Source organism: Castanea sativa, chromosome 5, assembly GCF_040712315.1.
Source record: "Castanea sativa cultivar Marrone di Chiusa Pesio chromosome 5, ASM4071231v1".
NCBI classification, from domain to species: Eukaryota; Viridiplantae; Streptophyta; class Magnoliopsida; order Fagales; family Fagaceae; genus Castanea; species Castanea sativa.
In genome coordinates, this window is record NC_134017.1 from 63,995,151 (window position 1) to 64,066,945 (window position 71,795).

Sequence of the window (71,795 nt, forward strand, 5' to 3'; positions counted from 1 at the left end):
AACTTGGTTAAGTGCGATCCTCGGACCACAAACCTTGTGAAAATTGATGTCTTATCATTTGTTAAACAGAACCTTAGTTATGCCGGGTCCTCGGACCTCCCACTTTGGGAAAATTAACATTTGAAGTTACTGTTCTAAAGAATCAAACAGAAACTTGGTTAAGTGCGATCCTCGGACCACAAACCTTGTGGAAATTGATGTCTTATCATTTGTTAAACGAGAACCTTAGTTATGCGGGTCCTCGGACCTCCTACTTTGGGAAAATTAACATTTGAAGTTCTTGTTCTAAAGAATCAAACAGAAACTTGGTTAAGTGCAGTCCTCGGACCACAAACCTTGTGGAAATTGATGTCTTATCATTTGTTAAACAGAACCTTAGTTATGCCAGGTCCTCGGACCTCCTACTTTGGGAAAATTAACATTTGAAGTTACTGTTCTAAAGAATCAAACAGAAACTTGGTTAAGTGCAGTCCTCGGACCACAAACCTTGTGGAAATTGATGTCTTATCATTTGTTAAACAGAACCTTAGTTATGCCGGGTCCTCGGACCTCCTACTTTGGGAAAATTAACATTTGAAGTTACTGTTCTAAAGAATCAAACAGAAACTTGGTTAAGTGCAGTCCTTGGACCACAAACCTTGTGGAAATTGATGTCTTATCATTTGTTAAACAGAACTTTAGTTATGCCGGGTCCTCGGACCTCCTACTTTGGAAAAATTAACATTTGAAGTTACTGTTCTAAAGAATCAAACAGAAACTTGGTTAAGTGCAGTCCTCGGACCACAAACCTTGTGGAAATTGATGTCTTATCATTTGTTAAACAGAACCTTAGTTATGCCGGGTCCTCGAACCTCCTACTTTGGGAAAATTAACATTTACAGTTACAATTTTTAAGAATTAAACGAAAGATTGCTTGAGATTTGTCTTCGGACTACGACTTTGATTAAAGTTAACTTCTGATTGTGTCTGGATGTTAATACGTTACTGTTTATTAACTCGGATCTTAAGTTTTATATCTTAAGTGTTGAGTAAATTTGTGTAAGGAATGGTCCTCGGATCTTACATCTTACTAGATACTGTGATATGCATTACAAAGGTTTAATCATTATATGAGGTCCTTTCTTCTTTTTAATTGAGGCATTGTTCAAATGTATTAACCATGTCACCTTGTATTAAATCTTTAATAATATACGCATGATTATGTGGAAGTTATGATTGTGCAATCCTTGGAGTTAGATTTTTATACTCTGAGAAACTTTTGATATGACTTAATGGGAAACTTTTGTAATAAGTACAAAAAGAATAAAGTAAAAACAGATACAATCCAAGTGAAAAGTAAACGAAATCGTTCTTCATTAATCAGTTGAGTATGCAGTACATATATAATTCAAAAAATGGAAAAAGAGAAGCCCTAAGCTAAGTCCTAAGCTGTTGGAGGAGGATCTTGCTGAGAGGTACTAGTGCCCTCGGTCTTTCTCAACTCCAGCTCAAAAGGAGTCATAACCTGCTTTCCTTTATCCGCTGTCTTTGTTGGAAGGACGTTGGGTTCCACTGTCTGGCTCAAGTCCTTCTCTGCATCCACTCCTCCTTCCTTCTCTTTATTGGAACCAGAAGGTTCTGTAGGATCGAGGAATTTCTTTGTGGGACCCTTTGGAGGTAGAGCGGGGAAGAGTTGTCTCGGGGGTAGGAGTAGCGGCGGGAGCCTCTTCAATCTCCTGTATTTCTAGGGGAAGCCAAACGTTCTCGGACTTCCTCAAATCCGAAGATTGGGGAACTCCCGCTACGTTTAAAGCTTCCCCCATACTTTTTGACGGTATTCGCGGCATAAAGCCGCGAACTCCTCTGTCATTGCTCCTCGGTGGTTGCTACCCCTTCATCGAAACTTGCTGCTTGGCGGCTTGAAGAGAGAGTTGGAAGGAGCCGGCTTCTTCCTTCATCGGCGCCGATTGCTTCTTCGAATCCGAGCACTCCCTTTGAGCTTGGGAGAGCTCTTCATCTCTTTCACGAAGGAGCTTGCGCTGTCCTTCTATCTGGGTCTTCATAGTCTTCAAGTTTGACTCGACCCCATTTTTCTCTCTCCTCAGATCTGCTACCTCCGAGGTCAGCTTCTCGTTCTCGGCAAGGGCTGTACCCAAGGACTTCTCAGTCTCCACCCTGATTTCGAGCTCAGCTCTGGCTATTTTCCGAGTGTCTTCAATAAACTTTTCAGCTATAAAGACCTCCTGAATAGCCTGTAACAAAGTATGATGGAGTTAGGAATAATAAAAACAAACTTACTTATAAATATTGTTAAAAGGATAAACACTTACCAGCGCTAAGTCTCTTTTTAAGGAGAGGAATAGTTGTGGCTGGCCCATTTTTTCCAAGGTCTCCATGTCCTTGGGCAGCAGGAGAGGGCGTTCCAGGACCTCGGCCAGGTGGTGGGCATGGCCTTGTTGAACCGCCCTTATACTGGACTGACAGGAGATGGGAGCGCCGTCCAGCCTTAGATCGGGGGACCAGGTGGTTGGTGCTCGGCGCACTTCAGCCTCGTCCCTGATTTCCCCGATTTCAACCGAGCGGGCTCTACCCTTGCCCTTGTCCAGCTTCTGCTGCTGGGCCGGTGGGAGTTGTTGGCGTGGTTTCTTGGGGTCTTTATTAGTAGTCCCCTCATTATCCCCCTTTCTCTTCTTCTTGGGATCCTCGGCTGGCAGTTTTGGCTCAGCTGGAGGAGGAGGAGGTGGTAAGGATGGGGGAACTTGAGACGTCCCCCTCTTTTTCTCTGCAACCTTAGCAGCCCTATTGGTGAGGAGACCCTCCATTCTTCCCATGTCTTCTTCAAGTTCGTCCTTGGGAAGGGCAACCACAAACCCTGCAATTCCAGAGGCCTCGGTGGCTTCTTCCTCCTCGTCGGAAAGTACCACAAACTGGTTCCCGTGAGGTCTCTCGGTGTCTTCGAGATGGAATTGGTCTATTTCGTCGTCAAGTGTGTGTGAAGAAGACACCTGCTCTTCTGGAACGACAGTTGCTTGTGAGTGCACGGCGAGGGGGACTGCTGCTATCGGCCGGTTGTACAAAATGGTGTTAGGAGCGTCCGGGAGGTCACGGTCGTCCAAAAAGTGGGGCCGAGCTACGTTTATCCTCTTTCGTCTTCGGTCGCCCGCAATTATGGCGTCCTCTATCTCCTGGAAGTCTTTGGAAAGGGGGGTGTACCCTAGAATAAGGTGAGCAGCCCGGAGTTGTAGGTCTTCACTAACGAACACCTCGGAGCGAAGTACCCGATTTAGATCTGCGATGTTACAGTGACTCAGACGAGGACGCACGTGTTGCTTATCTGCAAAAAAGACATCAAAACAAACAAACTTGGTCAGATTTACATAGATGTTTAACAAATTTAAGCAAGTACGAATACGCATTTCTGTGTGTGTGTTAAGAGAAGTTGAGTTGTGGGGAGATTAATCCTACGGCGTCGCACCTGGATCCCCCCACTCAACTGGGCAGTGGAAGCCGTCGTGCCAGTTCCCGGACACGATCAAGTAGTCGTCCTTCATGCCTTTGTTTGATTTGGGCAGACAGGAGATTAGTCTAACGGTGCTGGACCGAGATTTAATATAATAACCTACCTTAGAAAGTTTATGGGACTCATATAGGAACACGACATCGTGCCATGTGAGGTTTAAACCCATCTGCTCGTTTAGAGCATCTACACTACCTAGAACTCTAAAAACGTTTGGGAGGCATTGATCGGGACACAACCGATGGTTGCGGAGGTACTCCCTAGTTACAGGTTTCATTGGTAGGGTCATCCCACCCTCTATAAAGGCTATCATAGGAATGATAACCTCTCCCTCTTTCCTAGAACCGGCCACGGCTGTTGCCGGGCAGTATTTTAACCCTACGTCGCTGGGAATATGGTATTTGGCTCTAAAGCCTTCCATCCCAGCGGCGGTATCAACTAGACACTTGAATTTTCCCATTACAGAGGAACGATAGACTAAACTCTAAAAGGGAGAGTGTTTGTAGTGATAGCCGATGACAAATATCGAGGAGAAAAGGTTAAGAATAGGAGCAAGAACTTACAAGGTTGAAGGTGTGCAAATCTCCACGGTTTTCTGCAAAGTAAGGTATGATGGCTGATGTCTTGATGGGATTACCCCCTGAGGAATTAAATGAAGGCGCAGGTTCCCGAAGCGTCACGACGTGCGAAAAGGCGGCCTCGAAATTATGTTTGTCCCGCCTAAAATTTCGTGGGGTAATGAGGGCCGTTGGATGTCCATCTCACCGTTGAACGTGAGGGTCAAAGTGTAACTGGCAGTAATAAATACGCGCGTTGTTCAAAATAAAACCGCCAAATGGCATTTTCTGGGACGCGAAACGATTTCCACACATGCCATTACTCGCAAAGTGAGTAGAGTAGGTTCTCGTCGGATCAAAACCCTATTTTTCTCCTCGGACGTTGAAAATTAGAGTTTTGAGGGGCTATTGTGTGGGGCAAAAAGATCCTGGTGGGAACGTGGGCCTTTTGGGCCGTGTTAAGGAAGGCCGACCTGACCCTGGGGTTAGGAATTGTTAGTGCTATGGGTCGGCCCATACGCCGAGGATCCGAGGATCCAGCCGAGGGTGAACTTACCCTCGGATGAACACCGAAGAACTCGGGATTTCATAGTGAAGATTAGGGGATGACACAGTTAAGGCCAATGGTTAAAAGGGGTGAACCCTAGAACGCCCTAGAAGCACCGGTGTTGAAGAAATGTCAAAGATAAAGGCTGCTACCTCCACATTAAAGACCCTGCATCTACCACCCTGGCCGCATTTATGGGGAAGTGACACCTGAACAGTGGAAGAGAAACTTCTGGTTACTATTCAAAGGCACTGAGAAAAGAAATATCTAGTCTAAGGGGGAGGTGAGGCAACACGTGTACAAAGCATTCAAAAGAGTAGTATTTAAAGAGCAATTTAAGACAGAAAAAAGGGGACGGACTTTTTGTAACCTAAAAAGAAAAGAAAGAAAGAGAGAGATAATAGAAGAACAACTCTTGGCTTATGTCCGAGGAGGCTGATTTACTATACTCCTTGTTATTTCCAAGCATTTGCAATCTTTAGTTTGTCATTTAATCCCCACACACACTTCTAACCTAGGTTTCAAGCCCACACTCTACAAATTTGTATTGTTTAAGGCTCATTGGGCCTGAGCCCATAACTGTTCTTGGGTCCAGGTGCAATTGTGCACTTACAGGTGATGTGGCATTTTTTATAATATTTTAATCCCTCCGTTAGCCACGTCAGCATTTTTTGTTAGTTGGGTGGCGGTAAGAACTAAAATAACACGCGTTAATTGGTTTAGGGACTAAAATTGGTAAAATGAAAATGTAGGGACCAAAATAAAAATAGGGCCAAAATGTAGGGATTAAAAGTGCATTTACGCCTTGAATAAACTACATAAAATTCAACTACCAATAAGATAAATAGGAACATAGGGCACAATCTTCCATAAGCAAAAGCTTTTTTGTTTACAATTTTATACTTTCAAAACTTGTTTTTCTCGGTGTTTTGGGAAATTTCTCTTGAGAACAACATTTTAGAGTTTTTTAGCATTCAAAACCTGTTTGGAAATATTTTAAGTTTGGGCAAATTACATCTTAGCCACATGTGATTTAGCCAAAATTTAAGTTGCTTACTTGTAGTTTAAAATTTGACACTTTACCCACCTAAGGTTGACTCAATTAGAGTTCTGTAATTCATTTCTATTAAAATAGGGCTAAATATGTAATTTTGCTCTACTTTTATATTTCTCTCCTCCAAAAAAAAAAAAAAAATCAATTTTATAGGGTTTTCAAGGCTAGGTTCTTCCCTGATTGCTTTATCATGGAAGCCAGATATTCTAGATCGGGATCTTATGTTTGGACTAATATCTTACATGGTTGGAATGTTCTTCTAAGGGGATGTAGATGGCGTATTGGGATGGCAAATCAGTGAGCATTTAGCAGGATTTTTGGTTACCAAGGAAAAATCCACCTCATGCTCTCTCCCCTTTGCTTGAGTCATTGGCTGACGCCAAAGTGGAAATTCTCATTGATGTTTCAACTAGGTAGTGGAATCACGGTTTAATTGATGGTATTTTTATTCCAAAGGAAGTGGAGCTCATAAAAAAACTTCCTCTATCAAGGGTGGAGACTGATGATAGCCTTTTTTGGCCTTACACGCAAAAGGGGGAGTACACATGCAAGTTGGGGACCTTTATTGAAGGAAGAAGCTGACCTCAATTTTATTGGAATTCCTTTGGACCGTGACAAAGAATTATGGAGAGGGATTTGGTCATTACATGTATCAAATATAGTTAAAAACTTTGTGGAGGGCTTGCTCCGAATCCATGCCTTCAAAAGCGAATTTGGTGCGTCGAACCATCATCAAATTCTCAGTTTGTGATTTGTGTAAATAGGAGCCAGAGACAGCGTTGCATCTCTAGTATGGTTGTGTCAAGAATTTGATGCGTCATCACAGAGTGGCCTAGAGGTGATGACAGAAGCTTACAGGTATTTCACCGATATTGCCTTTGACATGTTGTTAGCAACTTCAACACACACTTTAATGACCCGACTCTAAAGGCATTGGCATTAAAAGCTAGATATACGACTCAGGAAGCTAAATTTGAGTCCATAATGCAAAGTATTAAGGATGTCGAGATTAATGCACTTAGGAGGATTGACCCAGATGATGACGAACTTGAACGCTATATGCCATACACATATCTAATGAGTGAGGATTTGGACAAATGGACCCAGTCACATGACGGTGGAAGACGTTACAGGGCAATCACAACCAATATCAATCAATAATTAGACATTCTCCTACATTCTTTACCAAAAATAGAAATCTAAGTAAAACAAAACAAAACACACAATCCCAAATGCTATGATTCTGTAAAACCCAACCTAAAAAAAAAAAAAAATGTAAAGAGAGTTTTAGGAGCAAATAAACGCAGACAAACCCACATGAAAAAATCACACAATAAGAAAAACAATTGAAAAGGTACTTCAAAAGTGGATTTAGGAGAAGAAAATCACACCTAAGAGAACTGGAGAAGGTTGTGAGAGTGGAGGTGCGTGAGTGAAGACTGAGTGAGAGTGGAGAGGGTGAGTGAGAGAGGTGTGACAATGGAGAGGGTCTATGTGAGAGTGAGAGGGTGAGTGAGAGAGGCGTGAGAGTGGAGAGGTGTTAAAGACTTGGTTTAATATTGAAAAGGCTCAATATGAAATTAAGTCTTAGAGACTTAGTTTCCAGAAGGCTTCCACGTGGATCAACCATGTCACATACAAATCAATTCTTAAAGGGTTGAGATATAACTCGAGTCTCTAACACTCGAGTTTCAAGTGAATGTCACGTGGAAAAACGCCAACTTAGAACGTAGAAACCGAGTATATGAGGTTCAATTTATAAGCCCTAAATCGAGTTTTTTAAACTCGAGATGTTAGTTAAAAATATAGTTTTGTAACAATGCCTACTAACTATATAGTTGGGCAATTTGGGTTAATTGCCAATTTTGACATTCATAATATAGCTTGACATGCTTTATGTATTTCAGATTTTGTTGTTTGAATGGAGAATGTTCCACCAACTTTTATTTCTGTAGTCCAAGCTGAAATGAATTATGTTTTCCTTAAGAAAAAAAAATTGTGGTTTACACATTCTTCTTGTCGTTTTACTTCTGTCTTTTCAATTTCTTCTTGGCAGTGCTGTCTTTCTTCTTTTCTCAATCACTTTGATAGGTCCCTTAATAACGGATCCGGATCCTCTCCATTTCTATTTGAAATGGAGAGCATCCATTTTATGAACAGGATTTGTTTGAAATAAATCTAAGGTCTGAAGCATGCCACGTCAATTAAAATCTAACTGACTTAACTCAGCAAGTTCAACCGGGTTAGCTGTAAAGGTTATTGCCATTAATATAATTTTTTTTAAACTATTTCTCTCTGTCTCTCTTCCTCTTCCTCTCTTTCTCCCTCTTCCTTAAGGCAACCAACAACGACAACAACAATAACTCCACCACCATGCCGCCACCACGCCACCACACAACAACCCATTAAAAAAACTACCAAACAGAGCCACCGCCACTACCACGCCACCACCACCATACCGCAAACCCACGTCAGTCACCATCACCATCAATCACCCATCCCCACCACCACGGCAACCCTTCACCACCACCATGAACTTGACCCACAACACAACAGCAAACACAGTGAAACCCACCCGCCACAACCAACACGACAACCCCCACCTCAACCACCATCAATCACCTAGCATTACGGCAACCCCCTAACCACACCCACACCCACACCCACACCTACACTCATCAAACCCACAACCAAATTCGATTATATAAAATCACACCACACTGATCTCACCGCTGCAACAACCACGCTGCCCACCCCACCACCACGGCAACACATCCACCACCCACTAAACCACCACGGCAACAACCCAACCACCACCACTAAAACCCACCTCACTTCGATACCCAGCCAAAATTGAAACCCATTTAAAAAACTGATATTCACCCAAAGCTGAAACCCAGCCGATCTGATAGGGTTGTCTCCATGCTGATTTGAGAGAGAGAGGAAGGAAGTGCTTCAGGTTTGAAGAGAAGAGAGCATAATGATTTGAAGAGAAGGAAGAGAGAGAAAGATAAATGAAATAATGAGGAGACAGAGAGAAGAAAAATTAGAAAATAAAAATTATTTTATTATGACTTTAAATGTCCAGAATCCAGTTGCTAGGAACAATATTATACTTCTTTGATCATTCAGTTGCTTTGTTCTATGTTTAGCATCGAGATCCAAAGAGACGAGGTTTTTTATTTTTTAAAGTAAAGTGGTAACAAGTTGCAACGCAGTATTAACCTTTACAGCTAACCTCGGTTGAACTTGCTAATGTGGGTTTGCGGTATGGTGGCGGTGGCGTGGTAGTGGCGGTGGCATGGTTCTGGCATGGTGGTAGCAGTGTATTGTAGTGTCTATTTGGTAGTCTTTTTGTTGTGTGGTGGCGTGATTCTGGGGTGGTGGTGGCATGGTGGTGGAGTTGTTGTGGTTGTTGGTTGCTTTAAGGAGGAGGGAGAAAGAGAGGTAGAGGAAGAGAGGCAGAGAGAAATAATTTTTTTTTTTTTAAGAATATTTATATTAAATGGCACTAACCTTTACCGTTAACCCCGGTTGAACTTGCTAAGTTAAATCAGTTGAATTTTTATTGATGTGACATGCTTCAGACCTTAGATTTATTTCAAATAAATCCTGTCCATAAAATGGACCCTCTCCATTTCAAATAGAAATGGAGAGGATCCGGATCCCTTAATAACGTAGGAAAATCGAAAGGTGAGGTGGGTCAATATATCAGGGCCAGCACATGCAAATGATAGATTGGAGAGTCAGCAATCACAAAAATAAAAGTTTTGTTTTTTTTTGAGAAGGACAACACTTTGCGAGTAAAAGAACAACAATGGGCATGGACTTTATGATAGACCATGAAATTCAATTTTAAAAACCCCACGTGTCTACATCCCATTGGTTTAGACGTACGACATATGACGTTTCCCATTGGGTCTAGACGTAAAACATATGACGTTTTAAGTCTTTAAGGTCTGCTTAATTTGCCATAACGTATGTACTCTGTGTTCACTAACTCTCGTGGCCTCTTCATACTTGAACTTGATTTCTCAATCAAGCAGTTCTAGCCCCTTTGGTTGAGTTTGAAAAACCAATTCAAAACAACAGGGCCATCGCGGAAGAAAAGGTTTGTCAATTTTGTAATTGTTATATTAAATGAACAAATTCACAATTTGTTATTAATTTAAACTTTTGAAAATATTATTAATCTAATATAGTACTATTAAAGTAAGAAACTCTGAATTTAATTCTATGGCGATAATAGGAAATTAGCCATAACTTTCCAACTATATAATTAGTAGTTACGGTTTACAAACTATATTTTTTACTAACATCTCGAGTCTAAAAGACTCGATTTTTTGCCTATAAATCGAGTTTTTGAGGGTCGATTTTTATGGTCTGATCTATCTGATGTGGCATTTTTTCCACGTAGCGTCCACCTGAAAATCGAGTCTCTAAGACTCGATTTATAATGTTTCAAAATCCCCCTCGTTAGAATCTTATTAGAATCAGAGAAGAAAGAAAAAAACACACCCACAGCACAGCCACCACCATCACCACCTAAAATCCAACAATGCCAAACCCAAACAGACCGGGAAAAAAAAAAAAAAAACACCCACAACACAGCAGCCACTACCACCACCACCTAAAATCCAACAATACCAAACCTAAATAGACTGGATCCGCCACCAGAGAAGAAAGATAGAGAGGGAAAAAAAAAAAAAAAAAACTCACCCACGATCACCGATGGCCACCCACTCTGATCGCGATCTTCGACGACAATTTGAACCCGACCCATGACTAGCCACGAGCATCGACGGCCACCCACGCCCCACGCCGACTTGCAACCCACCCTCCCATGGTCCCCACGCCGACTTGAAACCCACCCTCCCACACACAATCCACGGCGATCTGGGTTTTTTTTTCCCCTCTTTTTCTGCGATCTGGGTTTTTTTTTTTTTTTTTTTTGGTCTTTCTTCTCTGATGAGATGAGAAGTTCTCTGATGACTTAACTTTTTTATTGGCTTATAAATCGAGTCTTAGAGACTTGATTTCCAGGTAGATGCCACGTGGAAAAAATACCACATCAGATGTGAGCAGACTATGAAAATCGACCCTCAAAGACTCGATTTTTGAGCGCCAAATTGAGTTTCTTAAACTCGAGATGCTAGTAAAAAATATAGTTTGTAAACAATAAGTACTAATTATATAGTTAGAAAGTTATGGGTAATTTCCTATTTTCGCCTAATTCTATGCTTTCTTCTTACATCCTATTTAAAATTGTCGGTCTTGGACTGGGCTCTCACTCAATTGTATTAAATTAAATAAAAAAAAATTCGCACTTGATTCACACACAATCATTAATTTTTCATGTCAGAACTTAATACTGTTTTTTCTGATTCTTCTGTGGACAAAATTGTTCTTTGCTCATAATTGTTCTCTGCCTTTTTCTATTCTTTTTTGCTTAAATGTGGATAACATACTTACAATTTCTCTTCTATTATAGAAAACAACATTTACGTGGATCAAGGTCGACCTTCAATGCCCTCGCTGCCGCAAGAAGATCAAGAAATTGCTTTGCAAAATCCCTCGTGAGTCTCTCTTTCTTAAGTTCAATTTTAGTGTATATATGAATGTGCAAGTTTGTGTTTTTATGTGGCTAAATAAAAAATAAATAAAAAATAAAAAAACTGAGTTATTACGTGTAGGTGATTTTTGTGAACAAAAGAAGTGCAAGACCAACAATACAAGGAGAAGGAAAACTTGGTGGTAATAAAAGTGGTATGTTGCAGTCCTGAAAAGATAAAGCAAAAGATAATTTGCAAGGGTGGTGATATTATTAAGAGCATTGAGATCAAAGAGACTGAGATGAAGACCAAGCCACCTGATGAGAAGGAGAAGCCACCAAAAGAAGATACTGAGCCGGTTTCAAAGCCTGCTGTTGAACCGGTTTGTGTGCCTGTACGGCCGGTTGGGTTTGGGATGTGTTGTACGGAATGCTATGAGGGTCATGATGGGGGGCCATGCCATTATGGTCATGGTAGGCCACCCCTATGTTATGATGGCTACTATGGAAGGCCCATTTATGATAGTTATGGTGGAGGATGGTATAGAAGGAGTTGTTATGCTTTTGTGAGTCGATGTGATTGTGATTCCTTCGGTGAAGAACCTTCCTCCGGATGCAGCAGCATGTGATTGGGAATTTGCATGCATGCATGATGATGATAATGGTGATCATATTCTAGTTGCCTACTTGCAAGTAAAAATATATGTTCTAGACTCTAGTTGCCTATGGCTATCTATGTCACATGGTCCGACTGGGTTTGAATTTTCTTTTGTTGGTTTGTAGGATGTATACAGGGGCCGGAGCTAGAAAATTTTTGTTTAGGGCCAAGTTGCAGCAAAAATATATTTATCAAGACAACTTCAGACACACATATATGTATACACATTTTTTTTATTTGATAAGTTATATATATATATACACACACACACTCAACAAAAAAAAAGGTATAGTATTTTCAAGCTTAGTTTGGATACAGCGTTTTCTACGTCCGCATCTAAGTTTTCTGCGTTTTCTGTTTTTTTTTTTTTTCTTCTTCTGCTGCTGCACGGGTCAGGGGGGACAAAGGCTACTGTTCATGTTACTGTGCATGAACAGTAGCCGCATTTTGCTGACTTTTCAGCACATTTGTGGGTCCCGTTTATTGTTCACGGGACCCACAAACTTCACTTTACAGAATTTTTTTGATTAAAAATGGGTCCCACGGTACTATTCACACATTTAAAAATTATTTTGCTACAGTGTTTTCAGTTTTCAACAATAAGCTCTATCCAAACGAACCCTCAATCAAAATTATATTTGATGGCGATTTTTATAAAATAAAATTCATTTTTATCATTTTTATTGTGAAATTTTTAAAAATTTTCATTTTCAATACAAATTATCAAATTTTATACTAAAGTAAGTAAAACAAATCTTTCAATTGAAATAATGAAATTTTAAAAAACTGATTCAAAACTTGGAGGAATAAGTTAAGCTCCGAACATATTTGAAGTTATTTTGCTCTAACCAATTATATGGTAATTAAAGAGACATTTCATGTGTAGTTTTAATGATAAATTTTTTTAAAATGAGTTAGTTGCTTGTTAATCGCCACATAACGAGTAAAAAAAGATAGATTCAAATGTTTAACAAATATAAGAGCATATTTTATTATAAAAAATAAAAAAATTGTGGAAAATAAAATTATATCTCTAAATTATTAGACCAATTTTTTTTTTTTAAGAGCATCATTTGATTAATTCAAATATTTGGGAGGGGAACTCTTATTTTTGTAGACTAAATTTTGAAAACATTAAAATAATTATATATATATAAATATTTCAAAATTCTATGGGGGCCATGGCCCCGCTCCCCCCCCCCCCCCCCTATTACATAGCTCCACCCCTAGATATATATGATATGGGTTTGGTTAATGAGTGTGCAAGGTTGGGGACAAATGGCTGTTCATTTTAGTGTTACATTACTTAGTTTAGGTTGATTATGAGTTAGGTTTTCCAGTGGGTTTGGCTTGACTTTAAGTTGGATTTTTAGTTGATTTTGGGTCAATTTTGTAGTGAATTATCATTTGTTGAAATGGGTTGCAGTGGTGGTGGTTGGGTGGTTCTTGGTTGGTAGTTGAGTGTTTCTCCTCCTCTTCTTTTATTCTTTTGCTAGATTGTTGTGTCCGTTGGAATGTTGTGTTTCTTTTGCAGGGTTGTTGTGTCCATTGAGTAAAGAGAGAATATGAACGGTGAGAGAGAAAAAAAATTGTTATACACGATTACTGTAGTAAATGTGTAAATATACACATTTTTACACTCATTAATGTGGGTAGTTTTTTTTTAAAATTTGTATAAATTTTGTCACTTTTTATATTATACCCGTTTTTACTTCCATTATTGTTGATGCTCTTAATAATATAGGAAAGTTGGAGGAATGTGAGGTAAGCCAACCAGGGCAGCACATGCAAATGATTATTGTAGAGTCAGCAATCACTAATAAAGGTAAAACCACACTTTGCAAATAAAATAACTATAGTGGCTTCATAAAAAATAACAATAATGGGTCTATAGTCCTCTAGACTTTTTTTTTTTTTTTAGAGATGTCCTCTAGACTTTATGATAGACCATAATATTCAATTAAAAAACCCCACGTGTCTACATCCCATTGGGCTAGACGTATGACATATGACGTCTCCCATTGGATCAAGACGTACGACATATGACGTTTTAAGTCTTCTCAAATCTTAACTTAAGGTGTTAAGTAAAATAAAAATAAAAAAAAGACTTCTTAATGTGTGGTTTGGCTAGATAAATATGTACTCTGTTCACTAACTCTCGTGGTCTCTTCATACTAGAAGTCTTGAACTTGATTTCTTAATCAAGCCTTGCTAACCCCTTCAGTAATTTTGGTTGAGTTTGAGATCTCAATTCACAGCTATAGAGCCATGGTGGAGGAAAAGGTTTGTAAAATTGTTAGATTAAGTGAATAAATTCACTATTTCTTAATATTTTAATATTTTTTTAAAATTATCAATATAGTGCGATATCAAAACAAGAAGTCCGTATTCAATCGCCTATGTGACTTTGTACACGATACAATTCATTTAAAATTTTCACGTGTTCGCAATTCATTCACGCATAATCATTAATTTTTCATGTCAGAACCTGATACTGTTTGTTCTGATTCTTCTGTCGACAAAATCTACAAGTTTCTCTTTTTGCTTATAATTGTTCTTTGACTTTTCTATTCTGTTTTTGCTTAAATATTGATGACATGCTTACAATTTCTCTACTATTATAGAAAACAACATTTATGTGGATCGGGGTCGACCTTCAATGCCATCGCTGCCGCAAGAAGATAAAGAAAGTGCTCTGTAAATTCCCCCGTGAGTCCCTCTTTCTTAAGTAAACGATAGTTATCTATATATATGTGTATGTTGTTATGTGGCTAAAAAAGAAAACTGAGTTGTTGTACATATATGTGTTGTGAACAAGAGAAATACGAGACCAGGTATACAACGAGAAGCAAAACTATGTGGTAATAAAAGTGGTATGTTGCTGTCCTGAAAAGGTAAAGCAAAAGATAATTTGCAAGGGTGGTGATACCATTAAGAGCATTGAGATCAGAGAGTTTGGGAAGGAGACCAAGCCACCTGAGAAGGAGAGGCCACCTGAGGAGGAGAAGAAGAAGAAGAAGAAGAAGAAGGAGGAGGAGGAGAAACATGTGACATTCGAATTCGATGTCCCGAAGAAGCCACCTGAGGAGGAGAACAAGGAGAAGAAGAAGAAGAAACATGTGACATTCGAATTCGATGTCCCGAAGAAGCCACCTGAGGAGGAGAACAAGGAGAAGAAGAAGAAGAAACATGTGACATTCGAATTCGATGTCCTGAAGAAGCCACCTGAGGAGGAGGAGAAAGACCTTGAAACGGTTTCAGAGCTTCCTCTTGGACCGGTTTGTGTGCCTGCAAGGCCGCGTGGATTTGGGACTTGTTGTACGGAATGCTATGAGGGTCGTGGTGGGGGGCCATGCATTTATGGTCATGGTACTAGGCCATGGCCACCATTAACACCAAGGCCTCGTGCTGAACCGGTTCCACTGCCAGTTCCGATACCTGTGCCGGCTTACCCGATTGGGTTTAGGACGTGTTGTACGGAATGCTATGAGGGTCGTGATGGGGGGCCATGCCATTATGGCCATGGTAGGCCACCCCCATGTTATGATGGCTACTACTATGGAAGGCCCATTTATGATAGTTATGGTGGCGGGCATAGGAGTTGTTATACTTATGTGAGTCGATGTGAAGAAACTTCCCCTGGATGCACCATCATGTAATTATTGGCTCTAATTGCCTACTTGGAAAAAAAAAAGCTCTAGTTGCCTTTGTCATCACATGGTCCAGTTGGGTTAAAATAAGAAGATTAATCAGGATGCATATATGGGTTGTTCAATAAATGTGGTTGGGGACAAGTGGTTGTTCATTTTAGTGTTGCTTTACTTGAGTTGTAATGATTCAAAAAAAATAAAATAAAATAAAAAACTTATATCAATCATTCCCTTTCCAATGTGTAATGCCTACTTTTGATTTCCTTTGTTAATTAATTTTAATGAGTTTGGTAAGGGTCATAGATGATTACTGTAGGGTCTTAGGCATTAGGCCGCCTAGGCCCCCTAACAACAAAAAAATGTTAGAGTAGGGGAAAAGGGTCCGTGTTAAAGTTTTCAAGAGAGAGTTTCATGCACATATATACTTAAATTATGTTAGAGTAGAATTCTATCTAATATCAAAATAAAAATTCAAATAGAAAAATATTAGAAATACTATAAATTTTATTATAAAATTTTCAAATTGATGGGATAATTAATGAATATAATTGGTGGATTTCATCAACCTAATAAATGTTTATTTGAATTACTTTTTTTAATTGGTAATACATTTTTGTAAACTTTTGTTGAGGTCCAAAATGTTATAAGTATTAAAAATCTAAAGCAAATGGGTCCTCAAAGATAAGAAGGCACAATCCTTAAGCCAAGACCCATGCAAAATGGATAAAAAGAAGCCCAAACCCTTGAATAGGTAAGTCCTAGGCCTTAGAAAAGGAAGAAAAAGCAAAGGAAGTTTGGCCCGGCCCTTTGTGAGAGAAGCTCCCAAGAAGCCCATAAAGAAACTGGACCAAGATACCTTGGAATTGCCAGAACTAGGGAGGGGATCCTAGGGAAGTGTAGGAAAGAATCAACTGGGATTTAGACAACTCAAGAAAGCAAGCTCATGGACACAAGGAACGAAGAAAGACATGTCCCATCAGCCGCCTATAACTTAGACAAAAAGCTTTGGAAATAGAAGGTGATTTAAGAATCAGCACCTGATGAAAAGAAGCCTGGTACCTTGGGATAAGTAGGAAGGTGAACCATGAAGGAAGATGGCTGGGAATCTTTCAGCTTGACAAGAAGGAATATACCTATTTGAAGAAAGAGGACAAAGGGCGAGGCAGCCAAAAAAGGTTTCTAAAAAGCCTCTCTAGAAGCCTTGAAAAAAGAAATTAAAGTCAGCCCCATTAAAACCCCCCAAAAGAGGAAGGTCAATTGGGGATTTTTTGAGGGGAAACCTGAAAAGAAGAATACAATGAAAAAATAAGGAAAAGATTAACCACCAATGTTGCTGACACAACATTGATTTTGGTACTCAAGGCAGCAAAGGAAGGGAATCAATGACATACCAAAAACTTTAGGAAGGTAGTATAAAAGGATGATCAAGTCATCAACAAATGGCATTTAGGAACAATTAATCAAAGCTAAAAAAAGCATTAGATAGACTCATTAAATCTCAGAAAAGTAAAGAAAAGAGGAAAACATTGTGATGGATCTTGTGATAAGTGCTTGAGGATACACATGGATTCAAGGGGATTCAAATCTCACAAGTCTTGGAAGCCTATAAAGAGTTATCTAAATCTGTGACTTTTGAACATATTTGAACCCCGAGGGATATCCTTGGGAGAAATAGGGTTCAATGCACTAAGAACTCAATATAATGACATATCACTCTATTTTCTGAGAATCCCTGATATCCTTACTTGCATTTTTTTTAATTAATTCTTTTACTGTTCTTCAACCACTTATTTTACAATATGTACATGTTTGCATGTATGAATGTATATGTGATGTAATCAGCCCAATGTAGCTACAGTGAACCAAGCCCAGTCCACCAATTAGCAAATATAAATTCTTTGAAGGCCTAGGATCCTCGTCACCACTTAGGCCTGGGTACTATCCAAAACAAAGAACGCATAGCCTTATATTGTAAAATTTATAGAATCGTTCATTCAAATACGCATTTATTATCTTCTTAAACTGTCACCAATTAGTCTCATTTATTACTATAGACACTCGATTTTGCACCCATGATTTAATCAAGGAAGATGATTGGAGTGACCATCTATGTACCCAAAAAAATCTTTCTTGCATTACATGCATCATTTTGTTCTTGCATCACATGCATCAATTTGTTCTTGTATTACATGCATTAATTCATTCATTGCATATTATGAAAATGATCTTGAGGTTCTAACGGTTGCGACGGTATGCCAGATTTCCAAATCAAACCGTCGGATCGAAAGATATCGCATGATCAAGTTTGCACGATCAACATGCATTGTATGGGGTGAAGCCCATCACGTGTGATTAATTGAAAATAATTTTGATTGATGGAGTATTTTTCTTAAATGAGATTTGTTGTGTGGGATTAAAACAAATAAGCTGATAATATTTAAAGACTATGGATAATTAGGCTTTTGGGATAATTATATTCAAAATAATTATTTTAAAAGTCATAATTATCACTTTGGAATGAGGTTTATCATAAAAATAACTCTGAAATTCGTCCATATACAGTCTTAGAGTTGGAAAACACCTCAAAAACGTGCTAATCAAGTAACAGATTTCAAATTCACTTTCTGAGGCACTTTTGACATAGTATAACGCAAAATTCGAACTAGGATATTTCTGGAAAAGTTGTAGAGAATTGAATTTCCTCTTAGCTGTAAACATTTCAGCTTAATCCAAATTTTGAGCAAAGAGATATGATCAAAATACGAAACTGGTTCCAATCTGAAAAATCAGCTTACTCTTATCCAAATCTCTTCCTTTTTTTCTTTTTTTTAAAGATTTTCCCCCATACGTTTTTTGCTTATTATTTTCAGCATTACAACCTCTATAAATAGAGGAGGCATCTTATAATTCAGCACACTTTTCACCCTCTAGAGAGACACTTTTTTTTTACACTCTGAGAAGCATACAATTTGAGGCACTTAAATTGCTGATCCTCTCTGAGATTTGCTGCTTAAATTAGGGTTTTTTGGTTTCAAAGATAACTGAATAAGTTTCTTTGAACCCTAAAAAATCCTCTCAAGAGCAAGGAGTGCTAATGCAAGAGGTTGTTTCCATCACCCTATCTTTTTTATGTTGATGAATGTTTTATCCATAACATGAATGGTGTTCGAGGGCCTTTTTTGGTTGCTCGGCCACGTGTGGTTCGTTGGAGGGATGACCTTACTAGGCCTGGGTTCTATTTGGGGAGTTGCGTCAGGAAATCAACATTGGGCCACTTAGTCCAAGGGCTACCGGCGTATTTTTAAGCCTACCAAACCATTAAAGCCAAAGTCTAAGAATCATGATAATGGTCGAATAAATATACAATATGCGTTTGATATGATATGATAGCTTTGATTAGTAGTTATAATAATAGTTGAAATAAAGTAGTATTTATTTAGATGTGAAGTAATCATGTACTAAATGGTGTAAATTTAAAGATATGGAAGCAAAGTCACTTATCTTTGTACGGTTTATAACTCCAACTGTGTAGCATTAGTGAGCTGATAAGATTCCAGTAGAATGCCAGTGGTAGAGGCTAGTTAAGCTTGTCCCTCTTATCATGCATTTAAATGAGTTTAAGCCTTGGTTAATAGTTGGAATAGTAGTTGGAATAAAGTAATATGTATTTAAATTTGAAGTAATCATGTACTCAATAATGTAAATTTAAAGATAAGGAAGCAAAGTCACTTATCTTTGTATGGTTTGTAGCCCAGCTGTACAGCTTCTGTGAGTCGATAATATCCCAGCAGAGTGACCCTAGCGGTAGAAAGACAGTTTGTCCTGATAACTTTAAGATTAAAGGGGAAAATGGGTGCAAATAGAGGGAGAAAAAGTATGTCTAGCTGTATGTAGGGGCTGGTTAAGCTTGTCACTCTTATTATGCACTTAAATAAGTTTTCTCCTTGACAATGCTCTTTTAGTTGTTGTGAAGTTATGAATAGTGTTGTTTGTCATGAGAAGGGCTTTTGTATGGAGTATTTGTGCCTTCTAAGAGAAGGACTTTATGTAAGATGGATTTGTGCATTTCATGAGAAGGGCTTTGATATGAGATCTTGGTGCCTTCTAGGAGAAGGGCTTTAGCATTAGAAGTTTATGCCTTCCATGAGAAGGGCTTTTAGTATGAGTGTTTGATATCTCTTGAGAAGTGTGGAGATGGTAAAAGATATATATGTATTTTGTTAGATGTAATATTCATAATATGTATGATATATGGAAGTATGAGAGCTATGGAAGTTAAAGATAGTAAAAGTATGAGATTATTACCATTAGAGAAATTGTAGAGATTGCTTTCCAAGAGGAAAGATTTTGTAAGATAAGACTATGAAGATGTGTTTAGGTATTTAGAGATAGGAGCAGTAAAATAGGTATACTTTCTGAATATGGAGAGTGAGAGAATGAGTATAAGAGGGGTAATAGTGTTGTGGCGTGTTTAGCAATGTTGCTGGGATTTACAACTGGATGATGTATGAAGGCTTATGAAGGGCATTTATGGGTTAAGGGCTGGAAAGCTTAGTTCCTAATTTAGAAACTAAAAACTCAGAAATTCATTAAAAGTTTAAGAAGATAATTGGAGGAAGAAAGAATAGAGAAGTTTTTGAGAGAGTTGTTCTTCTCCATTGGTGTCCTCTTGAGGTGTTGATGAAGGGGTCCCCTTTAGAGCTGAGTTTAAGGGGGTATTTAGCAAATAATCTGAGCCAAAATCTGTCCCAAATAGCAATGAATCTTTAGAAAATCCATCTTAAGATTTGGCCAAAAATGGTATGTTTAGCTTTAAGATGTTCTTGCTGTTTTGGGTAAAAGCTGCTAAGGAAAGAGCAGTAGAAAAGGAAGGTATTTTGACAAGAAAAAGATAGTTACTTTAGTTGGTTTTGGCTTTAGCCAAATGAGGAAAATCAATAATGCTCAAGCTGCTGTGTCAACTGTCACAGCTGTTCTGAAAAAGCTGTCCTAGCTGTCAGGAAACGCTGTGACAGCTATCATGAGACAGCTGTCATAGCTGTCATAAAACAGCTATTGCTTTGGGCAGAAGCAGATGAGGTCAGCTGGGTGAGTTTAGACTACTAGAACGGACATTTAGCATTTATTTTATGGATTTGGCTAAAAATGGTAAGATCTCTTTCAAGGATATCTTGCAATTTTGGGTATAGCAGCTGGCAGATAGGACTTCAGCATTAAATGGTTGGTGATATCACTTCCAGCCAGGTGTCAAGTGCTGAATACACTGCTAGGGTTCTGCTGAAAATGTTTCCTTTTTGGGGTGTTTGTGTTTTTGGTGCAAGGTTCCGTTACAACACATTTCTAGTAAGTAATAGGAGGATTGGTTGAAAGTTAATGAAGCTTTAGAGATTTAGTTAAGGTTTCATTGTGTTGTGACATAATCTTGGTGAACAAGAAGAGTATTTAATGCTCTGCTCTGGCAGCTGACAGAGAAATATATGATCTGATTATGGCAGACAGCAACTGGATATTAGAGATATCATGAATATTTTGCATATAGTTGGAGATTAAAGATAGCCAATCAGATTGGGCCATGTGTTTGAGTTTGATTGTAGCTAAAAGAAGTAATAAGATTTATGTAGAATAATATAATGAAGTTTCTAAATTTGTATAGTAACAATTGGGGATTGAATGAACAGTTATTTTCTCAGCAGTTAGATGGTTGGGGATATTGAGTATTTGTCACATGATGAATATTAAGTTTTAGGAAAAGAACAATGGGGAATTTTATCATCTAAAGTGTTATATGATAAAAGCTGCTAACCATATGTTACCCGCTACACACGGACTCGTCAGAGTTCAGGGAGTTGGAGAAGACACGCCAAGCAACATTTCTCTTTTATCAATTTTAAACCGTTGGAGCTTTACTGAACATACCTTTTGGCCCTCCAAACCGCGACTTCCAAAGTTTCCCCAAAGAGACTTATGAGTTTGGATCATAAGTCGAAAATGAGATGACGTACCTCAGGTTTTGTTGTCATTTTGTGTGAATATGGGCTCTTGTTGAAGAAGCTGCTTACCATGAGTGTAAGAGAGGTAATATGGGCCGTGAGTTTTGATTCATTGCTTAAGCTCGATCCATATGTTGATGTTGATGATGTCGTGGAGTTATGATCCCAATTGATGAAGAGGAAATGTGAACTATGAATCCGCCTCTTGAAGTAAGGATATCACGGGCCATGTGAGCCCAATCCATGTAGTTAAATGAGATATGAGCTAATTTTGGGCTTTAAAGAAATTTACCCAAAAAGTCAATAACATGTCGATTGGCATGGATTGCCAATGAAGTAATGCCATGTGAGCCGAAAAAGAGTCCTCAAAAAATCTTCATAATTGTTTTGTTTAAAGCGTGATTGTTTTTTATGTGATTGTCATAATCTCTTTTTTGGATGTCAATAATCTGCATGTGAACAATTCTTTTCCTTAAAATAGATCTACATCTTTATTAGATGTAAATCTGATTGTTTCTTAATATAAAAAAAAACAGATCTGCATCTTTCTTAGATGTAGATTTAAATTTTTTCAAATAAAAACTGATTTGTATTTTTCTTGGATACAGATCTGATTTTTCTTTAACACATGCAGATTTTTTAAATAAAGAAGAAGATTAAACATGATTATGCTTGTTTTATTTAAGTGCATGTAGCATAAATTTGAATTATGAGTGAAACTTTTTCTTAAAAAGAAAGTCCTTTTCATTCTTTTAAAACATAAAAAATAGATCTGATTTTTCTGTTATAAAAAAAAAAAAAAAAAAAATTCTATCATCATAAAGTAGATATGAGTTTTTACAAAAATCAAAACCATTTTTTTTATCTCTTAAAACAAATCTGAATTTTTTAAAGCAACCAAAAGACTTTGTTTTTATTAAATAAAAACATATCTTAATTTTTTCTTCAAAAACCATTTTTTTACACATACAAAAAAACAGATCTGATTTTTATAAGTCAAAATCAAAATTTTTTTTTAATCATTGAAACAGATCTGGATTTTTAAACAAAAAAAAAGGATACATTCATAAATGATCTGATCTTGTGTCGTTTAGTTTATTTCACATGTTCAACATATCATTCATGACATACATAAAATGGTACATTGGTTGTAAGTGCACAATTGCACCTGGACCCAAAGACGATCACGGGCTCAGGCCCAATGAGCCTTAAACAATGAAATTTGTAGAGTGTGGGCTTGAAATCTAGATTAGAAGTACTGAGAACTTGATAACAGGCTAAAAGTTACAAACACTTGTAAATAATAAATGATAATTGCAAATAGACCTCCTCGGATGTGAGCCGAGGACTACTTCTGCATTATTTCTCTTTCTTTCTTAAAGGTTACAATTCTTAATTTTCTTTCTTAGTTCCAGACCCCTTTTTTTTTTGGCGTTCATACCCCTTAAATACTTCTTTTCCTGATGCTTTATCCACGTGTTGCTCCAACCCACTCCCTCCTAGATATTTCCTTTCTTAGTGCCTTTGAATAGTGACCAGAAGTTTCAGTTCTACTGTTCAAGGGTCACTTCCCCATTAATGCGGCCAGAGAGGTAGGTGCAGAGTCTTTAATGTGGAGGTGGCAGCCTTTGCTTTTTGTATCTTTCTAACACCGGTGTACCTCGAAGGTTCAGGGTTTCCCCCCTTTGACCAACAGTCTTTCCGGAATATTGCCTTGACCTTCATGGTGAAGTTTTGAGTTCTCCTGGGTCTATCCGAGGAGAAACCTACCCTCGGATGTGTTCTCGGACCCTCTGCGTATGGACAGATTCGCAGTACTAACAGATTCTTAGCTTAAGAGCAGGTCGGCCCTCCTTGCTACAGCCCAAAGGCCCATATGCCCACCTGGGTTTTTTTACTCCCCACATTGGTCACAAGAGTTTAGAAGACCAAACTCTGTCTAGGCGGAATGGGTGCCTAACATCTTCCCATTCCGTAGCCTAGCCTTCGAATTAAGATTTTTGGTTAAGAAGATCTAGTTTTACCTTTGTTTTTATTTTGAGTAGATTGTAACTAGGACAAAAAACCATATATATTTGGTAGATTGTAACTAGGACCCAAAGCCATGTAAAGTTCAAATATGTAATTTTTATTCAATCAATGAAGAGAATAATTTAGTCATGTATTTTGTATTTTTTTTTTGTATTTAAAAATAAGTAGGAACTCCACACCACTTACTCAAAAAGAGAGGTGCCCTAAAAAGTACACCAAAAATCTCTCTTTTTTGATAGACAATTTCTAGGTCTCTCACAATTACTATATCAATTTGTTAGTTATTTGTAGTAATATTTGTTATACTTTTATCATTTTCATAAAACCAAAAAAATAAAAATAATAGTCATATTAAAAATTAAGAATAATAGATTTTATTTTTTAATCCTGAAGTAAAATACTAGTAAAATATTATTTTAAATGATTAAGAAAATACCAATTTAAAGCTATTACTTTAGGCCTCCAAATTTGTTAGACTACCCTAAATGGCTGCGCTCGCAAATTTCAAAGTATGCTAGTTGGTGCACATTCTTTGGCTGAAAGATATTAGCCACTAAACATAATAAATTTTGAGCAAGACTTAGGTACACTACTTAGGTGTTGTTTCTTAGATTCCCATTTTAAGATTCTGCCGTGTGAATTTTTTCTCATGGGAACCTAGTATATTTTTAAATTAAGTAGACACATGACTGAATCTTAAGAGGAGAATCTAAGGAACAACACCTAAAATACTCTATCTAAATTTTTTCCATAAATTTTATATACATCTCACACAATTGGTTGGATGTCAATCAATTTCTTTTCTCATTTATGGCGAAGGACAAACCTTTTCTTAAAAGAAAAAAAGAAAAAAAAAAGATATCATTTTAGCCAATTTAGTCTTTGAACTTCCTAAATGTGTCAAAATTGACACTTCTATTAATCTATAGTATAAATTGACTAGCGTTAACATGACACACACAAACAAAAATTACTAAACACAATTGCAACCAATTGAGAGATAGAATCTGTCGATTGAATTATTGCGTCACTGAACTTAGTGAGCCTGCCATTGATCTCACCATTCGACTATAGCAACAACTACAATTGTTCTAGCTATACACCACTAAAATATTATATTTTTTTAGAATAGTTGATGCTAATACTCTAAGGATGCATGGACAACCTAATTGCACCTTACCAAACTATCTACAATGTCTTATAGATTATTATTAGTTTCTATCAAATTTCAAGGAGAGAATTGAGAAAATATCTGAAATGTATCAATGATATTATTGATTCTAAACTGTTCTATACATACATACATGTAGGGACACGATTTTCAAACCAGGCCCAAAATGTAAGGGATCTTGGCCCAGTGAACTCAGTACAATAAATTTGTAGAGAGTGGGTCAAAGAGCTAGGCTTTAGTACATGGATAACAATTAATATGGTTTTGGATGATGAGCCAACAAGAATTGAACCTGGTTTATGCGAGAAAGTTTGTCCTCGGCACAGTCCGAGGAGCTCTGTTCTAGTGTGTATTGGATGACAATGGTTACAAGAGTGGTTAAGATTGCTACAGTGCTTTCTCTTCTCCTTTTTCCATCCCCTTTTCATGAAGGGCCTCTTCCATTATGCAGTTCCTTTTGGATAATCTTAATCCTACACTTGTTGATCTTTTAAGCCACCACTTGAGTGCTTGTCCCATCAGACACCCTTTCTAGCCTTCTGTGAGTTGTGGTTGCCGAGGTAGCACTATTCAAGGGTCTTTTCCACATAAATGCGGTCAAAAAGTTAGCTGTAGGGCATTCAATGCGGTGTAGCAACTTTCCCTTAGATATTTTTGAGTCCTTATCCCTCTTGTACGTTCATGATGATCGTCCCTATCATTAGAACTTCCTGGAAAGTCACTTTGATCATTAGGATCTATACGCGATTTGCGTTTAGCTTATCCGAGGAGATATTCCTCCTGGATTCGGACTACTCACAATCTTGGCCAAAACCCCACGCTCTCGGCCGAAGCCCAAAACCCTACAATAGCCCCTCAAAACTCCAGTTTTTTCCTCTCATCCAAGGAAAAAATTTGGGTTTTGAATTCTTAAGAGTTAATTCTGCTTTGATCCTTTAAGTTACACATGGGGGAGTGTCGTTTCACGCGCCCCATATTTGTACTGTAAATTGCTCCTTTCAGAGCTACCAATCTGAGGATTTGGTTATAATCTTGGGCCTGTCTTGACACTTAGTGAGAAACAAATAGATATCATGGAATGTTAATTCCCCAAAGTATGTGGTCCGAGGAGCCATGCATAACTAAGGTTCCGTTTGAACACTTTAAAAGTTGTCATGGAGTGTTAACTTTCTCACATTATTTGGTCCGAGGACCGAGGCATGATCGAGTTATAGTTTAAACACTTGAAGAGAGATGTCATGGAGTGTTAACTTTCCCACATTATTTGGTCCAAGGACCGAGACATGATTGAGTTATAGTTTAAACACTTTGAGGGTTGTTATGGAGTGTTAACTTCCCCACAGCATCTGGTCCAAGGACCGAGACATGATTGAGTTATAGTTTAAACACTTTGAAAGAGAGACGTCATGGAATGTTAACTTTCCCACACCATCTGATCCGAGGACCGAGGCATGATTGAATTATAGTTTAAACACTTTGAAAGTTGTCAAGGAGTGTTAACTTTCCCACATCATCTGGTTCAAGGACCGACGCATGATTGAGTTATAGTTTAAACACTTTGAAAGTTGTCAAGGAGCTAAACTTTCCCACATCATCTGGTCCGAGGACCGAGACATGATTGAGTTATAGTTTAAACACTTCCAAAGTTGCTAGTGTGTGTTAATTTCCCCAAAGCAGGAGGTTCGAGAACCCAGCATAGCTAAGGTTCTGTTTAACTACTTCTAAAGATGCCAGTGTGTGTTAATTTCCCCAAAGCAGGAGATCTGAGGACCCGGCATAGCTAAGGTTCTGTTTAACCACTTCTAAAGATGTCAATGTGTGTTAATTTTTCCAAAGCAGGAGGTCCGAGGACCCGGCATAGCTAAGGTTTTTTTTAACCACTTCTAAAGATGCTAGTGTGTGTTAATTTTCCCAAAGCAGGAGGTCCGAGGACCCGGCATAGCTAAGGTTCTGTTTAACCACTTCTAAAGATGCCAGTGTGTGTTAATTTTTCCAAAGCAGGAGGTCCGAGGACCCGGCATAGCTAAGGTTCTGTTTGATCACTTCGATAGATTAGAAGATATCAATCTATACCTTCAAGAACTAGCCCCGCCACAGAGCCCCTTTGAATTGCTTATGTGTTGCTGCCACTTCTTCTAATGGAAGTTCAGCGAACTCGGCCACCAAATTCGTGAGGACCTTGCCCTTAACAGAGGTACGAGGCATGTACTTGATGTCAGAAGCCCCATTCAGCAATCCTCCCCGTATAATCCGCACTTCATAGTATAGACTTGAGCGGAGCTAAGTTAGGACAATAACTATGTGTGCCTCATGTAGTGACTTGCTCACATAGTAAACTGGCCACCATAATGGCTTTCCTAGGGACTCTTACTGATGAGGGCCTGATCCTACCATATTTAGCTGTTGTACTCACTATCACACAAGCTCTTCCCACAGACGGCGCCAATTGTAGGGACACGATTTTCAAACCAAGTCCAAAATGTAAGGGATCTTGACCCAGTGAACCCAGTACAATAAATTTTTAGAGAGTGAGTCAAAGAGCTAGGCTTTAGTGCATGGATAATAGTTAATATGGTTTTGGATGATGAGCCAACAAGAATTGAACCCGGTTTATGCGAGAAAGTTTATCATCGACACAGTCCGAGGAGCTTTGTTCTAATGTATATTGGATGACAATGGTTACAGGAGTGGTTGAGATTGCTACAGTGCTTTCTCTTCTCTTTTTTCCATCCCCTTTTCATGAAGGGCCTCTTCCATTATGTAGTTCCTTTTGGATGATCTTAATCCTACACTTGTTGATCTTTTGAGCCACCACTTGAGTACTTGTCCCATCAGACACCCTTTCTGGCCTTCTGTGAGTTGTGGTTACCGAGGTAGCACTGTTCAGGGGACTTTTTTACATAAATGCGATCAGAAAGTTAGCTGTAGGGCATTCAATACGGTGTAGCAACTTTCCCTTAGATATTTTTGAGTCCTTATCCCTCTTGTACATTCATGATTCTCGTCCCTATCATTAGAACTTCCTGAAAGATCACTTTGATCATTAGGATCTATACGCGATCTGCGTTTAGGTTATCCGAGGAGATATTCCTCCTCGAATTCGGACTACTCACGATCTCGGCCAAAGCTCCACGCTCTTGGACGAACCCCAAGACCCCACAATACATATTTTATATATATATATATATGAACCAGAGTATAGAAACTAATAGCATCAGCATCAATGCTGATAAAAAATTTAGATTTTAGCACCAAGTAAAAACCACTTTATCTAATTTAACTCACTCTTTCACAATTCACCCATCCATTTTACAATTCACCCATCAAGGCTCTTATTTTTCACAACCCAGCTAAATACAATTTATTTATTAATTATTTTTTCTCTCTTTTTCAGTCTCTCTTTAAGCCACCAAACCTACGGCCTCTCTTCTTCTCTGTCTCTCTATCTTCTTCTTCTCCCCCTCTTCAACCCACAACCACCACTGCACCACCATCACAACCCTATATATATGAACCAGAGTATAGAAACTAATAGCATCAGCATCAATGCTGTTAAAAAATTTAGATTTTAGCACCAAGAAAAAACCACTTTATCTAATTTAACTCGCCATTTTACAATTCACCCATCCAGGCTCTTATTTTTCACAACCCAGCTAAATACAATTCATTTATTTATTATTTTTTCTCTCTTTTTCAGTCTCTCTTTAAGCCACCAAACCTACGGCCTCTCTTCTTCTCTGTCTCTCTATCTTCTTCTTCTCCCCCTCTTCAACCCATAACCACCACTGCACCACCATCACAACCCCCAAACTCATATTCATATTAAGCACAAACCCATATGAATATACACAGCCAAAATCTGATCAATCACAATCCACAACCAAAACCTAAAATCCGATCGAATCAAACACAACCAAAACTCAAAATCTGATTAGATCAAACACAACCCACAACCTAATTTCAACCCAAAATCCAATCCACAGCCAAAGCCAAAATTAACCACCACCACCGCCAAAATCCAAGAAACCTACAACCAAAATGGCAAAATCAATCATCGCCACCAAACCCACAACCAAACTCACAAAACTTAGCCAAAACCTAAATCAATTACCACCACCACCATAGCCAAAATCCACAAAACCCCACTCAAAATCAACTAGTACCACTAAACCCACAGAAGGAGAAATAGAGAGAGAGAGAGAGAGAGAGAGAGAGAGAGAGAGAGAAGAGTGGAGAGGTGAAGAAAGAAAAAAGAAAAGAGGAAAAGAAAGGATAAACATCAAAGAAGAAAGACAAGAGGTAAAGAAAGAAAAAAGAAAAGAGAGAGAGAGGAGCTCAGGAGACGTACCAGTACCGGCAAAAGAAAGAAAAAAGGAGCTCAGTAATTCTTGCTCATTAAGATCTAAACTAGGTAGCAAGATTGCTATCAGCATATCACAAATTAAAGCATCTGCACCTACTAATTAGAGCAACCACATCAGCTCGTTTATTTTACACATCCATTTTTACATTAAAAACCTACTTTTTCTATTTTACACATTCATTTTTACAAAACACTCACATCAGTTCATCTATTCTACCCCATCTTTTAATTAAATAATCAATTTTCTTAAATTTTTTATTATTTCTATTAACTACCAACGCGCGCGCACTCTCCCTCTCACTCTATGTACCCAAATTTTTTTTTTTATTTATGATTTCTCTCTCTCTCTCTCTCTCTCTCTCTCTCTCTCTCTCTCTCTCTCTCTCTCTCTCTCTATACCCATCTCTACCCATCCACAACCCAATCCACAGCTCCGATCCACAGCCTGATCCGCAGCTCCGATCCCCAGCTCCAATCCACAGCTCCGTCGATCCACAGCACCGATCCGCAGCTCCGCCGACCAAAGCACTAATCCCAGCTCCGATCCACAGCACCGATCCATAGCTCCGATCCACACTCCGATCCGTAGCTCCGCCAATCCACAGCACCGATCTGCAGCTTCGCCAATCCACAGCCCAATTCGCAACTCCGATCAGCAGCACCAATCCGCAACTCCGATCCCCAGCTCCGATCCACAAGCACCGATCTCCCTAGCTCCGATCAAATCCGAGATCTCCCTAGCTCCGATCAGGCAAGACCCAGCTCTGATCAAGCACCAATCTATCTCTTTGTTGTTTATCCGTGTGGGTTTGTTTGTGTGTGGGTGTGTTTGTGTATCTGTGTGTGTGTGTGTGTGTGTGTGTTTTTTTTTGGAGCAAGTGTATGTCTGAGTTTGTTACTCAGTATCTGTGTTAATTTCTCTGTGGATGTTACTGAGTTTGTTGAGTTCGTTGAGCACAGAGAAGAGAGAGGAAAAATGGAGCAAACAGGAAAGGAATAAAATAATCCATACACGAGCTACAATACCCGTGTATATTTACACGGGTACTGTAGCTCGTGTATAGATTTCCATATTTTTGGCTATTTATACACCCACTGATGTGGGTGTTTTTTTGCATAAAATGTGTAAAAGTTGTACTTTCTTTTATTTTAGAAGTTTTTAATTGAGCTGGTGTGGATGCTCTTAGGACCAAAAAGCAAACAATCAGGCCTAAGTAATGGATTTCTCTTTACAAAATGAGGTCAAATAAAGAATATTTGGTTTCATCTAAGAGCATCCACATCAGTTGGTGGATAATCATGTATAATACAAAAATTCCTCAATTTTACACATTTTGAGCAAAAAATCTCCTACATCAGTGGAGCTAAAACTATGTAAAATCTTACAAAACCATCCACGAGCTACAGTAACCGTGTAAATACACACGGCTACTGTAGCTCTTTTATACAATATTTTATCATTTTCACGTTCACTCCTTTTTTTTTTCCTCTCTGATCCGTGCTCAACAAACTCAATTCTCTCGTCTTTTTCTCAACACAGAATATACACAGAGATACACTTTGCTCCAAAAAAAAAACACAGACATACACAAACACAGATCGGTGCTTGACTGGTCGGAGCTTGTGGGTCTTGTCGTGGATCGGAGCTCGCGGATGCTGGATCGAAGCTCGCAGTTCGTGATCGGAGCTCGCAGATCGTGATCGGAGCTCGCGGATCGCCGATCGGAGCTCGCGGATCGAAGCTCGCGAATCGTGATCGGAGCTCGCGGATCGCAGATCGGAGCTCGCGAATCGTGATCGAAGCTCGAAAATCGTGATCGGAGCTCATAGATCGCGAATCGGAGGTCGCGGATTGCTGATCGTGGATCGGAGAGGGAGAGGTGATCTGAGCTCGTGATCAGAGAGGGAGTTGATCGAGAGGGAGAGGGAGAGGGAGAGGGAGAGTTGGAGAGATGGGTATAGAGAGAGAGAGCAAAAATCAGACATGAGTAGGGAGAGAGAGAGCGTGCTAATTATATCAGGTAGTTGGGAAAATAATAAAAAATTAAAGAAAATTGATTATTTATTTAAAAAGTGTGGTAGGATAGATGAACTGATGTATGTGTTTTGTAAAATTGGATGTGTAAAATAGAAAAAGTGAGTTTTTAGTGTAAAAGTGGATGTGTAAAATGAAAGAACTGATGTGGATTCTCTAAGGGCATTTTGGAAGTGAATTTCTTGATGTAAAGTTTGACGTGTTTACCAAAAAAAAAAAAAAGTTTGATGTGTGAAATGAAGATATATTTACGGTACGTTTGCATACAACTGAAAAACATTGTAGTAAAATAATTTTTTAATGCGTAAAAAACACTGTTCACGTCTAAAATCACTGTTCATTGGCTTAAAATCACTGTTTATAGCCAATAAACAGTAAAAGATGCGTCTTCCAGAAAGAAAAAAAAAAATACTAAAACGCAAACACACTACGTTTCGACCCAATCCAAACGTTACCTTAATGTCAATAAGTCATGGTAGACTAGTACATCTCAATTATTTTTTAACAAGAAAAATAACCATTACAAATCTTCTCAAAAAATAAAAATTAACTGTTACAATTACAAGTACTTCTATCATAACACGTCAGTGTTAATAAGCTGTGGTTCATTGTTTATCATTACAAACCATCTGGGTTGTATTGGTTATTTAATGATGATACATTCTTGTGCTCTCAAAGCTTAATAATGAATGTTTTCTCTTGCAAATAATGGGAAATTATTATGTACTTCCGGAGTACTATAAATGTGTACTCTCTCATCTCACATGAATGGTGGGTCTCACTAATTAAATTCATAGTAGGACCCACCATTCATGTGAGAGGGAGGACTACACATGTATAGTACTCCGGAAGTACCTAATAATTTTCCGCAAATAATTTGCACAAATAATTTGGATCAAATTATTGTATCAATATTTTTATTGTAATACATAATTACATCAAACTCATTATATCAATAGATTGTAAAATAATTTATATCAGATCATTACATTGATATTTTTGTTGCAATTTCATGTTTATCATTGCAATAGATTGTAAAATAATTCATTGCAATAAGCTATCAGTTCAAAATTTTCATTGCAATAGATTGAAAAAATAATTAGTATCAATTGAAAAAATAATTAGTATCAATTTATTGCAATGATTTCTTCATTTTAAATTATTGCAAAAAATTTTCCTAATTATTATTGTTGCAGCTAATTATTGTTAATTCAATAAATTAAGAATTTTAAGTTACTATTGTAACAACTTTCAACTTGTAGATGGGGGTGGTCCCTTTAACAACTGTAACGATTATTAAGATTCTCTAAATCAAATTGAAAGTTTCCTAAAACAAATAAAATAAAATCCCAACATGCATATGGTGTTGCACTTTATGTCTACGCTGATACTATTGCAATGTCTTCCTTTCTTATCTCATGGACTATGCGTGGTTGTGTAGGAAATTACTGAGTGTTTCCCTCTTGGTAAGCATTTGTCTTCTGCTTTCTACCACTGTAATAATTTTTTTCAATGAAAATGTTAAATTCATTAATTATTTTACAAATTTTTTTTACAAAATATTGATGTAGTAAGTGATTATTGATAAGTAAAATATAGTGTTATTGGTGGACCCATATGAAAACCAAGAAGAATTTTTCAAGTTGACAGGTTGTGAAAATGTTGAAGGAAAAATTTAAAGTCGTAAACTATTTTATAATATTTTTACAAATTGCTGATGCGGTAGGTAGTTATTGGTTAGTACAAATATTGTGTTACTGGTAGACCCAAATAAGAACCAATAAGAATTTTTCAAAATGACAATTTGTAAAATAATTTCGGTAAATACCGGCCAAAATTCAAGATTTAACCGGCATGAAGTTTGTACTTAAATTTTTTTTTTTTTATAAAACCAAAACAAATTTTCATTCTGTAAACCAAAAAACCTCAAAAGGAAAAATAAAATAAAATAAAATAAAATGAACAAAGGTACCTGTACAACTAAAAAAAATCATATTGAGAAATTTGAGACTCAAAGCTTAAGAAGATTCACTGCCACACTAGCACTGGTAGAAGACACAGAAGTTATAAATAAGGAGGAAGGAAACGTAAATGTAAAAATGAGATGAAGATGTGAGAAAATTCAAAAGTATGAAGTGTAAAAATCGATGAGACAGAAAACATGTGTAGTTAAGAATAAACAAGAAAAAATAATTAAAAATGAGAAATAAGTAATATATGTTTGAAGAAAAATAATATTGTAATAAAAAAATAATAAAAGGTTGCAAATTGTGTTGTATTTGGCAGTGTAATTAGTCAGAGAAATCAAGTCACTACTCAGCCGGTAATAGTTTTATTATAATTTTTTTTTTCAAATTTTAGTTCAATTTTTTTTTTAGTTTTTTCTTTTTGCTTGAAAGACCTCAATATATTATTAAGTTGCTCAAATTATGGACAAAAATTTAATTTTATTGGCATAAAAAAAAATTCAAGGTGATCCCAAATTTTTTTTTTAAAGGTAAATAAATATAAAATTTTAAATTATTATATATAAATTTTTTTTTTCAAGTCAAGGTAGCCCTGAGACCACCACTCTGGCCATAAGGTGACATCGCCACGGATAAGATTGCTCATAATTTAGCTTGACATGCTTTATGTATTTCGGATTTTGTTGTGCAAATGGAGGATCTTCTACCTCCATTTCTTTTTGTTGTCAAAATTGACATTGCTGGTTTTTCTTAATGAAATGAATTATATTTTCCCTAAAAAATTAGTACACATTTATGTCGTTTACATATTCTTCTTGTCGTTTTACTTCTTTCTTTTGAATTTCTTCTTGGCGATGCTGTCTTATTTCTTTTATCGATCACTTTGATAGTTTCCTTAATAACGCAGGAAAATCGAAAGGTGAGGTGGGTCAATATATCAGAGTCAGCAATCACAAAAATAAAAGTAAAACCACACTTTGCAAGTAAAAGAACACAATGGGTATAGACTTTATGATAGACCATGAAATTCAATTTTAAAAACCCCACGTGTCTACATCCCATTGGGCTAGATGTACGACATATGAGGTTTCTTATTGGGTACAACGTATGACGTTATAAGTCTTTTTAAGGTCTGCTTAATTTTCCATAATATATGTACTCTTTGTGTTCACTAACTCTCGTCGCCTCTTGATACTTGAACTTGATTTCTCAATCAAGCAGTGCTAGCCCCCTTCAGTAATTTTGGTTGAGTTTGAGATATCAATTCAAAGCTATAGAGCCATGGGGGAGGAAAAGGTTTGTTAATTTTGTAATTGTTATATCAAATGAACATATTCACCATTTTTTTTATAATTTGAGAAAATGATTAATTTAATATGATATCTGAGTTTAATTCTTTATATCCATCTTATCTTATTTAAAATTTTCACATGCGGGGCTGGGCTATGAATAAATTAACACACAATCATTAATTTTTCATGTCAGAACCTGATACTGTTTTTTCTGATTCTTCTGTCGACAAAATCACCAATAAGTTTCTCTTTTTGCTCATAATTGTTCTTTGGCTTTTCTATCCTCTTTTGCTTAAATGTGGATAACATACTTGCAATTACTCTGCTATTATATAGAAAACAACGTTTATGTGGATCAAGGTCGACCTTCAATGCCCTCGCTGCCGCAAGAAGATCAAGAAATTGCTTTGTAAAATCCCTCGTGAGTCTCTCTTTCTTAAGTTCAATTTTAGTGTATTTATATGAATCTGCAAGTTTGTGTTTTTATGTGGCTAAATAAAAAATAAATAGAAAAACAAAAACTGAGTTATGACGTGTTGGTAATTTTTGTGAACAAAAGAAGTACAAGACCAACAATACAAGGAGAAGGAAAACTTGGTGGTAATAAAAGTGGTATGTTGCAGTCCTGAAAAGATAAAGCAAAAGATAATTTGCAAGGGTGGTGATACCATTAAGAGCATTGAGATCATCAAAGAGACTGAGAAGAAGCCCCAGCCACCACCTAAGGAGGAGAACCCACCAGAAAAAACTGCTGAGAAGGAGGAGAAGCCAAAACAAACTGCTGAGCCTAAGGAGAACCCACCACCAAAAGAAGATGCTGAACCGGTTTCAAAGCCTCCTGTTGAACCAGTTTGTGAGCCGGTTGGATTTGGGACTTGTTGTACGGAATGTTCTAAGGGTCGTGGTGGGGGGCCATGCCTTTATGGTCTTGGTACTAGGCCACCACCAACACCAAAACCGGTTCCACTGCCGGTTGGATTTGGGACGTGTTGTACGGAATGTTCTGAGGGTCGTGGCGGGGGGCCATGCTTTTATGGTCTTGGTAGGCCACCAATAACACCAGTGCCGGTTCCTGTACCTGTACCGGCTTACCCAGTTGGGTTTGGGACGTGTTGTACTGAATGCTATGAGGGTCGTGATGGGGGGCCATGCCATTATGGTCATGGTAGTTATGGTGGCTACTATTATGGAAGGCCCATTTACGATAGTTATGGTGGTGGGTATAGGAGTTGCTATACTTATGTGAGTCGATGTGAAGAAACTTCCCCTGGATGCACCATCATGTAATTATTGGAATTTGCACACATGCATGATGATGATAATGGTGATCATGTTCTAGTTGGCTACTTGCAAGTAAAAAAGTATGTTCTAGACTCTAGTTGCCTATGGCTATATATGTCACATGGTCCGCGCGGGTTTCAATTTTCTTTTGTTGGTTTGTAGTATATATATGATATGAGTTTGGATGAGTGTGCATGGTTGGGGACAAATGATTGTTCATTTTAGTGTTATTTTACTTGAGTTGTAATGATTTTTAAATATTAAAAACCTTCTATTAATCATTTCCTCTCCAATGTGTACAGTCTACTGTTTTGATTTCCCGTTTTAACTAATTTTAATGACTTCTTTCTTGCATTGGGCCACCTAGGCCACTTAAGACCCATTAGTAGTGGAATTTCCCAAATGTGGGAAAAATATACTTTCCATCGCGTGCATGTCTTCTCCTTTTCACAGCATAATGATTGATGAGGTTAGCTCGAGATTTTTCATGGTTAACTTTCAGGTGACTAAAGTGGATTTTCCATACAACATGCTTTTGGGGAGACTCTAGTTGCACGCAGCAGGTGCGATTTTGTTTATCCTCCATTAGAAACTCAAGTTCTTATCTGAGAATTCATTGTTGACCACCAAAAATCAAGTTTATATCTGAGAATCAGTTGGAGTATATACTCGATGCAAGGTATACCTTCTCTCAAATATGAGGGCAAAAAATGATTTTATTTTATATATAAATATTCATTTTTAGAGATATAAAAAAATATATTACTTTCACATATTTCCTCTAATTTTAAGAAGATTCAAAATAATTGAGTAATACTAGAAATAAGACAAATTTAAAGAAAATATAAGATAAAGTACATAAAAGGAAAACTTGGTGGTAATCAAAGTGGTATAACTGGTTTGTTGCTGTCCTCAAAAGATTAAGCAAAAGATAATTGGCAAGGGTAGCTACTCTAATTTGAGATCCCACATCCCTCTTTCAACTCTTTGATTTGAGGTACTCCAAATCCAACTTTGAGAGTCCGAAAACACTAGTTTATTATTATCGTTTATTTTTTTAATAAAGAGTTTCAACCAATGATATTCACCTTTTGATGATAACTTTTTATCATCAAACTAAGACACTAATCAATTTTTAGTGTAAATGGGGATTGAATCCCAGAACTCTTATTCAACCATCAGAGACTTTATCAATTGATCTAAGTAAAATCCACCAATTTATTATTATCCTTAGATAACTATGAAATGTCTCTGCAGGAAAAATAGAAATATATATTATGGAAAACCGTACAAGGAAGTTAATGTACAAAAACATTTTATGCAAAGAGGCTGGGCTGGGCCTAGGCCCATATATTGTAATTTACCAAGAAATTTTTTTAAGAATACCATGCTCGGGTTTGACCATTAGTGGCCCTACCTGCCCTCGATCCAGGTTTATATATATATATATATAATATATATTTTCAATAAATAATTTAGGGGCCTGGATTTTCATAAATAAACTTTCAAGTTTCAACCATATGTTTTAAGGATTGTTTGAAATTATATCCTATGTTTTAAAATAAACTTTGAAATTTAAGGCTGTTACAAATTAAATATTATAATTGTACTAAACCATATAAATTCAAACTTTGGACATTTCAAATTTGAATTTTACTCTTTTAGGGGTTTAATTTGATAAAATTTAAAAGTATATGGTTCGATGTTAAATTATCAAAATTATAGTTTTTAATTTGAATTTACCTTGGTTGAAAATGTAACATACCTTTTTTAAAGTGTTCTCATGCATGTCTTTTTAAAAAAATATAAATAAGATAGGTTTTCTTTTAAGAGTAGATAAGATATAATTTAAATATATGGCATTGATCACTTTATAATCACTATAATGATTTTTCTTTATCTTTATTATTATTTGAAGAATTTAATTATTTGTTTATTGTAGCGAAATTTAAACCCAATTCTCTTATTTAATTACCAAAAAACTTAATTTATTAGTTTTTTTATAGGAAAACTTTATTAGTTGAGTTTATTGCACATAGATATCTAATTAGAGAACTTACTAAAATTTTAAATTTTTTTATGGTATACTAAAATTTTAGAATAAATAGTGTGTGGTCTTCAACTTTTATTACTTTCGCAATAATAATTAAATAATGAGATAACAAAACAAAAATGCAATGCATAAGATGTACAAAACAAAACCTATCACAATATCACTTATACAAATATAATAAAATAAAAATACTACCAAAGTCATATTTAGATTGGATCAGTCTAGAAGATGAGCCCACAGCTCTGACTAGTGAGTTTGTTAGGAGTTATGATTGCTTAAATGCTTTCAAGTTGCAAAAATCTGCAACCAGTTTTCTTTCTTCTTCTTTTTTTTTTTTTTTTTTCAGAAGAGATAAATAGAAGAGGCTATGGTTAATTAGGCTTAGCCAAACAATTTTGGACAATTCTGACTGCATGCACAAACATAAAATCAAGACGTTGGGTGAAACTGGTGATTGTACAATCTGAACCAGTACCTTGTGATGATGACAGATCTGGCCCAAACTTAAGCAATACTCTAAGAAGCTTGGGGGTTGGGGACACGTGTAGGGTTCCCATTAAGGGTGCATGGCCCATAATTGCACCGACCAAACTATGTACAGTGTCCTAGATGATGAGGATGATTATTATTATTATTATTATTATTATTATTATTATTATTATCGTTGATAATGTAGGAAAAATTGGAAGGTGAGCGCTGAGGTGGGTGAATCAGATCCAGGCATCCAGCACATGCAAAATGATAGATTGGAGAGTCAGCAATCACAAAATGAAAGTGTAAAACCACACCCTGCAAATAAAATAACGACAAGTTCTTTAGTCTTGATGGGGCATGAAATTCAATGGCAACCCCACGTGTCAGCATCCCATTGGGTTTAGACGTACGACATATGACGTTTTCACGTCTTCTCCTTCTTAAGATGTGGTTTGGCATAATATATGCACTCCTCCTTGTTAGCTCTCGTGGCCTCTTCATTATACTTGTACTTTGATTTCTCAATCAAGCAGTGTTGGCCCCTTCAATACTTTTGGGGTCTGAGTTTTGAGATCTGAATTCAAAGCTGTACACCCATGGGGGTGGATAAGGTTTGTCAATTCTGAAATCATTTTTCTTTTTGATTAATACCCATTTGATGATATATGATAACCTTTCCAATCTCTTCTATTTTTTTTTTTTTTTGTGTGGTGGGGATTTTGTGTCAAAAGTTACTCTTTTGTTTTTGGCTTCTACCACTTATTCTTTCGCAGAAACTCTTTGTTTATGTCAGAACCTGATACTGTTTTTTTCTGATTCTTCTGTCGGCAACACATCTCCAAGTTTCTCTTTTTTGCTCATAATTGTTCTTTGGCTTTTGTATTTTTTGGCTTAAATATGAATGATATATATACCAAAATTTCTTTGCTTTTTATAGAAGACAACATTGATGGTGATCAGGGTCGACCTTCAGTGCAGTCGCTGCTACAAGAAGATCAAGAGAGTGCTTTGTAGAATCCCTCGTGAGTCTCTCTTTTCTTAAGTTTTTTTTTTTTTTAGTGTATATATGATCGAATGAACAAGTTTGTGTTTTTTTTTTTATGTGACTAAAAAAGAAAACTGAGTTATTATGTACTGGTAATTTTTGTGAACAAGAGAAATACAAGACCAGGTGTACAATGAGAAGGAAAACTTTGTGATAATCAAAGTGGTATGTTGCTCTCCTGAAAAGATTAAGCAAAAGATAATTTGCAAGGGTGGTTGTGCCGTTAAGAGCATTGAGATCAAGGAGGTTGACAAGCCTAAAGAACCTGAGAAGCCAAAGGAAAAGCCGAAAGAACCTGAGAAGCCAAAGGACCCTGAAAAGCCGAAAGAACCTGAGAAGCCGAAAGAGCCTGAGGAAAAGCCCAAAGAACCTGAAAAACCAAAAGAGCCTGAGAAGCCCAAGAACCCTGAAAAACCAAAAGAGCCTGAGAAGCAAAAGGAGCCTGAAAAGCCTAAAGAAAAACCAAAAGAAAACCCACAACCACAACCACAATGTCCACCACCACAACCACGACCACAATGTCCGCCGCCATGTCCACCACAACTGGCTTACCCGGTTCCATTTGGGACTTGTTGCACTGAATGCTATGAGGGTCGTGGTGGGGGGCCATGCTATTCTGGTCATGGTAGGCCACCCCCATGTTATGATGGCTACTATGGAAGGCCCATTTATGATAGTTACGGTGGTGGTGGGGGGTATGGAAGTAGCTACGCGGGTCGATGCGATTACTTCAGTGAAGAAAATTCCTCTGGATGCTCCATCATGTAAAAAAAAAAAAAACAAATGGAATCTTCATAGCATCATGATGATGATCATGATCATGTTCTGATTGCCTATATCTCAATGGTTCCGGTTGGCTGGGTTTGAATTATAGGATTACAAACAAATGTTGATTATGTTGTATATTATTATTAATAATAAGGATATTATTATTATTATTATAAGGGTTCGTTTAATATCGGTGGGGACAATTTGTTGTTCATTTTTGTGTTACTTTGAGTTGTAACGATTTTTTCAAATGATAAAAAGCTTCTATTAATCATTTTCATCTTCCAATGTGTACTGCCGACTTTTGATTCCCCTGTTTTAATTGAAACTGTAATGAGTTCTTCGTGTTAGGGTCATTAATGGCTGCGTACGCAAATGTCAAAGTATGCTAGTTGGTGCACAATCTTTGGCCAAATAATATTAGCCACCGAACTTAATTAATTCTATATTACATTACCTTACGCAATTGGTTGGACCTCAATCAATTTCTTTGCTCGTTTGTGGTATGAAAGGAAATACCCTTTTTTTGTTTTTTTGTTTTATGTATATGCTAATAGCCAGTTTACCATTTGAACTTCCCAAATATGTCAAATTGATACTTATGTTAGTCTACCTTTTAAATTGACTAACGTTAACATGACACATACATGAACAAAATATTTCAAACACAATCACAACCGATTGAGAGAGAGAGAGAGAGAGAGAGAGAGAGAGTGGATTGCTTAATTGAATTGTTGCGTCATTGAACTTTGTGGTCTCTTCACTCGTCGTTGATCTTGCCATTCAAGTACAACAACATTTATAAATACGTCGTGGCCGGCTGTGAGAGAGTGGAAGGATTGGGGAAGATGGGTTTAATAGATTGTCGACAAGAGAGTTTTGCTATTTCGCTCATGCCATCACCAAAGTTGCTGTCGGCAACACTATTGGTGGGGTCATTGGCGATTCTCTTCCCAAAACCTTAACCTTTTATATATAGCTAATTATGTAAAATCCCTATTGTTTATTGTTCATTGTTTGCTTTGGATATCGTCATGCTTTGAAACCCAAGCCATTCAAAGAACTAGAAAAATAAAAAATTTAAGATTTTTGAGGTTAAACCGAGATCGAACCATAATTAAAAAATAATAATTGTTAATTCACTTATACATAAAATAAATATAAGAGTAGTGTCTTTAGAACACAACATAGGAACTTGCTTATATGGTTAGCGTGTCAAATAGAATTTGTTGCATGTATGGCTGTTTTTGAGTCCCCATATATGCATTTTAGTTTTTCCACAAAAAAAAAAGAAAGAAAAGAAAAGAAAAAAAAAAGGGTACTCCCCTGAACTGGTTGGTTTATAGCTCTAAAAATTCGACTTGACCTCTAGTCTCGATTAACCCGTTCAAATTGGCCAGTCCAGTTATAAAAACTATGGATATGGCTACTTCTTTTTATTCTAATTGCTTTTTTTTTCCCAATTTTGTGTTGCTTATTATTTTCTTTTCTTTCTTAAAGCACTAGTTAGTGGAATTTCATGTACCAAAAATTTGGGTTGCTGTAGTCGAACTACTGCCAATACCACAAATTGACAAATTTGCAGTGGGAACACAAAGTCTGGTGATGCAATGGTTCAATTGAGAGTTCCTCTCTCTCTCTCTCTCTGTTGCAATTGCGTTTAGAAATTTTTGTACATGTTCCACTGATTATAGTTCTTTATCATCAGACCAAGACAATAATTAGTTTTAGGTGTAGACGTGGATTGAACCCAAAATCTCTTATACAACCATCAGAGACTTTATCAGTTGAGCTAACTAAAACTTACAAATTGTAGACTAAGTTACATAAGGATAGAGCTTACTATAAACCGCACACTATATATTTAGATCAATATCATTATGGAACTCAAAAGCATAAGTTCTTTCTAATCACATACGTATAGTATTAGTTGTTGCCATTTGTGTGTGCCATTTTTTTTTAATAATTTTTTTATAAAGTTCTTAAATTTTTTATACCAAAGTACAATTGAAGTGTTTCTACCCTCTAATAAGAACATTTAAGTTGGTTCTTTGGCAAATTTGCCCTTTACATAAATCAATTTTTATTTTATGTCATTGAGATATATCACACCCACTCCCATGTGAAAGTGGTATGATGTATCTCAGTGATATTACCAAATTCCTTCTCCTGCATAAAAAACGAATGATATTTGATGTTTAGAAATAGGTTGGAAGAATGACTCCAAAAAATATTGGCCTAGCAGTACTTCCGGCTCTTCCTTAAAAGAGTGAGCTCGAGTTTGGACCACTTATTTACTCTCTATTGGATGAGCTTGACTTTATTCTACCCCCCCAAAAAAAAAAAAAATTTGACTCCATGAATCACACTCACAAGTCACAATCTAACTCTTAATCTTTATCTTTACACGAAATTACCTTTAGATATATATGCGAATTATAAAATTCACTTTCTTTGCAATGAAGGATGTGGATAAGAAAGAGATTATTGAAAGGTGAACTGTAAGCAACCATGTATGATAGATCACAAAGTTGAAATAAGTGTAACGAATTCTTTAGATCCCTTTTGAAAAGCCAAAAGAGAAAAGATGAAAAAGAAACTAATAAATCTATGTAAACAAAAGGGAAAGGGACTGGGCAAAGTGGACTGGTGTTGCTTCACCTAATAGAAAGCTTTTCTTTTTTTCTTTTATAAATTTTTTTTTTTTTTTAAGATAGTTGATGTTGCTCTTGCTAATTGTTCTTTATCATCGGACTAAAAATATTAATTGGTTTTTGGTGTATTTGGGATTAAACCTCAAATATCTTATTTAAAGACAAAAATATTTACCAGTTAAACTAATTGAAACTCGCACCTAACAAAAACTATCTATTTTGCTGTAAATAATTGTGCATTGTTGGTCAAGAATGTAATTGAACCAGAAAAAATATTTTATATATATGAGCCCCTAGTAACATTGTCCCTTTTTCCAACTTTTACATGACTTTAAACTTTAAAATGATTCATAAATCTTTTCTATAAAGCCACCAGAAAGCAAAGCACCGTTTAGCATTATATTTTTGTGCTATTTTCTTCCTTTAATGAAAAAGGTCTACAAGTTTTCTTTTGCATCACTTGTCATAGGAAACAAGAGGAGGGGGTTAAAGACGAACAGCTCTACCTCTACCAACCAGATTCACATATGCATAGAAAGATCGGAAACAGGGTAGTTGGCTAATTTAGTACCATTAAAATGAATCAAAATAGTGGGATTTGGAAGAAAGCAAAATCACTTTGGCTCTCTCTGAATGGACACAGTATCTCCTATGCCCACTCTATGGAGTTGGCTTATAAGAAATTTACAGCTTTTTGAATGATCAAATAGTTTCCTATTTACCGAGATGTACCTTTTTATTTCAACCCCTTTATAAACTTTTTTTTTTTATAATTAGATTTAAATGATAATAGAGCATTTCAAAATTTTGAAAAAGGCCCTTCTGGCTTCATTTCTAGCCAAACCGGGTTGTGGCAGGACAAAAAAGAGAGAATAATAATAATAATAATAATAATAATAATAATAATAATAGAGCATTTGGACAGTAGGACTGATGGTTACATAACAAGGTAATCTTTTTTTTGTTGACAAGGTAGTCTTGGCTCCACTATAATCAACGACAAAAAATATATCACAGCAGGAGGGCAATAATTTAAAATAAAGCAAATTGTACGAGGAAAATGCTAAAAATGTGGCATATTGCACCTTCTAGTCCTCTTCCATTAAGTTTCTGAGTTTGGCTGTTCATGTGCACCCATTTCTTTTTATTAGGTACCATATAATTTGGAATTGTAATGTGAATTTCATGATAATTCTCTTTACCATAACATGTTTAGACACCAATAGTTTTTTTTAATTTTTAGTATAGTATAGGCAAAATTCGATTACAAATTTCTTATTCAACAACAACAAATTTGATCAATGAAAACTCACTGCACCTGTTTTAAATTAAATACAAATTCAAAAGTATTTTTCATATGAAGAAATTTTATACTATTTTGATTATAAAAATCAATTTAATTATCAGATACATTTCCCTTCAAAAGGCGTATCACTCTAATAAGTCTCGTCCAGTTCATTTCATCATGCGGCCTACGAAAATACAATGAACCAGTGATTCAAGCAATGAGAATTATGCTGATTGAGGGGACCAATTCAGTGTCAGACCAACCCTCGGGCTTTTGGTTCATGAATTGTCAATGTTTTGTTTAGGCTACGAATGAATTGACAGTACAAGATAATATACAAATGAGTCTAGTCACTAAAATAGTACAATTTGATAAATTTCCGTTTAGTTCAAGTTAGCTTAATTGGTAATATGGTCTACTGATGAAAGACAATTATCATGGAGTAAACGTCATACATTAAAATTCTATCTTATCTTAAAAAAAAAAAAATTCATGACCTTTTTCTTTTGACAACTATAGAGATGACGAAGTATAATTGACTTACAATAACGGCGAAACTACAACGTTAGTCTCTTAAGTTTATTATGTGTGCATAATTGGTCCCTCAAGTTTTAAAATTGAGTTGTATTAGTCCTTTTACTAACTATTATTAGTGGTATTATTTATGTAGCTAACGAAACAATAACTTGACATTATTTTTTAATAATATGGCATTTTTTATATTAAAAATCACAAAATAAATTTCTCTAAACGTATGTACAAATATAAGATATAATCGGCGAAAAAAAAAGGTGGGAAAAGATAGTAGAAACGCCTCTTAAGTCTCAACATTCTCTGTTTGTTTCTTTGTAGCAAAAACACAAAAGAATCCACTTCTCTCTGCCTAACCTGCCTGCTTCTCTTCTCTCAGATTTGTCCTCTTTCATAGGATTGAGCAAGGGACCCGACCCACCCGAAAACCCAACCGACCTGACCCAATAAGTTTTGGGCAGGTCTGAAAAAATTCGAGTCGGGTTTCGAGCTTTATTTTTGGGTTCGAGTTAGCGTCGGGTCATATATATTTGTCACTTCTGAACCCAATTTTTTTTTTTGTTGAAAAAAACCCTACTCTCCGCCTCCCTCAACTACTCTCCCAAGTCCCAAGTCTCAATCTCACAAAACATCACAGTCAACTAACTCAACTCTTTGTTGTTCTATCTCTACGTGTGTAAGTCCCTAATGTTTCTTCCGCTCCATCACAGTCAACTCTTTCACATTCATTTGTTTGATTTTTCTTATTAATGGGTTTGTGGGTTTGTTTAGTTTAATGGGTATTTTTTGCTTATTGTTAAGTATTGATAGTGACAGTGTTGTATTGATTATGTGCTTGTGTTGTATGTGTGGCCCTTTTGAATGAATCCCCAAAAAATACAACTTTCTAGAGTTTCTGTTTAGCCTTTTGCATATGGGTCTCTTTTTTCTTTCTTGGTTAGCTAAGACGATTGGTCAAAAACAAAGATGATTGGATTTTGAGTACTAGGTTTTATGTTGTTTCACATTTTTTATGAGATTTAGAGTACTAGTTTTATGTTGTTTTAAAGGTTGTTGTAAGACTCTTTTTGGGTTTTGGTATGTGAAAATGTATTTTTGTTTTTGGTTTTGGATTAGGCATTTGAGAAGCACAGTGTGGAGAAAGACGTTGCAGAGCATATAAAGAAAGAGTTTGATAAAAAGCTTGGCTCCACTTGACATTGTATTGTCGCAGAAACTTTGGTAACTACACTTCCCAATCCATATTGCACAACCTTTCCTTTTTGGGTTTTTCTTGGGGTGGGTTTCAATTTAGATTTAATGGTATTTAATGGTTTATGGGTTTTTTTTGTTTTGTTTTGGAAATTGGAGTTTTTGTATTGGTTTTAGTTATTTATTTTTGGGCATTTTGTGTTGTGAGAGATGGTATGGGATAGATCTAGTTTTAAAGTTATTGATTGGATACTAGGAATGTGCTTAATGGTTTTATATTTAGGAGCCCAAATCTTCTGTCTCACTTTTTCTACTCCACTTTATACTCCACCAATAAAAACTTGCCACATGTTCTCCTAATTAATTAAATACTATCACTATTGACTTATTAATGCTACCTTTATTAATTAATAGTAGTATTTAATTAATTAGGGGAACACGTGGCATATTTTTATTGGTGGAGTATAGAGTGGAGCAGGAAAAGTGAGACAGAAGATTTTGACTCTATATTTAGTGGTTGAGTTTTAAGTTGGACTTTCATTTTTTGACTTATATGTGGGGCTCTGGGTAGATTGGTGTTATTTATTTACTTTATTTTTGTGGTTTTTAGTATTTAAGGCAAGAAGTTAATGCAGTTGCAGCTCTGTATCTTTGTGTTTCTCTATGTAATCAATAACTAAGGGTCATGCTGAGCTGACTGTTTGGACTTTGTTTGAGAACTTAAAAGAATGCTTAATAGTTGTAGTTTAGTGGTTCATTTAGGATAAACTATAGTTGAAGCCCGAAATCCATTTAATCTTCAGTTTGGAGCATTATGTCATATCTCTATGTTTTTCTTTTGTGAATCATTGTTTAGCTGATTGTTTGGACTTTGTTTGAGAACTTAAAAGAATGCTTAATAGTTGTAGTTCAGTGGTTCATTTAGGATAAACTATAGTTGAAGCCCGAAACCCAATTAATCTTCAGTTTGGAGCATTATGTCATATCTCTATGTTTTTCTTTTGTGAATGCATTGTTTAATAATTGATTTGTTTTGTGTAGTGCTAGGTCATGGATTCAATGGAGCCTACACAACTTGATGTTGCCACTACAAGACCAACTATGAGACCTCCTCGTCCACCATAGGTGATATCTTCTTCTAATCCTAATAAGAGAAAATCACCATCAACGGTTTGGGACCACTTTGAGAAGTTTATAGATGAGGAAGGTAGACCTAAAGCAAGATGTATATATTGTAGCAAGGAGTACATGGCTGACAGCAAAATTTATGGGACATCTAATTTTAAAAACCATACACCCAATTGTCCTGAATATCTTTTTAATGAATTGCATGATGGACAAGATCCATTATCCAAGAATGTAGAGGAGGGAAATCTAGTGCCTAGGACTTTTACAAATGTTGTGGATAGAAAAGTTCTTGCTGAGATGATCATATTGGATGAGCTTCCATTTAGGTTTGTAGAGAATCAAGGGTTCAGAAGGTTTTGTAATGTCTTCCAACCTAATTTTAATATCCCATCTCGCTTCACAGTAGCTAAAGATGTGAGTCGGATTTATTTTGAAGAGAAGGATAAGTTGAGAAATGCCTTGAGAGGCCGTCGGCTTTGCCTTACCACTGACACATGGACTTCAATACAAAATTTTAATTACATGTGTCTTACTTGTCATTTTATAGATGATGATTGGAAGCTACATAAAAGAATTTTGAATTTTTGTATTGTTGATAACCATAAGGGGAAAACCAATGGCAAAATGGTTGAATCTTGTTTAGAAGAGTGGAATATTGAGGGGATTTTCACCTTGACGGTAGATAATGCTTCCTCAAATGACGTAGTCATTAGTTACTTGAAAGAAGCTAATAATATGCGGAAAGGTACTGTTTTGGGGAATGAATTTGTTCACGTGAGGTGTTGTGCTCACATCCTGAATCTTATTGTAACCGATGGCTTAAAACATCATAATAAGTCAATTGATAGGGTGCGCATGCGGTTAGATATGTGAAAGCTTCTCCAAATAGGTTACAAACCTTCAAGAGGTGTGTGGAGAAAGTGAAAATAGAGTCAAAGGCTATTCTATGTTCGGATGTGGCCACTAGATGGAACTCCACTTATAAAATGTTGGAAAATGCTGAAAATTTTGAACATGCATTCAAGCGGATGGAATATGAAGATCTTGATTATATTCTACACTTTTGGGATGGGGACTATGATAGGAGACCTCCAAATGAGGATGATTAAGAGACTTGTAGAAAATTTGTTAAGTTTTTGAAACTTTTTTATAATACCACAAAGAGGTTTTCGGGTTCCTTGTATGTGACATCAAATACTTTCTTTGATAAGATATATATGATTAAAAAAAAGATAGACCTATTTTCTAGGAGTGAGGACCATTTTTTGTACTCAATGGCAAAAACGATGAAAGAGAAGTTTGACAAGTATTGGGAGAGCAGGGAGGATTCATCAAAGTTTGACAAGTATTGGCAAAAACTAGTCTTTCACATCTCTCTCTCTCTTTAAAAATATAAAGGTTTTTTTTTTAATTTTTTTTTTAGGGACTTAAAAATATAAAGGTTGAATTGGACATATAACAAGTCAACAAAAGTCATCTCATAATAAACAAAGTCATTCCATTCCATTGGTATTCGGAGATGGAGGAGGTGAGCGCAGTGGCAGGGAGGCATTCCATCTCATAATAAACAAAGTCGACATCAACAATAACAGCAACAACACTGTCCTTCTTGTTGGTCCCTTGGAATCTCCCTCTCTTGTTGGCCATTCTCGCCGGTGCTCTCTCCTAGTTCTTCAAGCTCTTCACCACCTGGTTTGTTTGAACAATCTCTCTCTCTCTCTAGAGTCTGATGGATTCTCTTATAATTTGCAATTGGTACCGAGTTGTGAATCAAATTGCATAAATTTATATTATAATTTTTTAATAAAAATGTCTCATTATTAAAAAAAATGTCAAGTCATTATTCCGTTAGTCACATAGTTAACACCACTAATGACAGTTAATAAAAAAAACTGATACAACTCAGTTTTAAATTTAAGAGACCAATTGCTTGAGAGACTAACATTATAGTTTCGCCTACAATAATTACAATAAAACCAACGTAGATTCATGTAAAAATAATGTTGCACAAATTACTTTATCATTTCAATCAATTATGAAAAAAATTGTGTAGTTTTTTTTATATGGGTCTAACATTGTTCAAGGATAAATGGATAATATTATCTATCCTTGAACAAGTGGCTCATCCAATTAGCAAATCAGCAAAGATTTGTGTAGAAAGTGATACTTATCAGTGAAGGCTTTCTCCTTCTCCTGGGCTTTTAGAGAGGCAAATCTAACTCGTTGGGCCTTGACTTTTGATTTTGTTGGACCCTCTATCCTTCATTCATGCCTGTGAGTCTGTGACTGTGAGGATAGTCTTCTGTTGTGCCCTTTGTCGTTGTTTCAATAAAGTTTATCATTCATTCACAAAATAAATAAATAAGTTTATCATTCAAGCACAAAAAATAATTTTAAAAAGAAATGATAATATTATCTGTGTCTCCAAAAGATATAAGTGTACGACCCATTAGCAAAAAAGCGTATTGGTGTACTAACTATGCCCAGGAAAAAGTGTCGGAAAATCTGGAAAAAAAAAAAACAAAAAAAAAAAGTAGAGAATGACCAAGTAAATTTGGAGAGACTTTTTATTCATAAGAAGTTATTGGAAAATTTAATCCCCTTTAAGAATAACTTTATTGTGTAAAACAAAACATCATCATTCGGCAAATATTGGAGCTTATGTTAAAACAATCCCTTCAACTATTAGTTTGCCGCTTACCCCAATTTCTAATGAACTAATCATGCTTATGACTCATATGTCATATCTACTAGGAATGGTAATGAGACAAGGAAAGATCAGGTTATGGATGTTTTATTTTTGCCTCCATCTCGTAAGGTCATTATTCTATTGGATGACAAACTACGAACTTTCTTAGTATCACTTTGGTAGATTTCCCCAATCACGCATAATCATTGTATAAGATTAAATAGAATTTTAATAATTTCTATCCTTCTAGGTATTATATTCTATCACAATGATATTTTTATTGAACTCATAAATTGAATATAAATCTTCATAACTATAACTTTACCATCCAGTATGAAACTATAGTTTGTGGTTGTATAAGGCTTGGGAAGATAATCTCCATAAAAATTGTCAAACCTTTTAAAATTTCCAATAGACTACTCTAAAATTAGCTAAGTAAGGGCATCTCCAACAACTTCTCCATATTTTTGTATCGTTTAAACAGTGAACAGTGACATTTAACTTTTACCTACCTACTTTTTCAAATACATCTTTCAATAAATTCTCTATCATTTCTCTATTTTGTTTAAATAGTATTTCTTGTTTCATTATGATGATGCCGAAAATCATCAGTTAGTTGCACAACCCTTACATACCGAAGCAACACCTACACAACACTGAAAAGAAGAACCTACGAAGAGTACTGATGTGGTACCGGCCAAATACTCTCTGACGGTCAAGTTAGAGAAATCTCTTGTTCACAACTCTAGAGTGCCAGAGCTAGGATTAATTGTGCGTACCTTGTTTTCTAAAGGTTTTGGCTTCTTTATAGTAGTGGGAAACTAACCTTGGTGCCTTGGGCAAGAGGAATATTTCCTTGTAGAGAAGATCCTCATAAATGTGTATAATCTAAGAGACCCTTTCCATATAGGGGTTCTATTGACTAGGGTTAATCATGGAACACAAGTTATTGTTATTTGAAATTTCCTTGGGGGCCAAGTAAGCCATGTCATTGCCACTTGGCTTATTTACCACCATCAACCTCAGTATCTATCCAGAGCATTATCCATCCACTGCAGGCGACCCGTCTTCTTTAGATCATCCGTCCATCTTCAAGCTTGTTGTACGGAATGTGTGCCGGTTGGATTTGGGACTTGTTGTACGGAATGTTCTGAGGGTCGTGGTGGAGAGCCATGCCTTTATGGTCTTGGTACTAGGCCACCACTAACACCAAAACCGGCTCCACTGCCGGTTGGATTTGGGACGTGTTGTATGGAATGTTCTGAGGGTCGTGGCGGGGGGCCAGGCCTTTATGGTCTTGGTAGGCTACCAATAACACCAGTGCCGGTTCCTGTACCTGTATCGGCTTACCCAGTTGGGTATGGGATGTGTTGTACGGAATGCTATGATGGTCGTGAGGGGGGGGCATGCCATTATGGTCATGGTAGGCCACCCCCATGTTATGATGGCTACTATTATGGAAGGCCCATTTATGATAATTATGGTGGCGGGTATAGGAGTTGTTATACTTATGTGAGTTGATGTGAAGAAACTTCCTGCACCATCATGTAATTGGGAATTTGCACACATGCATGATGATGATAATGGTGATCATAAAGTATGTTATAGACTCTAGTTGCCTATGGCTATATATGTCACATGGTCCGCGTGGGTTTGATTTTTCTTTTGTTGGTTTGTAGGATGAATATGATATGGGGTTAATGAGTGTGCATGGATGGGGACAAATGATTGTTCATTTTAGTGTTACTTTACTTGAGTTGTAATGATTTTTTAAATATTAAAAACTTTCTATTAATCATTCCCTCTCCAATGTGTACAGTCTACTGTTTTGATTTCCCATTTTAACTAATTTTAATGACTTCTTTCTTGCATTAGGCTACCTAGGCCGCTTAAGACCCATTAGTAGTGGAATTTCCCAAATATGGGAAAAATATACCTTGTATGACATGCATGTCTCCTCCTTCTCACAGCATAATGATTGAGGTTAGCTCGAGATTTTTCATGGTTAACTTTCAGGTGATTAAAGTGGATTTTCTGTACAACATGCTTTTAGGGAGACTCTAGTTGCACGCAACAAGTGTAGTTTAATTTACCCTCCACTGGAAACTCAAGTTCTTATTTGCGAATTCATTGGTGACCACTGAAAACTCAAGTTCATATTTGAGAATCAATTGGAGCATATACACAATGCAAGGTATACCTTCTCCCAAAATATGAGGTTAAAAAATGATTTTATTTTATAAATATTTATTTATTTTTAGAGATATAAAAAAAATATATTACTTTCACGTATTTCCTCTAATTTTAAGAAGATTCAAAATAATTGAGTAATACTATAAATAAGACAAATTTAAAGAAAATATAAGATAAAGTACATAAAAGGGAAACTTGGTGGTAATCAAAGTGGTATAACTGGTATGTTGCTGTCCTCAAAAGATTAAGCGGAAGATAATTTGCAAGGGTGGTTTAGTATTATCCTCAGATAGCTACTCTAATTTGAGATCCCTCATCCCTCTTTCAACTCTTTGATTTGAGGTACTCCAAATCCAACTTTGAGAATCTGAAGACATTAGTTTATTATTTTCTTCTTTTTTTAATAAAGAGTTTTAACCTATGACATTCACTATTGATGGTAACTTTTTATCATCAAACTAAGACACTAATCGGTTTTTTATGTAAACAGAGATTGAATCCCAGAACTCCTATTCAACCATCAGGGACTTTACCAATTGAGTTAATTGAAATCCACCAATTTATTATTATCCTTAGATAACTCTGAAATGTCTCTGCAGGAAAAATAGAAATATATATTATGGACAACAGTACAAGGAAGTTAATGTACAAAAACATTTATGCAAAGAGGCTGGGCTGGGCCTAGGCCCATACATTGTAATTTGCCAAGAAAAATTTTTAAGAATACCATGCTCGGGTTTGACCATTAGTGGCCCTACCTGCCCTCGATCCAGATTTTTACATATATATATAATTCAATAAATAATTTAGGGACCTGGATTTTCATAAATAAACTTTCAAGTTTCAACCATATGTTTTAAGGATTGTTTGAAATTATATCCTATGTTTTAAAATAAACTTTGAAATTTAAGGCTGTTACAAATTAAATATTATAATTGTACTAAATCATATAAATTCAAACTTTGGAAATTTCAAATTTGAATTTTACTCTTTTAGGCGTTTAAGTTGATAAAATTTAAAAGTATATGGTTCGATGTTAAATTAGCAAAATTATAATTTTTAATTTGAATCTACCTTAATTGAAAATGTAATATACTTTTTTTTTTAAGTGTTCTCGTTCATGTCTTTTAAAAATAATATAAATAAGATAGGCTTCTTTTAAGAGTAGATAAGATATAATTTAAATATATGGCATTCACTCTATAATCACTATAATAATTTTTCTTTATCTTTATTATTATATGAAGACTTTAATTGTTTGTTTATTGTAGCGAAATTTAAACTTAATTCTCTTATTTAATTACCAAAAAATTTATTAGTTTTTTATAGGAAAAATTTATTAGTTGAGTTTATTGCACACAGATATCTAATTAGAGAACTTACTAAAATTTAAAATTTTTTTATGGTATACTAAAATTTTAGAATAAATAGTGTGTGGTCTTCAACTTTTATTACTTTCCCAATAATAATTAAATAATGAGATAACAAAACAAAAATGCAATGAATAAGATGTACAAAACAAAACCTATAGTCATATTTAGATTGGATCAGTCTAGAAGATAAGCCCAGAACTCTGACTAGAATGGGCGGAGTTTGTTAGGAGTTATGATTGCTTATATGCTTTCAAGTTGCAAAAGCCTGCATCCAGTTTTCTATTTTTTTTTTCTTTTTTTTTTTCAGAAGAGATAAATAGAAGAGGCTATGGTTAGGCTTAGCCAAACAATTTTGGACAATTCTGACTGCATGCACAAACATAAAATCAAGAGGTTGGGTGAAACTGGTGATTGTACAATCTGAACCAGTACCTTGTGATGATGACAGATCTGGCCCAACCTTAAGCAATACTCTAAGAAGCTTGGGGGTTGGGGACACGTGTAGGGTTCCCATTAAGGGTGCATGGCCCATAATTGCACCGACCAAACTATGTACAGTGTCCTAGATGATGAGGATGATTATTATTATTATTATTATTATTTTCGTTGATAATGTAGGAAAAATTGGAAGGTGAGGTGCTTGAATCAGATCCAGGCATCCAGCACATGCAAAATGATAGATTGGAGAGTCAGCAATCACAAGATGAAACTGTAAAACCACACCCTGCAAATAAAATAACGACAAGTTCTTTAATCTTGATGGAGCAAGAAATTCAATGGAAACCCCACGTGTCAGCATCCCATTGGGTTTAGACGTACGACATATGACGTTTTCACTTTCATGTCTTCTCCTTCTCAAGATGTGGTTTGGCATAATATACGTACTACTCTTTGTTAGCTTTCTTGGCCTCTTCATTATACTTGTACTTTGATTTCTCAATCGAGCGGTGTTAGCCCCTTCAATACTTTTGGGGTCTGAGTTTTGAGATCTGAATTCAAAGCTGTACAGCCATGGGGGTGGATAAGGTTTGTCAATTCTGTAATCATTTTTCTTTTTGATTAATACCCATTTGATAATATATGATAACCTTTCCAATCTCTTCTATTTTTTTGTGTGGTGGGGATTTTGTGTCAAAAGTTACTCTTTTGTTTTTGGCTTCTGCCACTTATCCTTTCGCAGAACGTGATACTGTTTTTTTTTTTTTTTTCCTGATTCTTCTGTCGGCAACACATCTCCAAGTTTCTCTTTTTTGCTCATAATTGCTCTTTGGCTTTTGTATTTTTTGGCTTAAATATGGATGATATATATTACCCAAAATTTCTTTGCTTTTTATAGAAGACAACATTGATGGTGATCAAGGTTGACCTTCAGTGCTGTCGCTGCTACAAGAAGATCAAGAAAGTGCTTTGTGGAATCCCTCGTGAGTCTCTCTTTTCTTAAGTTCAATTTTTTTTTTTAGTGTATATATGATCGAATGAACAAGTTTGTGTTTTTTTTTTTTTTTATGTGACTAAAAAAGAAATCTGAGTTATTATGTATTGGTAAATTTTGTTAACAAGAGAAATACAAGACCAGGTGTACAACGAGAAGGAAAACTTTGTGATAATCAAAGTGGTATGTTGCTCTCCTGAAAAGATTAAGCAAAAGATAATTTGCGAGGGTGGTTGTGCCGTTAAGAGCATTGAGATCAAGGAGGTTGACAAGCCTAAAGAACCTGAGAAGCCGAAGGAAAAGCCAAAAGAATCTGAGAAGAAGAAGGAGGAGCCTAAAAAAGAGGAGGCGCCTAAAAAAGAGCCTAAGGTGGACACATCTTCAAAAGATGTGAAGTCCAACGGGAACGGAGGTCCGAGTGGACCTGGGAAGCCGACAGGGCCTCTGAAGGCCAAGGAACCTGAAAAACCACCGCCATGTCCACCACAACTGGCTTACCCGGTTCCATTTGGGACTTGTTGCACTGAATGCTATGTGGGTCGTGGTGGGGGCCCATGCTATTCTGGTCATGGTAGGCCACCCCCAGGCTGTGATGGCTACTATGGAAGGCCCATTTATGATAGTTACGGTGGTGGTGGGGGGTATGGAAGTAGCTACGCGAGTCGATGCGATTACTTCAGTGAAGAAAATTCCTCTGGATGCTCCATCATGTAAAAAAAAACAAATGGAATCTTCATAGCATCATGATGATGATGATGATGATGATGATGATGATCATGTTCTGATTGCCTATATCTCACATGGTTCCGGTTGGCTGGGTTTGAATTATAGGATTACAAACAAATGTTGTATATTATTATTAATAATAAGGATATTATTATTATATGGGTTCGTTTACTATCGGTGTGGACAATTTGTTGTTCATTTTTGTGTTCCTTTGAGTTGTAACGATTTTTTCAAATAATTAAAAGGTTCTATTAATCATTTTCATCTTCCAATGTGTACTGCCGACTTTTGATTCCCCTGTTTTAACTGAAACCGTAATGAGTTCTTCGTGTTAGGGTCATTAATGGCTGCGTACGCAAATGTCAAAGTATGCTAGTTGGTGCACAATCTTCTGGCCAAATAATATTAGCCACCGAACTTAATTAATTCTATATTACATTACCTTACGCAATTGGTTGGACCTCAATCAATTTCTTTGCTCGTTTGTGGTATGAAAGGAAATACCTTTTTTTTTTTGTTTTATGTATATGCCAATAGCCAGTTTACCATTTGAACTTCCCAAATATGTCAAATTGATACTTATGTTAGTCTACCTTTTAAATTGACTGACGTTAACATGACACATACATGAACAAAATAGTTCAAACACAATCACAGCCGATTGAGAGAGAGAGAGAGAGAGAGAGAGAGAGAGAGTGAGTGGATTTCTTAATTGAATTGTTGCGTCATTGAACTTTGTGGTCTCTTCACTTGTTGATCTTGCCATTCAAGTACAACAACATTTATGATTACGTCGTGGCCGGCTGTGAGAGAGTGGAAGGATTGGGGAAGATGGGTTTAGTAGTTGTCGACAAGAGAGTTTTGCTATTTCGCATGTCATCACCAAAGTTGCTGTCGGCAACACGTATTGGTGGTGCCATTGGCGATTCTCTTCCCAAAACCTTAACCTTTTATATATAGCTAATTATGTAAAATCCCTATTGTTTATTGTTCATTGTTTGCTTTGGATATTGTCATGGTGTGAAACCCAAACCATTCAAAGAACTAGAAAAATTAAGATTCAAGATTTTTGAGGTTAAACTGAGATCGAACCATAATTTTTTTTAAAAATAGTTAATTCACTTATACATAAAATAAATATAAGAGTAGTGTCTTTGGAACACAACTTAGGAACTTGCTTATATGGTTAGCGTGTCAAATAGAATTTGTTGCATGTGTGGCTTTGTTTGAGTCCCCACATATGCATTTTATCAAGGTTTTTCCAACCAACAAAAAAAAAAAAAAAAAAAAAAAAAAAAAACCGTACTCCCCTGAACTGGTTGGTTTATAGCTCTAAAAATTCGGCTTGACCTCTAGTCTCGGTTAACCCATTCAAATTGGCCGGTCCAATTATAAAAACTATGGATATTGTTGCTTCTTTTTATTCTAATTGCATTTTTTTCCCAATTTTGTGTTGCTTATTATTTTCTTTTCTTTCTTAAAGCACTAGGTAGTGGAATTTCATGTACCAAAAATTTGGGTTGTTGTAGTCAAACTACTGCCAATACCACAAATTGACAAATTTGCAGTGGGAACACAAAGTCTGGTGATGCAATGGTTCAATTAAGCTCTAAAAAATCAGCTTGACCTCTAGTCTCGGTTAACCCATTCAAATTGGCCGGTCCAATTATAAAAACTATGGATATTGTTGCTTCTTTTTATTCTAATTGCATTTTTTTCCCAATTTTGTGTTGCTTATTATTTTCTTTTCTTTCTTAAAGCACTAGGTAGTGGAATTTCATGTACCAAAAATTTGGGTTGTTGTAGTCAAACTACTGCCAATACCACAAATTGACAAATTTGCAGTGGGAACACAAAGTCTGGTGATGCAATGGTTCAATTAAGCTCTAAAAAATCAGGTTGACGTCTAGTCTCGGTTAACCCGTTCAAATTGGCCAGTCCAGTTATAAACTAGAAAGCACGGGTGTAGCTCCAAGGCCGCCACACCTGCACCCGCACCCGCACTCGCACCCGACACTTGGCAACACACTGATTCACACTTGATGCATTGATTCACGTTCGTTTTTTCTTTTTCTTCATTTTTCATTTTTTGCTGATTCGAGTCGAAACTGGCCAAAATTTGCTAAAATTGGCCAAAACTGGCTAATATACATGCTAAAAAAAAAAAACTTGAGTTGGTTTCTTATTTAGTTATTAAGCTATTATATATTTGTCAAATTATTTGTAGGTTAAACAACTTAAATTGAAATTACCGAATTATTTGTAGTTATTATTGCTCTTAAAATGGTATAAATTTACCATTATATGAAAATATATTTAATAATTTGTAAATAAAAATATATTTAATAATTTAGTAGTAAATGTATCCCATCGCATCCATAACCTATTTTTTCAAAAATTGCTAAGTCCTGCACCCGCACCTGAATTTGAATATGCACCCGTGCTTCATAGGTTATAAAAACTATGGATATTGTTGCTTCATTTTATTCTAATTGCATATTTATTTTCCAATTTTGTGTAGCTTATTATTTTCTTTTCTTTCTTAAAGCACTAGTTAGTGGAATTTCATGGACCAAAAATTTGGGTTGTGGTAGTCGAACTACCGCCAATACCACAAATGGATAGATTTTCAGTGGGAACACAAAGTCTGGTGATGCAATGGTTCGATTAAGAGTTCCTCTCTCTCTCTCTCTCTCTCTCTCTCTCTCTCTCTGTTGCAATCGTGTTTAGAAATTTTTGTTCATGTTTCACTCCTGATGATACCTCTTTATTATTAGATCAAAACATCAATCAATTTTTGGTGCAAACGTGGATTGAACCCCAGATCTCTTATACATCTATTAGAGATTTTATCAGTTGAGCTAATTAGAACCTACAAATTGTAGACCAACTTACAGAAGGATAGGGCTTACTATAAACTGCATACTATATATTTAGATCAATATCATCATGGCACTCAAAAGCATAAGTTCTTTCTTATCACATATGACGGGACTGACGAGCTCAACTTCCTCGAACGATGACAGCGTTACTGACGAGGTACTCCTCAAGACGAGCCTATTAGATGTCCACATCACTGACGAATGTATTCAAACCAATCAATACAGGCAATAATAACTCGAACAGTTACAAAAACAGCTATATGGACCGTTGAACCCCCATTGAAGACCACATTACTGAGCATAAGGCGTTACCAGAGGAGGCATTAAAACCTCAAATAACTCCCACAACGGCTAGAGGGTGTAAAAACATATATAAGGCCCTCACAAGTACTAGCACAAGGTACAAAAAACACACACTCAAAAAATATTTCTTATTGATTTGTTACACTGCTTTATTTCAGTTTCTTATCCTAACTTTGACATCGGAGGCACTGTGGTAGGCACCACACTTGTGACCATTCCAAGAGAATAACCAGTTAATAGGAGTTTGGCTTCATCTGGATGCATTCATTATAACTGACGAACCTGTGCTTCATCAGTTTGGCGCCATCTATGGGAACGACATTTTTGTTTAGATGGAGTCCAACCAGGATTCAACAACCTTAGCCCAGCAAGTCCAAGCTCTTGCGGCCACTGTTGAAGAGCTCACCAGGCAAAATCAAGAGATGAGGCAACAGCTTCAACAGGAGGAAAACCGGTCCAAAGCTGGCCAAGAGGATACGACAACCATGAAAGAAGCAACCGCCGAAGGCCCACTACTCTAGACGAACAAAACTCAGATCTCCTTTGAGAGATGAGGAAGGACATGGACGAGCTGAGGAATGCCATTAAGGAGAAGACGGCTCGAAGCCTAGATGGAATGGTCGGGGCAACAGACTCTCCATTCACTGCGACGGTCTTGAAACGCCTAGTGCCGGCGAAATTTCGGTTGCCTCAGCTTGAGCCGTTCGACGGGCTTAGGGACCCCCAGGATCACCTCAACACCTTCAAGACGACATTAGGCCTCCAACAGCCTCCTGACGAAATATTGTGTCGTTCCTTCCTTACTACCCTTAAAGGAGCTACAAAGGAGTGGTTCACAAAGTTGCCAACTTCGTCCATCAACAGTTTCGAACAGTTAAGTAGCACCTTTCTGCGCCATTTCGTCGGAGGACAACGTCCTAAGAGACCAGCGGACCACCTACTCACTATTAGACAAGGGGAGAAAGAAACCTTGCAATCGTATGTGAAACGCTTTACCCGAGAAACCCTGGAGGTAGACGATGTTGACGATAAAGTACAGTTGATGACCTTTAAAGCGAGGTTGAAATCTAGGGAATTTGTGGTTTCTCTTGCAAGGAATCCACCCAAGACGATGGTAGAAATGCTCCTGAAAGCACAAAAGTATATGAATGCTGAAGATGCGTTAGCAGCCATAGTGGACGAAGAAAAGCCAGGAAAAGAGAAAAGGAAGGAAGACGATCGCAGAGGGCAAAAAAAGGAATGTCCAGGTCGTCAAAATAGTGACAGAGATAAACAGAAGGACAAAAAAGCTCCTCGAACGATAAAACTCACCCCTCTAATTATGCCTATTGACAGAATTTTAGCACAGATTAAGGATGAACACTACCTCAAGTGACCAATACCATTGCATTCATCCCCTAATGTCCGAGACAGGAAGAAGTACTGTCGATTTCACAAGGATCATGCTCACTACACAGAAGACTGCCGAGATCTAAAAGAGCAGATAGAGGAGTTGATACGAAAAAGAAAACTGCAGAAATACGTGAAGAAAGGGGAATCTAGCAGATTCAGGGACGGTAACAAAATCCAGCGCGAGCTCACACCTAGAGACGAAGATAACACATCCCAACCTCCACAAAATGTGATTAGAGAAATAAAGACGATCACAGGGGGACCATTCACAGGAGGATCGTTCAGATCCCTCAGGAAAGCATGTCATAGGCAAGTGAACAGCATCCACATGATACCTCCATTTAAGCAAAGACGAACATACCAAGACATGTCCTTCAATGAGGAAGATGCAAGGGGAGTGAAGTAGCCTCATAACGATCCCTTAGTCATAATGCTCACAATAGAAGGATTCAACACCAAGAGGATCCTTGTAGATAATGGTAGCTTCACAGACATCATCTTCCTTCCCGCTTTTCAGCAGCTGAAGCTAGACCCAAGAAGGCTGCGTCCATTTGACTCCCATCTCGTCAGTTTTAGTGGAGACAGAGGATATCCCAAAGGCATAGTGACGCTGACAGTAACAATGGGGACCTACCCGAGGCAACTTACCCGTCAGTTAGACTTCTTGGTAGTAGATTGTCCATTGTCTTATAATGTGATCATTGGGAGACCCACGCTCAATCAATGGAAGTCAGCTATGTCCACCTACTGCCTAAAAGTAAAATTCTCAACAAAAAATGGTGTCAGCGAGGTGAAAGGAGACCAAATCCTGGCTGGAGAGTGTTACCAAGCTGTGTTGGTAGCAAAGGAGAATCATACCTAGACAATCGAAAAGAAGGAAGAACACGAAATAGAAACCTTGGAGACAGTGGAATTGGTCGAAGGAGAGGCAACAAAGACAACAAGAATAGGGACGACACCAAGTCTAGAAATGAGAGCAGGGCTCGTCCAGTTTCTTAAAGAAAACTTGGATGTCTTCGGGTAGAGTCATAAGGACATGTCAGGCATATCTCCAAAAGTCATTTAGCATAAGATGAATGTGGATCCGGAAAGAATACCCGTCCAGCAAAAACGATGTGTCTTCGCCCCAGAACAAAACAAAGTAATTACAGACGAAGTTAACAAACTATTGTCGGCAAGCTTTATCCGGGAAGTTTACTACCCTGAGTGGCTTGCCAATGTCGTCCTAGTGAAGAAAGCAAAGGGGAAATGGAGAATGTCGTGGACTTCACGGACCTGAACAAGGCCTGCCCAAAAGATAGTTTCCCACTACCAAGGATAGACCAGCTAGTGGATTCTACAGCCGGGCATAAGTTACTGATGTTCATGGATGCTTTCTTGGGATATAATCAGATAAAAATGGCTGAAGAAGACCAAGAGAAAGCTGCTTTCATCACAAGTCAAGGGCTTTATTGCTATAAGGTAATGCCCTTCAGATTAAAGAATGCAGAAGCAACCTACCAGAGGTTAGTGAACAAAATGTTTAGTAATCAGATTGGCAGGAACATGGAAATGTACATGGACGACATGCTCATCAAAAGCAGAGAAGAATTCGCTCATCTGGACGACTTGAAGGAGACGTTTGCCACCCTTAGGCAGTACCAGATGAAGTTGAATCCCAACAAGTGTGCCTTTGGCATGGCCTCAGGGAAATTCTTAGGATTCATGATGTCCCAAAGAGGAATAGAAGCAAACCCGGAGAAGGTGCATGCCATACTCAACATGACATCACCCAAGACCGTCAAAGAAGTCCAGAGGCTCACAAGAAGGATTGTTGCACTCAGTAGGTTCGTCTCTAAAGCGACGGACAAATGCTTGCCTTTCTTAAGATGTTGAAGCAAGCATTCGCCTGGATTGACGAGTGTGAAGCAGCGTGTCAGGAGCTCAAGCGTTACCTGAGTAGTCCACCCCTTTTGAGTCCATCCATGGAAAGGGAAAACTTGTATTTGTATCTGGCAGTATCAACCTCGGCCGTGAACACAGCCCTGATTCGAGAAGAAGACAAGAAGCAACTCCTAGTTTACTACGTCAGTCAAGCTTTCCAAAGTGCTGAAGCAAAGTACCCGAGGATTGAAAAGATTGCATTCGTATTAATAGTAGCTTCGCGAAAGCTAAGACCGTATTTTCAAGCAAACCCTATCCTCGTAATGATGGATCAACCTATCAAGAAATCCATGAACAAACCTGAAGCAGCAGAAAGAATGGTCCAGTAGGCAATCAAACTTAGCCAGTTTGACATTGAGTACCACCCTAGGACAGCTATTAAGACACAAGCCTTGGCTGACTTCATCGCCGAATTCACCATTCCAAACGAAAACGGCCTCATCGATGAAACAGAATGGTGGATGATACAGACCGATGGTTCGTCAGCTCAAAGGAGGGGGGGAGTAGGGGTCGTCATAACTATTCCTGAAGGAGAAATGCTTAGATACGGAGTTCAGTTGCAATTTCCGGCCACTAATAACGAGGCCGAGTACGAAGGAATATTGACAGGATTAAGACTCGGGAAAGCACTAAGAGCGAAGAACCTGCTGATCCAAAGTGATTCCAAGCTAGTAATAAGGCAAATTTAGGAGGAGTATGAAGTAAAGGAGGAAAGAATGCAAAAATACCTCCGGCTGATGAATCATCTGGCCCAAGAATTTGATAGAATAGAATTCATACAGATCCCCAAAAGCCAAAACATGGCAGTAGATGAAGTTGCGAAACTGGCATCGTCAGAAGAATGAGCAATCAGCCTAGGCTGGGAGATGGAGGTCCAGAAATGCCCGAGCATTGATGAAGTCTTCATGTTTGCGATCCAGGGAACAGGTAGCTGGATGACACCGATCATGTCCTTTCTCCAGGATGGGCATCTCCCCCAAGACATCGAGGAGGCTAGGAAGGTCAGGAAGAGAGCGGTAAGATTCACGATCCTAAACGACGCACTATACAAAAGAGGCTTTTCCATGCCCTACTTGAAGTGTGTTGATGAGGAAGAAGCCAAGTATATTCTAAAGGAGATCCATAAAGGAGTTTGCAGAGATCATGTAGGCCTCAGGTCACTGGTAAGTAAAATCATGAGAACAGGTTATTTCTGGCCCACAATGCAAGTAGATGCAAGGGAGCTCGTCAAGAAGTGCGACAAATGCCAAAGATTTGAGAATGTCCAATAGTTTCCAGCAAAGAAACTAACGACAATATCCTCTCCATAGCCCTTTGCACAGTGGGGAATCGACATCGTCGGTCCGTTGCCCCAAGGTAAAGGACAAGTAAAATTCTTACTGGTCGCCATCGATTACTTCACGAAGTGGTCGAAGTAGAAGCACTAGCAACTATCACTGAAGCCAGAATTCAGAACTTCGTGTGGAAGAACATTATTTACAGGTTCGGGATTCCACGGACGATAATATCAGATAATGGGCGGCAGTTCGACAGCCAAAGCTTCAAGGACTTCTGTTCAGGGCTAGGGATCAAGAACCAGTTCTCATCCCCTGGACATCCACAGGCAAACGGACAGATGGAAGTGACAAATCGAACATTACTTAAGATAATCAAGACCAAATTGGATGACACAAAGCGCGCCTGGCCGGAAGAATTTCCCAACGTCTTGTGGGCCTACAGGACAATGGCAAGAACCCCAACAAGAGAAACCCCCTTCAGACTCACCTATGGCACCGAGGCAGTAATCCTGGTTAAAGTGGGAATAACTAGCACCAAGCGGGAAATGTTCAGCGAGGAGAGTAATGACGATCAGCTACGAGTCAACCTGGATTTCCTAGATGAAGCGAGAGAGAAAGCCTCCGACAAGATGACGAAGTACTAGCAAAAGATGGCCAAGTACTACAACAAGAGGGTAAATCTCAGACAACTTGATATAGGAGACCTCGTCTTGCGCAAAGTCACTCCAGCAACCAAAGATCCTGCTCAAGGAAAGCTCGGCCCCACATAGGAAGGACCCTACCGGGTCGTCCATTACTCCAAACAAGGCAGCTATCACTTGGAGACCCTAGGCAGACAAAAACTCCCGAGACCGTGGAACATTGAACAGTTGAAGAAGTATTACCAATAGATGCAATAGATGATTGTATTCAATTCAAAATGCAATAAACATCATTCAGCCAAATGTTTTAATAAGTGCAGGTCTTGTAATGTGGGAGTTGCTCGAAAGTGGCCAAGTAACAAGATTCCGCTTAGACGGATGTAAGTTACTGACGAATACAAAAAGGGACAAGATCCCTTAAAAGGGTGTAGTCACAAAAAATTGGCTAAGTAACCAGATTTTGCTTAGACGGATGTAAGTTACTGACGAATACAAAAGGTGACAAGATCCCTTAAAAGGGTGTAAGTCATAAAAAATTGGCCAAGTAACAAGATTCTACTTAGACGGGTGTAAGTTACTAACAAATACAAAAGGTGACAAAATCCCTTAAAAGGGTGTAAGTCATAAAAAGTTGGCCAAGTAACAAGATTCCGCTTAGATGGATGTAAGTTACTGACGAATACAAAAGGTGTCAAGATCCCTCAAATGGGCGTAAAGATTTGGCTAAGTAACAAAACTCCGTGCAAATAGATGTAAGTTACCAACGAGTAACTAAACCATTTGAGTGATAGGCACGAACGGACCGGGTTCCCCTCCAATGAAATTGCAAAGCACAAAAATCAAGGTAAACAAAACTCACACAAAGGCAAGAATTTATATAATCACAAACACAGTTAAAATCCCAAAAGCAACGGGCACCATTAATCAAGAATAATGGGTTGAAATAAACATTGTTCTAGAAATAGAAATATTGTTCTTAAGATAGAATCAAAAGGCCCAAATACACCGGGCTCCTAAAAAAAAGAGGCATAAAAACATGTTCAAGTATTAGGAAGAGGCAAGGGAGTGCCCTCAGGAGCATTCTCTTCAGGAGCAGCAGACTACGAAGCCTCATCAACTATCATTTCTTTATCCACATCTTTAAGGTTGAGACTCTCCAAGTTCACTCTGGAGGGATGCTTTTTGAGGTACCGCCTCAGCAACTCAAAGCCTTTGAAGTACCAGCTAAAGAAGACGGCATTATACTCCTCTATCGTCTGGAAGGCCTCCACTGACCTTGCAGCAATTGTTTTTAATGACTCCTTTGCCGCCAAAAGTTGCTCATCCTTCTCCGTCACCAATTGTTTCTCCACCCAAAGCTCATCAGTTAGGCCCTTGACCTGCTCCTTCAAAGTGCTGACATCCCCCATAGCATTGATCAACTCTTTTTTCAGCGTAGAAACCTCGGCCTCGAAAGCCCCCACTCGCGAAACTGTTGACGACACTTTCGCCTCCTGGGTAAGAAATTTCGAGGTTATGTGAAGACTTTTCCCCAACACCTACAAAAAGGAGGTCAGGTGCAAATAATAATAATAATAATAATAGAAGGAAAAGGGAAAGATAAATTGCACAAGTACAATACCTGGATGAGTTTGTAAAGGTGGTGATTCACAACCTCGTTGGAAGACACTCCTGAGAAAACCTTCATATCCTCGGCGGTAAAGCTTTCTTAGGCCCTCGCTAGTGCCACTCCAGCGTTGTCCTAGACATTGGGCCATCGAGAGCTCATCTTCTCCTTACCCTTATCCTCAACTCGCGGCCTCTTTCTCTAAGGGACAATCTCCTCAACCGAGGTGGCTGGAGAGGCTGACCTCGTCGTCTCGGTCCCAGGCGTAACTGGAGTACCGGTAGCGACGGATGCACTCTTGTCCATCACCCTCACGGCTCGGGTCCCAATATTGGAAAGGGGCTCATTCTTCTTACTTCTCATCCGCGCATACATCACTTGGTTAAATTTTGCCTTCATCCCTGCAGGATTGAGATACTTAGAAGAAATAATAAACAAAGCGTGGATGAGCAATATGGACGAAATCACGAAAAAACTCACTCTTTTTCTGCTCAATATCGAGATTCTGCAGGACAAAGGCAGACGGTTCTGGACCAAGGCAGTAAAAGGCTAAAGTCCGTGGATCTACCAAATCATCAAAATCCTCAATTGTTTTTGCATACTCAATGGCCTTCTCGACTAGCTCCCTATACCTCCTTTTAAGCTTAGGTCGCATCTTAACTGCACGACAATAAATAGAGATGTCAATGGTGTTAAAATAGACATAAAAGCAGAAAGTCAAGGTGTTGAAACAATTGACACACCTAAAGTCGGGGTTCTCCACCGACGAAGCAACCTAGGGAAATCACCCCATACATCATCAGAGGGAGTTCCCAGTCATCCCCGGACACAAAAAAGAACCAGGACTTCCAATATCCGAATGACGAAGGCAGTTCTCGGACGATCCTAGTCCTCCTCTCCCAAGGCACTAGTTCGTAGTACCCATGATCCTTTATCAACTTCAGACGGTACAACTAAATGAGTTCGTCCACCCTAATCATTTCTCCTTCTGAGCAGCTAGCCATATCTCCATACAGCTAACCACTATCCTCCATGAATTGGGCATAAGTTGCCCGGGAGCAATTCCAAAATGCCCCAAAAGCTCTATAATGAAAGGGTGGATGGGCAGTCTAAGCCCACTTAAGAAGGCAGCCTCGTAGAAGCACACCTCCCCTGGCTAGAAGTGACAAGCTCGCTCCTCCCCATGAGGAAGACGAACCCTAACCCTATCTGGAAATTGGAACCTATCCTTAAATCGAGAGAGTGTCTCCCTATCTAAACCGCACACCTCCCCAAAAGCGTGAAAAGCCCTAACCTCTTGAAGGACGAAGATAGCGGTATCCCCCTCCACGGGATCATCACTCAATGACAACCCAGTCTCGAGTTCACTTGACCTTACTTCAGACATTATCCCTCTATCACTTACCAGGCCCTCAAACCAATCGATTGATTGACAAAGTACAGGGGACAACTCACCCAACGCAACACCTAGACCACTACTCTCAGACATAAACTTCCTAATTAGAGGGAGAAACGATCGAGAAGAACTTAAAGAGGCCCCCCAAACGGGCAAAAAAGAAGGAAATAGAGGGGCAGGTTGTTCTGACCTCAGCACCAGTGACCATCAAAACCAGAGAAGAATGGAAGAAAAGAGGTAAATCCTAGAAACCCAAAAAAAAAAAAGAAAAAAAAGAAAGAAAAGAGAGAGAGAAAAATCAGAAACTACCATAAAGATATGATGGTAAAGAAGAAAGGAGAAAAGCATACCTTGAAAATGCTGAAAATCGGAGGCACTGGTTTGGAGAAATGCCGGAGAGAGAGGCCGGAGAAGAAAATACTCAGAGCAATGATTAAAAGGTTGGGAAAATGAAGGAGGAAATGGGAAGTAGAGAAGTTTAAAAAGATAAGCACAAAAACTGAAAATCGGCAGGAAAATCAAGGGTCACAATTGGAGCATTAACTGCTTCGTTCGAAGCACGCCACGTGGCCATGCCGCCACTACACCTCAAATACGGAACGAAACCCCAAAAGCCACAGAAAACTTTTAGACTTCCGATGGTCATCTTGACAACGACCACGGAACTCGAGGGGGCAGCTGACGGGACTGACGAGCGCAACTTCCACGAACGATGATGGCGTTACTGACGAGGTACTCCTCAAGATGAGCCTATCAGGTGTCCACATCACTGACGAAGGTATTCAAACCAATCAATATAGGCATTAATAACTCGGACAGTTACAAAAACAACTGTATGGACTGTTGAACCCCCATTGAAGACCACATTACTGAGCGTAAGGCGTTACCAGAGGAGGCATTAAAACCTCAAATAACTCCCACAACGGCTAGAGGGTGTAAAAACATATATAAGGCCCTCACAAGCACTAACACAAAGTACCAAAAAAACACACTCAAAAAATATTTCTTATTGATTTGTTACACTGCTTTATTTCAGTTTCTTATCCTAACTTTGGCATCGGAGGCACTGTGACAGGCACCACACCGGTGACAATTTCGAGAGAATAACCAGTTAACAGGAGTTTGGCTTCATCTGGACGCATTCATTATAACTGACGAACCTGTGCTTCATTAACATACGTATTGTTGTTGCTATTTGTGTGTGTGTCATTTTTTTTTTTTTGATAATTTTTTTATAACGTTTTTAAATTGTTTATACCAAAGGACAATTGAAGTGTTTCCACCCCCTAATAAGAACATTTAGGTTGGTTCTTTGGCAAATTTGTCCTCTACATAAATCAAATTTTATTTTATGTCATTAAGATATATCACACTCACTCTCATGTGAGAGGGGTATCACACCCATTCCCATGTGAAAGTGGTATGATATATCTCAGTGATATTACCAAATTCCTTCTCCTCCATAAAAAATGAATGATATATATTTGATGTTTAGAAATAGGTTGTAAGAATGACTCCAAAAAATATTGGCCTAGCAGTACTTCCGGCTCTTCCTTAAAAGAGAGAGCTCGAGTTTGGACCACTTATTTACTCTCTATTGGATGAGCTCGACTTTATTCTAACCCCCCTCCCCCCAAAAAAAAAAATTTTGACTCCATGAATCACACTCACAAGTCACAATCTAACTCTTAATCTTTATCTTTACACGAAATTACCTTAAGATATATATGCGAATTATAAAATTCACTTTCTTTGCAATGAAGGATGTGGATAAGAAAGAGATTATTGAAAGGTGAGCTGTAAGCAACCATGTATGATAGATCACAAAGTTGAAATAAGTGTAACGAATTCTTTAGATCCCTTTTGAAAAGCCAAAAGAGAAAAGATGAAAAAGAAACTAATAAATCTATATATGTAAACAAAAGTGAAAGGGACTGGGCAAAGTGGACTCTGGTGTTGCTTCACCTAACAGAAAACTCTTCTTTTTTTCTTTTATAAACTTTTTTTTTTTTAAGATAGTTGATATTGCTCTTGCTAATTACTCTTTATCATCGGACTAAAAATATAAATTGTTTTTTGGTGTAGTTGAGGATCAAACCTCAAATATCTTATTTAAAAACAAAAATATTTACCAGTTAAGCTAACTGAAACTCACACCTAACAAAAACTATCTATTTTGCTGTAAATAATTGGGCATTGTTGGCCAAGAATGTAATTGAACCAGAAAAAATATTTTATATATATGAGCCCCTAGTAACATTGTCCCTTTTTCCAACTTTTACATTACTTTAAACTTTAAAATGATTCATGAATCTTTTCTATAAAGCCACCAGAAAGCAAAGGACCGTTTAGCACTATATTTTTGTTCTATTTTCTTCCTTTAATGAAAAAGGTCTACAAGTTTTCTTTTGCATCACTTGTCATAGGAAACAAGAGGAGGGGGGTAAAGACGAACAGCTCTACCTCTACCAACCAGATTCACATATGCATAGAAAGATCGGAAACAGGGTAGTTGGCTAACTTAGTACCATTAAAATGAATCAAAATAGTGGGATTTGGAAGAAAGCAAAATCACTTTGGCTCTCTCTTAATGGACACGGTATCTCCTATGCCCACTCTTTGGAGTAGGCTTATAAGAAATTTACAGCTTTTTGAATGATCAAATAGTTTCCTATTTACCAAGATATACCTTTTTATTTCAGCCCCTTTATAAACTTTTTTTTTTTTAATTAGATTTAAATGATAATAGAGCATTTCAAAATTTTGAAAAAGGCCCTTCTGGCTTCATTTCTAGCCGAACCGGGTTGTGGCAGGACGAAAAAGAGAGAATAATAATAATAGAGCATTTGGACAGTAGGACTGAAGGTTACATAACAAGGTGGTCTTTTTTTTGTTGACAAGGTAGTATTGGCTCCACTATCATCATTGACAAAAAATATATCACATCCGGAGGGCAATAATTTAAAATAAAGCAAATTGTACGAGGAAAAATGCTAAAAATATGGCATATTGCACCTTCTAGTCCTCTTCCATTAAGTTTCTGAGTTTGGCTGTTCATGTGCACCCATTTGTTTTTATTAGATACCATATAATTTGGAATTGTAATGTGAATTTCATGATAATTCTCTTTACTATAACATGTTTAGACACCAATAGTTTTTTTTTTTTTTTATAGTATATTATAGGCAAAATTTGATTACAAATTTCTTATTCAACAACAACAAATTTGATCAATGAAAACTCACTGCACCTATTTTAAATTAAATACAAATTCGAAAATATTTTTCATATGAAGAAATTTTATACTATTTTGATTATAAAAATCAATTTAATTATCAGATACATGTCCCATCAAAAGGTGTATCACTCTAATAAGTCTCGTCCAGTTCATTTCATCATGTGGCCTATGAAAATACAATGAACCAGTGATTCAAGCAATGAGAATTATACTGATTGAGGGGACCAAGTCAGTGTCAGACCAACCCTCGGGCTTTTGGTTCATGAATTGTCAATTTTTTGTTTAGGCTACGAATGAATTGACACTACAAGATAATATACAAATAAGTCTAGTCGCTAAAATAGTACAATTTGATAAATTTTCGTTTAGTTAAAGTTAGCTTAATTGGTAATATGGTCTAATGATGAAAGACAATTATCATGGAGCAAACGTCATACATTAAAATTCAATCTTATCTAAAATAAAAAAAAAATTCATGACCTTTTTCTTTTGACAACTATAGAGATGATGAAGTATAATTGACTTACAATAATATGGCGAAATTACAATGTTAGTCCCTTAAGTTTATCCTGTGTGCATAATTGGTTCCTCAAGTTTAAAACGAGCACAATTGATCCCTCAAATTTTAAAATTAAGTTGTATTAGTCCTTTTACTAACAATCATTAGCGGTATTATTTACGTAGCTAACAGAACAATAACTTGACCTTTTTTTTTAATAATGTGGCATTTTTTATATTAAAAATCACAAAATAAATTTCTCTAAAGGTATGTGCAAATATAAGATATAATCAGCGAAAAAAAAAGGTGGTAGAAGATAGTAGAATCGCCTCTCAGTCTCAACATTCTCTGTTTGTTTCTTTGTAGCAAAAACCCAAAAGAATCCACTTCTCTCTGCCTAACCTGCCTGCTTCTCTTCTCTCAAATTTGTCCTCTTTCATAGGACTGAGCAAGGGACTCGACCCACCTGAAAATCCGACCCGATAGGTTTTGGGTGGGTCTGAAAAAATTCGGGTCGAGTTTCGGGCCTTATTTTCGGGTTATTTTCAGGTTTGGATTGCGTCGGGTCATATATATTTGTCACTTCTGAACCTGATTTTTTTTTTTATTATTTGAAAAAAACCCTACTCTCCGCCTCCCTTAGCTCTCTGCCTCCCTCAACTACTCTCCCAAGTCCCAAGTCTCAATCTCACAAAACATCACAGTCAATTGACTCAACTCTTTTTTGTTCTATCTCTACGTGTGTAAGTCCCTTTTGTTTCTTCTGCTCCATCACAGTCAACTCTTTCACATTCATTTGTTTGATTTTTCTTGTTAATGGGTTTGTGGGTTTGTTTAGTTTAATGGGTATTTTTTGCTTATTGTTAAGTATTGCCAGTGACAGTGTTGTATTGATTATGTGCTTGTGTTGTATGTGTGGCCCTTTTGAATGAATCCCCAAAAAATACAACTTTCTAGAGTTTCTGTTTAGCCTTTTGTATATGGGTCTATTTTTTCTTTGTTGGTTAGCTAAGACGATTGGTCAAAAACAAAGATGATTGGATTTTGAGTACTGGGTTTTATGTTGTTTCACGTTTTTTATGAGATTTAGAGTACTAGTTTTATGTTGTTTTAAAGGTTGTAGTAAAACTCTTTTTGGGTTTTGGTATGTGAAAATGTATTTTTGTTTTTGGTTTTGGATTAGGCATTTGAGAAGCACAGTGTGGAGAAAGATGTTGCAGAGCATATAAAGAAAGAGTTTGATAAAAAGCTTAGCTCCACTTGGCATTTTATCGTCGCAGAAACTTTGGTAACTACACTTCCCAATCCATATTGCACAACCTTTTCTTTCTGGGTTTTTCTTGGGGTGGGTTTCAGATTTAGATTTAATGGTATTTAATGGTTTATGGGTTTTTTTTTTTTTTTTTTTGGAAATTGGAGCTTCTGTATTGGTTTTAGTTATTTATTTTTG

The 71,795-nt window shown here is 37.2% G+C and overlaps 5 protein-coding genes and 2 long non-coding RNA genes across 10 annotated transcripts; 6 read left to right on the forward strand and 1 right to left on the reverse strand.

Annotated features, from left to right (window-relative positions):
* Positions 1-9,556: 9,556 nt before the first annotated feature.
* On the forward strand, positions 9,557-11,834 carry LOC142635602 (uncharacterized). The gene is made up of 4 exons (XM_075809739.1): positions 9,557-9,581; positions 9,701-9,765; positions 11,146-11,230; positions 11,368-11,834. Exons 1-4 carry the CDS (start codon positions 9,557-9,559, stop codon positions 11,832-11,834), a joined length of 642 nt encoding a protein of 213 aa, XP_075665854.1.
* A 2,182-nt stretch (positions 11,835-14,016) lies between these two features.
* On the forward strand, positions 14,017-15,699 carry LOC142636947 (uncharacterized). Its single transcript, XM_075811240.1, has 3 exons — positions 14,017-14,146; positions 14,488-14,572; positions 14,684-15,699. Exons 1-3 carry the CDS (start codon positions 14,132-14,134, stop codon positions 15,520-15,522), a joined length of 939 nt encoding a protein of 312 aa, XP_075667355.1. The 5' UTR covers positions 14,017-14,131; the 3' UTR covers positions 15,523-15,699.
* An 18,522-nt stretch (positions 15,700-34,221) lies between these two features.
* Positions 34,222-35,924, forward strand: LOC142634408 (uncharacterized). Its single transcript, XM_075808696.1, has 3 exons — positions 34,222-34,366; positions 34,699-34,783; positions 34,922-35,924. Exons 1-3 carry the CDS (start codon positions 34,352-34,354, stop codon positions 35,647-35,649), a joined length of 828 nt encoding a protein of 275 aa, XP_075664811.1. The 5' UTR covers positions 34,222-34,351; the 3' UTR covers positions 35,650-35,924.
* Positions 35,925-38,399: 2,475 nt separating this feature from the next.
* Positions 38,400-40,265, forward strand: LOC142637251 (uncharacterized). Of its 4 annotated transcripts, XM_075811534.1 has the most exons (5): positions 38,407-38,781; positions 39,108-39,192; positions 39,328-39,480; positions 39,511-39,564; positions 39,604-40,265. In XM_075811534.1, exons 1-5 carry the CDS (start codon positions 38,767-38,769, stop codon positions 39,981-39,983), a joined length of 687 nt encoding a protein of 228 aa, XP_075667649.1. In that variant the 5' UTR covers positions 38,407-38,766; the 3' UTR covers positions 39,984-40,265. The 4 variants fall into 4 exon arrangements, with proteins under 4 accessions (XP_075667646.1, XP_075667649.1, XP_075667647.1 ...); XM_075811532.1 differs by having other exon boundaries at positions 38,418-38,781; positions 39,511-40,265; XM_075811533.1 differs by having other exon boundaries at positions 38,423-38,781; positions 39,328-39,564.
* LOC142637253 (uncharacterized) lies at positions 39,254-39,561 on the reverse strand. Its single transcript, XR_012844585.1, has 2 exons — positions 39,511-39,561; positions 39,254-39,480 (listed from the first exon to the last, which is right to left on the reverse strand). It is a non-coding gene; the product is annotated as an uncharacterized LOC142637253 (long non-coding RNA).
* Positions 40,266-44,836: 4,571 nt separating the features above from the next.
* LOC142633503 (uncharacterized) lies at positions 44,837-47,302 on the forward strand. The gene is made up of 3 exons (XR_012843926.1): positions 44,837-45,132; positions 45,573-45,677; positions 46,689-47,302. It is a non-coding gene; the product is annotated as an uncharacterized LOC142633503 (long non-coding RNA).
* Positions 47,303-53,658: 6,356 nt separating this feature from the next.
* LOC142637252 (uncharacterized) lies at positions 53,659-55,452 on the forward strand. Its single transcript, XM_075811535.1, has 3 exons — positions 53,659-54,056; positions 54,367-54,451; positions 54,593-55,452. The coding sequence occupies exons 1-3, from the start codon at positions 54,042-54,044 to the stop codon at positions 55,174-55,176; spliced, it is 684 nt and encodes a 227-aa protein (XP_075667650.1). The 5' UTR covers positions 53,659-54,041; the 3' UTR covers positions 55,177-55,452.
* The last annotated feature ends 16,343 nt before the right edge of the window (positions 55,453-71,795 follow it).

Coding starts and splice junctions, on each gene's coding strand:
- LOC142636947 (XM_075811240.1), top strand. Junction 14,573..14,683: donor AGTGCTCTGTAAATTCCCCC/GTGAGTCCCTCT, acceptor TGTGAACAAGAG/AAATACGAGACCAGGTATAC.
- LOC142635602 (XM_075809739.1), top strand. CDS start 9,557: ATGACGTTTCCCATTGGGTCTAGAC. Junction 9,766..11,145: donor GGGCCATCGCGGAAGAAAAG/GTTTGTCAATTT, acceptor CTTCTATTATAG/AAAACAACATTTACGTGGAT. Junction 11,231..11,367: donor ATTGCTTTGCAAAATCCCTC/GTGAGTCTCTCT, acceptor TGTGAACAAAAG/AAGTGCAAGACCAACAATAC.
- LOC142637252 (XM_075811535.1), top strand. Junction 54,452..54,592: donor AGTGCTTTGTGGAATCCCTC/GTGAGTCTCTCT, acceptor TGTTAACAAGAG/AAATACAAGACCAGGTGTAC.
- LOC142637251 (XM_075811531.1), top strand. Junction 39,193..39,327: donor AGTGCTTTGTAGAATCCCTC/GTGAGTCTCTCT, acceptor TGTGAACAAGAG/AAATACAAGACCAGGTGTAC.
- LOC142634408 (XM_075808696.1), top strand. Junction 34,784..34,921: donor ATTGCTTTGTAAAATCCCTC/GTGAGTCTCTCT, acceptor TGTGAACAAAAG/AAGTACAAGACCAACAATAC.